Genomic DNA, 71,419 nt, shown 5'->3' with positions numbered 1-71,419 from the left:
GACTCCAAATTCCTCACTACTCAGTGGCTGCATCTGACAAACACATGACTAGGATATTGATACTGGTTTAAATACAGCCAACTCCCAGAAACTTTCATATATATCTGGAAATCCTGCCAACAAAAGTATCCTTCCAGCTCCATAAGCACTTCAAACCTTATTCATCACACACACACTGAGACGCACATGCACACACACACACACCACACACACACACACACTTTTACTAGTCTCCACAGAAGGGATTGACCTCTACTACACTGATAAATTAGATCGTTTGAGAAACTGTAAGTCATACCTCAGATGACTGCCTGGAAGTCTACAGTTATCCCTGCGTTCATACCCATCCATTACTACTGCTCTCCTGTAAATTGAAGTGTCCTCTCTACCCTGGGACATTCCAATTTCTCCAATTAAGTCCTTGTCTTTCTTGCTATCTTAGGAACTTTATGCTATTGCTTCTATATTAAATCTACTTTACCAGACATATGTCCTGTTCTCCTTGATCTCTCTACTCAATATTAAACTACTAAGAGTCTTCCACTTTGGAACAAAATCTTCATCTGAACCTATCTTCTCTCTAGTTTCTGCTCTGCTGTTCCTTCCCAATCAAACTGAAAGCTGAAAGTGTTGTTACCATTTCCTTACATTTCCTCATGCTTTGACTTACTAAAATCACCAACGATAACCCAATAAATTTATTGCTGGCACCATGCATGTTATTCCCATCTAACAGATGTGTCTCGAGCTTTCTGAAACCATGTTCATGTCATTTGTTAGATAGGTAAATGTCTTGGTCATCCCAGGCTGCTATAACAAAATACCACAGACTTGGTAGCTTAAACAACACACATTTATTTCTCATAGTTCTGGAGGCTGAAAAGTACAAGGTCAAGGTGTCAGCAGATTTGGTTCCTGGTGATGGACCTGTTCTTGGTTTGCAGAAGGCTGCCTTCTCACTGTGTCTTGACATGGTAAAAAGAAAGAGCTGTGGTCCATTACGGAAAATCCCAAACAAACTTTTTGGCCAACCCAATATTTGAAAGTATTGGTGAACTTGAAATTTTCACCAAAATTAAATGTGTTTCATGGAAAAATGATATATCACAAAAAAGTAGATTTAACACACCTCCTTGTACCTAAAGTTCAGAAAATAAGGAAAACAGAAATTGTATTAAACATTACTTTCTGCTTAAGAGATTTAAACATATTTGCTTAATTAATCCTCATAAAAACCCTGCTGATTTTGGTTTATTTACTATTATCGACTGAACATCTGTGTCCCCCCCCACCCTCCCCCAAGCAAATTCATATGTTGAAGCCCTAACCCCCCATATAATGGTATTTGGAGGTGGGGCCTATAGGAGGTAATTAGGTTTAGATGAGGTCATGAGAGTGGGTCTCCCACGAAGGGATTGGTGTCATTGTAAGAAAAAAGGAACAATGAAGTTTTCACTCACAGATGCACACTGACCCAAGATGTCTTAATTCATGCTGAAGAGAAACCTTTTAAATGTAATGAATGTGGGAAACACTTTAGCCAAAACTCTCATCTTCATTTCCACAAAATAACTCACACAGGAGAGAATCCATATGTCTGTAATCAGTGTGGAAGGGCCTTCAGTCATTCTTCATCTTTAAATAGATATAGGAGAATTCATACTGGAGAGAAGCCATATGAATATCATCTATGTGGGAAAGCCTTTGTTCAGAGCACTTGCCTTAGGCGACATGAGAGAACTCACTCTAGAGAGAAGCCATTTGGATGCCATCTCTGTGGGAAAGTCTTTATTCAAAGCTGTTGTCTTAGAGAATATGAGAGAACTCATACTGGAGAAAAATCATTTGGATGTCATTTGTATGAGAAAGCCTTTGTTACAGCTCTTGCTTTAGAAGACATGAGAGAACTCACTCTGTAAATGTTATGAACGTTGAAGAGTCTTCAGCCACAGCTCTAAACTGAAACAAATCAGAACGCTACATGGGAGAAATTCTAAGACTATATTCATTATGGAAATACCTTCATTTATAATTTATCCTTAAACAACATGAGTGAAATCCACTTGGAGGAGCCCTATATTTATAATCAAGGTGGAAGAGACTTAAGCTGATTTCTAGTTGTGGGGTGCACAAAACTCACTATGAATAATATTCTAATTTCCCTAAAATGGGAAATTAGACAGGAAACTCTTTACCTGGAGGAGTGCATGCTAGGGTAATAACAGAAAATTAGTGCTGGAGAGCATATTCAATGTAATATGCCTGGAAGAAACTTTTACTTGAAGAGATACTATTATAGATGTAAGATTCCACACTATGTACAAAACACTTTCAATGTAATGAATTAAAGGATGTCTTCAATGATTTTTAATTCCTTAGTTGACATTCAATTTCAAACACTGTATATACCAGTGCTAAAAATCAAATGAAAGATTGGAGTTTGCATCAGAAATCCCTGACTGGGAAAAACACCTATCAATATTTTTGCCATACAATTTAGACATTAATTTATAATATTGCCCAATGGCCTATTATTACAAAAATGTAGGATAAATATCCAGGATTGTGACATCATCTGGGAATTCCGAATGCAGAATTTTGTAACAATAAGCAATAATTTTTTTAATGAATCAAAGTTGTTGCTGAAAAAACTACCATATTGGTCAGTTTCAACTTTTCATGCAGCAATAATCATAATCATGATGAATAAATTCAACCAGAAAGTAACTTTGAATATTAACTGGAAAACGTAGAACACAGGATGATGTGTTATTACTATACTGTTAATATATACATACATCACAATGATGAATTAAAGGCCAATAAATAGATAATTTGTGAATGAAGTCTGCTGGTGCATAACATTTCTTTTAAAAATACCGTTATTGAGACAAAGAAAGGCATAACATTATGATAAAGGGGTCAATTCAAAAAGAGGATGGAATGGCTGTACATATTTATGCACCCAACACAGGAGCACCTCAGTAAAATAAAGCAAATATTAAGAGACCTAAAGAGTGAAATACACATCAGTATAATAACAGTAGCCGACTTTAATGCCCCACTTTCATCAATGGATAAAACATGTAGACAGAGTCAAAAAGAAAATCGTGGCCTTAAATGAAACATTAGGCCAGGTGGATTTGATAGATTTGTATAGAACATTTCATCCAAATGCAACAGAATACACATTCTTCTAAAGGGCATGTGGAACTTTCTCAAGAATAAACCATATTTTGGTACACAAGTTTCAATAAATTTAAGAAGACTGGAAAAGATGCTTGTTATAATTTCAATCACAATGGTATGAAACTAGAAATAAACTACCAGAAGAAAGCTGCAAAAGTCACAAATGTGTGGAAACTGAACAATATGATACTGAACAGCTACTGGGTCAATGAAGAAACCAAAGGAGAAATCAAAAATTACTGGAAGACAAAAATGAAAATATGACATATTAAAATCTATGCAATGCAGCAAAAGCTATAGTAAGAGGGAAGTTTATAGCAATACAAACTAGAAAGGAATTAGGAAAAGAACAAATGAAACCCAAGGTTAGTAGAAGAAAAGAGATAAACATCAGTGGGAAAATAAATGAAATAGAGACTAAAAAGACAATAGAAAAGATCAATGAAACCAAGAGCTGGTTCTTTGAATAATATAAATAGTATAATAATGTAAATAGTATTGACAAACCTGTAGCTAGATTCACCAAGAAAAAACGAGGTCTCAGTTGATACCACAGAAAAGACCATGAGATTGCTTTGAACAATTATACTCCATCAAATTGGACACCCTAGAAGAAATGGACAAATTTCTAGCAACATACAACCTACCATCACTGACTCGAAGAAACAAAATCTGAACAGATTGATTACTAGTAAGGAGATTGAATCAGTAATCAAAAACCTCCCAACAAACAAAAGTCCAGGACCAGAAGGTCCTAATGAAGTCTACAACACATTTAAAGGAGAATTAATACCAATCCTCAAACTCTACAAAAAAATAGAAGAGGAGGAAACACTTCTAAACTCATTTTACCCGCTAGCGCTACCCTGATAGCAAAAACCAGACAAGTACTGATTAATATAGATGCAAAAATCTTCAACAAAATATTAGCAAGTCAATTTCATCAATACATTAAAAAGACATACACCATGATCAAGTGGGATTTATTCCAGGGATGCAAGGATGTTTCAACATCCACAAAATCAATGTGATAGGCCACATTAACAAACTGAAGAACAAAACCCATATGATTAGTAGATGCAGAAAAGCATTTAAAAAGATTGAACACCAATTTATGATAAAAACTCAATATGGGTACAGAAAGAACACACCTCAACATAATAAAGGCCATATATAACAAGCCCACAGTTAATATCATACTCAATGGTGAAAAGCTGAAAGCTTTTAAGATCAGGAACAGACAAGAGTGCCCACTCTCACCACTTTTATTCAGTGTAGTATTGGAAGTCCTAGCCAGAGCAATTAAGCAAGAAAAAAGGCATCCAACATGGAAAAGAAGTCAAATGTGACTATTTGCAGATGACATATTATATATAGAAAACCCTGAGGACTCAAAAAAACTGTTAGAATAAATATATTCAGTAAAGTTGCAGGATACAAAAATCCATATGCAAATATCTGTTCCATTTCTACACATTAACAAACAATAAAAAATAATCCCATTTACAACTGAATCAAAAAGAATGTCTAGAAATAAATTTAACCAAGGTGGTAAAGGACCTAGACAGTGAAAAACTAAGACATTGATGAAAGAAATTGAAAACAAATAAATGGAAATTATTCTGTGCTCAGGGATTGAGAGAATATTTTTCAAAAATGTCCATACAACCCAAAGTAATATGCAAATTCAATTGATTCCTATCAAAACCCCAATGGCTTTCTTTATAAAAACAGAAACAGAACAAACAATCCTAAAATTTGTATGGAACCACAGAAGATCCTGAATAGCCGTAGTAATCTTAAGCTGGAGGCTTGGAACTTGGAACTATAAGTTTGTACCTTTTCTCCATTTTCCCACCCCATCCCCCGGCAACCACCATTCTATCTCTGCTTCTGTGAGTTTGTCGTTTTCCGTTTAGAACACTATATGAAGGTTAAATTGTGCAACTAGTAGCAGGCCACGAAGAGGAAAAGGCCACAAAATGCAGACTTAGTTGAGCCACAAGCACTTTCCAGTAGGAAGTCTGTGTCTGGAGGGGGCTGTGCATGCCTGTCTCACAGGCCTTCATAACAACGGACGGTCTGCAGGTGACTTGGAGGAGTGCTGACAACTGCCCAGGACAACAGGATTTCCACCCTTCCATCCCTCACGATGCCCTGCAGTGCCCAAGGACAACCTACCTTGCACAGGACTCACTCCTCAGGCACCTGGAACAGGGGTTGAGGAGCTGATTCTTCCCTCAGCCTCCTCCCATCTTCCTCTCCTGTTTCTCCCTGGTCTCCTGGTTCTGCCCAGCAGTATTTCAGGCCCAGAAAGGCTGCCCTGGTGTGGGTGTCCACGTGGACATGGGCCCAAGTGGACCCAATGACACCCAGTCCTTTTCAGCTCATGGTAAATTTAGAGCCATGTGTTTACACACTAACTCGTCAGCAACATATATTATTTTATGTTTCCAATTTATTTTAGGGGACACTATGGGTCAAAATACAAAGAGAGTTAAGTCCTACTTATTATGATTGTTTCATTAAGGGAAAAAGTCAAACATTTTTGGAGCCAATTCAAATAAGCAACACAGTAAAAATGTTCTGCGTTTCCTGACCAACTGTTTCCTTGCTTTAATTCAGCCATAAGAAAGAAGGAAGCCTCACCATTTGTGACCACATGGATGGTTCTTTAGTGCATTATTCTAAGTGAAATAAGTCAGACAGAGGAAGATCTCACTTACATGAGGAATCTTTTAAAAATTTAGCTCATAGGGACTTCCCTGGTGGTGCAGTGGTTGGGAATCTGCCTGCCAGTGCAGGGGACGTGGGTTCAAGCCCTGGTCCGGGAGGATCCCACATGCCACGGAGCAACTAAGCCCGTGCGCCACAACTAATGAGCCTGTGCTCTACAGCCCTCGAGCCACAACTACTGAGCCCGAGTGCCACAACTACTGAAGCCTGTGCACCTAGAGCCCGTACTCTGCAACGAGAAGCCACCGCAATGAGAAGCCTGTGCACTGCAAGGAAGAGTAGCCCCCGCTCGCCGCAACTAGAGAAAGCCTGCGTGCAGCAACGAAGGCCCAACGCAGCCAAAAATAAATAAATAAATTTAGCTCACAGATAGCCAAGAATAGCTGCAGTTGCCAGAGGTGGGGAGTGTGGGGTGCACAAAATGGGTGAAGGGGTTCAAAAGCTACAAACTGTCTGTTATAAAGTAAATAAGTCATGGGGATGCCATGCACAGCTTGGTGACTATAGTTATTAAAACTGTGCTGCATCTTTGAAAGTTGCTAAGAGAGTAAGTCTTACAAGTTCTCATCACAAGAAACAAATCTGTGTAACTGTGTGTGGTGATGGATGTTAACTAGATTTATAGTGATCAGTTCACAAAAAATACAAACACTGAACCATTATGTTGTACACCTGAAACTAATATCGTGTTCTATGTTAGTTATACCTCAACGAAAAACAAAAAGTAAAGTTGTGGCAGCATCCTCTGAAGTCTGCTCCTTAGTTTTAACTCTAGGGAGATGTGAGGCCTGCATATGCTAAGGGCTCCGCAGGGGGCCTGACACCCCCCCGGTCACCTAAGGTAGATAGCTAGTGGGAAGCAGCCGCATAGCACAGGGAGATCTGCTCGGTGCTTTGTGATCGCCTGGAGGGGTGGGATAGGGAGGGTGGGAGGGAGGGAGACGCAAGAGGGAAGAGATATGGGGACATATGTATATATATAACTGATTCATTTTGTTGTAAAGCAGAAACTAACACACCATTGTAAAGCAATTATACTCCAATAAAGATGTTAAAAAAAAAAGATCTAGTAAGGAAGAAAAAAAAAGTGCCATTATTGCTCTCAAAACTTAAAATCAAATTAAAGTTCACTGTATCTTAATATTAAAATGATGTGGTCAGTCCTGAAGGTTTTGGTTACCTGGAGAGTAAACAACCCCAGAATCGTGGGTCAGGCAAAGGGTCATATAAAAAATCTTTTCCCACTGGCCTTTGCCACAAAATGCAGAGCTCCCTCAGAGAATGAGATGGAAGATCACCGCAGATGTGAAGAGGGCCCAACTTTCAGAAAGCCTTGAATCATACGAGAGGGGTATGCGTATTCTAATTCTCGCTGTCACAAAGCACTACCCCTTTCTGATCCATTTTAAAAGATTTCTCCCGAAATTTCCACTCTTTGTATCAAATTACGTCATCTCATAAACACCTAGGAGAAAGACAGCTGACAGTAGTCTCATTTCAAAGTGTGATAAGTTATGGTTTTGGTATAAATAATGTATGGACTTAAAATAACGTGAGCGTTAGAAGACATACACTCTGCAACCGTCTGATATTGTTCAAGTACGTTACAGTTGTGGGGGAACTAACCACTGAAAATTAACAGAAGCCCGGGGGTGGACGCCCCACTTCCCTTTCTCTCACGGCCAGACCCGCACTGCCCGCACTCTCGTCCCCCCAGAAGGACCCGACAGTTCGCGTATTCCCGTCACGAGTGTCCACGTGTTTCCCTCTCTCCGAATCTGTGTAGGGGTTCCTCCCTCAAAACAAGCCTGAATCCATAGCAAACACCACAGCATTCTATGATTATCCATCCAAACTCTCAACGACGGTTGTTCTTGGGTTTTGTTTTTGAAGAGTCAGTCCTGCTTAAATACTACATGGGAAAGTAGAGAATAAACCACGCGGGACCGTCCAGGAAATCAAGGGGCTCTGCTGCAGTTTAAGGAAGTCGTCGGGGAGACGCGCCCACAGCCCCTTTAGCCCTTGGCGTGGAAAGGGAGCGTTCTCCTCAGGGCAACGCGGTCCCATGTCGTCCGGAAGTTGGCGGCGCGTTCTGGTGAGTCATCGGAGAAGGAAAAGCTTTCTTCACCGAGGACGCCGTGACGTCAGCAGGCGGAATGCGCACGCGCGCCAGGAGGGTCCCCGCAGGAGGATTCGCGCCGCCTGCAGTCTGAGGGGCCGTGGGGCAGTAGAAGACGCGCGCAGCTCGCCGTTCGGTGCTTCCTGGCGCCCTCTCCTAGTCCCTGTCTGAGTAACTGAAATCCAGTGTTGGATTATTCAAGGCCACGATTTTGAAAGCACCAAATGGAGCCTACCACACCGTGCTTTGATTGGAATGGACGGAGATAACAAGAAGCAAAGTATGTCAACTGCATTCCCATACACTAACACTTAATGATTGGAATTGGAAAGAAAAACAATGCAATTTTCAATGCATCCCACCAAATAATCCGCAAGTATAACTCCAACAAAATATGTACAAGTCTGTGTGTAGAAAAAAAACACAAAGAAAATGTAAATCAGGGGAGAGGTATCCCTTGATCATGATTGAAGACACAATATTGTTATGATGTTAATTATTCCCAACTTGATCTATAAATTCGGTGCAATCCCAGTACACATCAAGCTATTTTGAAGCTATCAGCTAACTCTATTAAAACTTGGAGTAGACTAGGTAATATTGAAGAACAAAGTTGATGAACCATACTTCCTAATCCAAACTTTATTATAAATCTTCAGTAAACAAGAGTGCCTGACATTGGAGAAATAATAGACAGATAGATAAAAAGAACAGAACAGAGAGTATACAAACAGACCCAGGAAAATACAAATGATCGTAGTAAAAGAAGAAAAGGCAACTCAATGGGAAATACAGTCTCTCAACAAAAGATGATGGCATAAATGGATGACCATATGCAATGAAATGAACAAAGACACAAAACTTATATGTATGTTCACTCAAAATAGTTCATATACTTAAACGTAAAATTTAAAACAAAAAGTGACATAAGAAAACAGAAAATATACATGAATTTTAATATACATTAATTAGCTTAATGTACAAAATCAAAACAATCTTATGAGAAAAAAATTGATAATATGGACCTTATTAAGTTAAAATTTTTCATTCTACAAAAGAAACAATTCAAGCAATTAAAACACAAGTCCCAGACTGGGAGAAAATATTTGCAAAACATAAATGTTTAGGACTTGTACCCAAAATATAGAAGGAACTTGTAAAACTCAACATAGAGAAAACAAACTACCCAATTAAAAAATTGTTGAGTATCTGAACAGAAAGGTCATCATGCAAGATATACAGATAGGAAACAAACATACAAAATCATGCTCAATATTACTTGTCGTTAGGAAACAGCCAATTAAAAGAGCAACAAGATACCCTGCACACTTACTACAATAGCTAACACTGAAAAAACTGATAATGTGAGTCACAAAGGAGGACAGGGAGCACCAGGAAATTTGATTCATTGCTGGTGGGAATGCATAATGTACAGCCACTTTGGAAGACATTTTGGTAGGTTCCTAGAAACGTAAGCATGGTCTCAGCATACGATGCATCATTTGTGTCCCTGTATATTTGCCCAACTGGTTTGAAAATTTGTGTCCACAGAATAAACAGCATGCAATATATTCAGCAGCTTCATGCACAATGACCAAAATCTATGAGGAGCCAAGATGCCCTTCAGTAGGCAAACTTATAACCAAACTACGGCACAGTGGGTAGAGATACTTGAGGACAGACATGGAAAGCAAGCAGAGGGGGTTGGAGACATGGGAAGCCTGGATAGATGGGCTATGGCAAGACATATTTCCCTCCACACCACACTGGTCACGCAGTTGGCTTAAGCTCCGCCTAGTGCCCAACTTCCCCTTACCACTTACCCCCTTTACCATGTGAAAGAAAATCTTTTTTTGGTTTGACTTTGAGATGCTTGCTGATCTCTGCAATCAGATAGTTCTCCCTGTTGTAATAGCTTTTCTTTCTTTCTTCCCTTTTTTGGGCCGTGCAGCACAGCTTGCGAGATCTTAGTTCCCCGACCAGGGATTGAACCTGAGGAGCCATAGCAGTGAAAGTGAGGGGTCCTAACCACTGGACCACCAGGGAATTCCTGCAATAACCTTTCTTTCTATTTAAAGTCTCTCCCTATAGAACTCTGGATTTGATTTTACTTGACAATAATCAGAATGGTATAAATATAAATAATTATAATACTGATAATAAATAATAGGTATATGATATCAGTCTATATATATTCGTGATTGTTTTAAGTTGCTGATCTCTTAATTCCAAATGCATTTTTAAAATCCTTATATATACTCTCCTCCCCTCACAATTACAGTTTTTGATATCATATCATACCTCCTAAAACAAAGGAAACAAAAGCAAAAGTAAACAAATGGGATCTAAGTAAACTTAAAAGCTTTTGCAAGCAAAGGAAACCATCGACAAAATGAAAGACAACCTACTGAGTGAGAAAAATCATTTGCAAATAATATGTCTGATAAGGGGTTAATATTCAACATATATGAACAGCTCATGGAACTCAACATCAAAAAAAATACCCAACTTGATTAAAAAGTGGGCAGAAGACCTGAATAGACATTTTTCCAAAGAAGACATACAGATAGCCATCAGGCACAAGAAAAGCTGCTCAACATCGCTAATATCAGGGAAATGCAAATCAAACCCACAATGAGATGTCACCTCACACCTATCAAAATGGTTTTCATCTAAAGGAACACAAATAACAAATGTTGGCGAGGATGTGGAGAAAAGGGAACCCTAGTACACTGTTGGTAGGAATGTAAATTTGTGCAGCCACTGTGGAAAACAGTATGGCAGTTTCTCAAAAAACTAAAAATACGACTACCATATGACCTGGCAATTCCACTCTAGTGTATATGTCCAAAAAACCCCAAACCACTAATTTGAAAAGATACATGCACACTAATGTTCATAGCAGCGCTATTTACAATAGCCAAGATATGGAAGCAACCTCAGTGTCCATCAACAGATGAATGGATAAATAAGATGTGGTACATATATGCAATGGAATAAAACTCAGCCATAAAAAAGAATGAAATAGTGAAGTTTGCAGCTACATGGATGGACCTAGAGATTATCATACTAAGTGAAGTAAGTCAGGTAGAAAAAGACAAATATTATATGATATCACTTATATGTGGAATCTAAAAAATAATACAGATCAATTTATTTACAAAACAGAAACACCCTCAGACATAGAAAACAAACTTATGGTTACCAAAGGGGAAAGGGGAGGGGGAGTGATAAATTAGGAGTATGGGATAAAATTAGGAGTAGAGGACCCACACCACTACAGTATATGTAAAATAGATAAACAACAAGGATTTACTGTATAGCACAGGGAACTATATTCAATATCTTGTAATGACCTATAATGGAAAAGAATGTGAAGCTGTACACCTGAAACTAACACAATATTGTAAATCAAGTATAGTTAAATTAAGAAAAAAGAAATTTTAAAGAAGAGAAAAGAGAAGACACTCCGTACACAGTCATCAGAGATTTATCCCCAAAGATTGGGTAGGGAGTTGTAAAGTTTGTGCGGATGCTGGGAGGATTGCTATGGGAAATCAAACCTAAAGTGCCTTTGTCTGGGTGTATTTGGAACAGGAGATCACAAATGGCTTATAGTCCTAGGAGGTCTGAGAAAGTCGTGCAATTATCCCCTGCAGCCGGATTCCTCTTGTTCACTGTCAGCACTGGTTGGGCAGCCTCAGTGGAGAGAATGCCCCACATATACGGCTCAGGGTGGACTAGAGGGTTCTGTGTGCCCAGTGGGTGTCCAGTCACCTAACCTCCCTCTGCTTCCACAGGGTCGGGGTCCAAGAGTGAGGAGCAAGAGAATCGAGGGGACCAGTTTGCACAAGATGGAGCACTGAGAGCTGTGGCAGGCATTTACCCAGGGTCTGGGTGGTTTGGGTGGGACTCACAAGTTCTTCTGAACTAGGAGAGAGGGTGAAAGGGGAGGGGTCGCCAGTACAAGCATCAAGAAGGCAAAGCTGAGGAAGGACAAAGAAGCCATGGGACCCCAGTTTTCCAATTTCCAGACCCACATCTCATAAACATCAGTCCTTCATGAGGGTGTGGCCCTAATCACTGGGAACATGCAGTATGCTCTAAGAGAAAGAAGGGGAGGGCTTTCCTTGCCTATGGTCACAAGGAAGACGACTATGACTATTATTGCTAATTAATAATATATGAACACCTCCATTTGAGAGATAAAAATGTGGAAAACACGGAGGTGTGTATGCTTATTAGCCCACAGTGATCAGAAGCTCAGTTCCCTCCATGATTCCAAATCATGATTGCAAATCCAAGTCAAACCTCTGCATACACTCATCCTGAATCATTCTAACGCCCTCCTCCACGTGGGGTCTTCAGCAATATCACTCCCTCAACTCTGACTTTTAGATGGAAAACTATTTTATTATCCGTTTACACAAACACAGCTAAATTACATGAACGCACCGTAATTACACAGCTAATAAACCTACTCAGGACTGTTCTTCCCTGGGACACTGTTCCCCTTGATTGGACTTACAAGACAAAAAGTTAAATGTCTCAAAATGATGGAGAAAAAAAAGATAAGACCATTTAGGAGGGTTATTTGAAAGTAAGATTCTTCATTTATTCACTCATATATAATTGGATTTCATTTTAGTTCAGTTGTATAAATTGTAGTTTTTCATAAAACCTTGGTCCAAATGCCAGTTTGGATTGGGGAGAAGAAAGTTATATCACTTAGGAAAAGTAACCATTTTCTTTTCCCTAATCTTCAACAGACACAATACAACATGTATAGCTGCTGCAACATGGCACACATCCCATGTACTGGAAAAATGCTAAGATATAATTACACTTCTGAACACTTGGTCAAGGCTCTACGTGCTATTATCTCCCTAAGTTTCTAAAACATTATAAATTGTTTGCCGTCATCTGCAACATGACAGGAATGTTTAGGAAATCTTTGTGCATGATTTTAATTCCTAATCCCTGGCTACTTAGACACGATGACAAAATATCAAAATCACTAAAAATGATGGGACACTTGAAATCAAACAAGGGATCCTGGCTCAATTAATGTCCTGGGATGAAGGCCGTGTGACATCCACGGGCCTGCGACAGTAGGGGCAGGTGAAGGACCTGGTCAACCACTCATTGATGCAGTTCAGGTGATAGAAGTGAGCACAGGGCAGAGATCTGATGGCGTCCCCACGCACAAACTCCAACCAACAAATCACACACTCCTCCTGGATCTTTTCTTCAAATCCATCTGTTCCGTACACTCCTTGAGGCAGGTGCTCTTTATGGCTGATTCTTTGAGCTAACCTCACTTGTTCCTCTTCCATCAGCTGTGCTGCTTGGTGAAGCGAGCTGGGTGTTGGAAGATGGATGGGATTTGGAACTTGTTCCGGATGTGGTTCCTGATCCCAGCGTCTCCTCCCGCCTGGGCCCACCCAGCGGGATGGAGACTCAGGAACAGAGCTATCATCCAAGATGCTGGATTTGAGGCAGTTCCCCATCTTTCAGGCCTGGGTGTGAGATCTGTGCACCCTTCTCATGGTCCTCTCTGCAGGAGTTTCAACACACCTCCTTGTTCCTAGGTCTAGAGAAAAAGAAAAAGAAAAGTTTTATTAAATGAGATCCCTGCTTGCAGAGTTCCATAGAGAGGCTTCACTGAGCCTCACGATAACCCTGCTGATTTTGAATCCTTTACTGAGGGAACCAGTGTTGTGAACAGGGGTTTACAGAGCTTTAGTAACGTGACAAAATTGCACAGCTTGGAAATGGGTCATCTGGCCTTACAATTTTGGTCTGTTTCCAAACTCAAATTTCTCAGCAGGATTGTTGTGAGGGGTACATGCCATACCTAGGTTTCACCAGGAATCATCACCTCTCAGGGAAGGACTCAGAGGCCCCACCCTGGAATCCCAGCCTCTCCCCTTACAGCTCATCTCACAGAATCACTCCCCACCTAGGTTCTCCTACCACCTGGGAACCTGCCGTCCACCTATCCACTTTGTATTCAGCCCCACCTTCCTCGCTATACCTGCCTGTTTAATCCACATTTACTCACTTCAGTAGAGAGACCAGGGATTCTCATGTCTGTCTGAACTTTTACTACCTCTGCTGATCAAGACACTGATCCAGGGATTATGGAATCCTGACCTACCAACTCTAATTGCATAGTCATGGGCTACTAAAATTAAATATGTCTTAGGACATTGCCTCCCCTACCAAAACGAAGATATAAATCAGACTCCTCTATTTGGCATTGTTAATTAATGGTTCTACCAGACATTTAGGGGTTTATCTTTTTTCTTTACATGGGCCTCTCACTGTTGTGGCCTCTCCCGTTGCGGAGCACAGGCTCCGGATGCGCAGGCTCAGCGGCCATGGCTCACGGTCCTAGCCGCTCCGCGGCATGTGGGATTTTCCCGGACCAGGGCACGAACCCGTGTCCCCTGCATCGGCAGGTGGACTCTCAACCACTGCACCACCAGGGAAGCCCAAGGGGTTGATCTTTTACATGCCCTCAGAGAACCACACAAATACAATTAGGTATTGCTCTCATCCCTACACGGAGACCCATTAGCATTCTTCATCCACACATACACCCTCACACCATACACAGTTTCTTTCGGTCTTGGTTTAAATGTTAACTCCCCAAAGATCCCTTTTCTAAATCTCAACCGCAGTTAGCCTTCCTCTTTCCCTCCCCTTTGTGTTAAATATAATTCTACTATTCATTTAGGCAACTTGTTTGTTTATTTACTGTGCTCTCCACTGGTATAACTGCAAAAAAATATTACCTGAATTCTAAGGTTAGGTACAATTCCCTGTGACCACGACGTAGAAATGATTAATCTAGAAAATTTCCATGTCCATAACAACCGAACCAACCCTCAAGGGGCCTACCCCAAATTCTTGTAGACAGATTATGTGATCATTTTTCAATTAAAATTCATTTTTAAAGTAAATGACATTTGTCACTTCTTGTGAAAATTATCTTCATTATTTACCAGAAATCAAATGGATGGAAAATCCAATGAAGCCAGGTCTTTCCTGAGGTTGCTGTCACCGCACTCCAGAGCTCAGAACTTCTCTACACAAAACACTGCTCTGATGTGAGTTCTCTTTTTATGCAGTTGATAACCTCATCAATCATATAACCTCATAAACTATAATCCCATCAACCATCTAACCTCTCTCACCATGTAACCCAAAGGACACACCCTAAATAACTTGTGTGTCTGTCAAGATAAATCCAATCAAGCATTCCCAGTAACAAAATATATCCCCCTGCTTAGGTAAATCATGTAGATACAACTTTTAAAAACTGACCAAGTCCTTTACTTCTGCACGTCTTCTAAAGGTCTCAGAAGCAAACTTCCTGCTCTTTCCCAGAGGTTTCACTGTTTTTGAGGTTTTTCATTGTTATTATTACTACAGCACAGAATCTGCAGCAAGAGGATCCATACTGTTCTCTATTTCCTTTTTTCCTTTTTTCAAACTATTTGTTCCAGCTTTATTGAGGTGTGATTGACAAACACTGTATATACTAAAAGTGTACAATGTGATGTTCTGATATACATACACATTGTGAAATGATTCCCTCAATCAAGCTAATTAACCTATCCATCACCTCACAGATTTACTGTTTTGTGTGTGTTGAGATCTACTCATTTAGCAAATTTCACGTATACAGTATTTTAAACTATAATCACTATGCTCTACATTAGACCTCCAAAAGTTATTCATCTTACAACTAAAAAAGCCCCACATTTCCTCCACCTCAAGCCCATGAAAACCATCATTTTACTCTGTGTCTTTGTAAGTTCCACTTTCTTAAATTCCACGTGTAAGTGATATTATGCAGTATTTGTCTTTCTGTGTCTGGCTTATTTCACTCAGCATAACATCAGCTATATTCATCCACATTGTTGAAATGGCAATATTTCCTTCTTTTGAAAGGCTGAATACTATTGTGAATGTATGTATACATGTACACAACATCTTAATGTATACATCTCTAAATGAATGTTAACTCATTAGAAGATGAAACCACACTGAAACTCAACAAATTCATTTTACTGGATCTATTAAATCCAGTGGTAACTGGTCAAATGAAATACCTAGCTGACCTTAAATTGTGTTAAAAAATCATCCCTTCCAAATAGAAATCTCCTTAAAATGTATTTATGTTTGACACAAATTACATTTTGGTAAATCAGTGAGGTTGGTGAGTGGGAAATTTGCTATATTTGGTAAATTGAGTTTTGACAAATTCATTTTCTGTGAACTTGTACACAATATAACATACAGTAATTCTGATGGAAGATGTCTGCACCAATACACTTTTTAAAATAGAACCAAGTTATTAAAGGACTGCTTTATTTATTCTTATCAAAATCATAATCTGTAACAATCAGAAACAAATAAACATAAAGATAGCAATGTATGTGATTTGATTTATTTGTTTATGCCCTTCCCAATTCTGCTTGTAGCTCCCTAACCCGTTTTAAAGCAAGGCACCTTGCTCATGGTCATACTGTATTCCATCTAAATGTTGATTGTATTGATATTCTTCCATGGATAATGTCCTACTGTTACTCTAAAATGACCACAGACTCGGTGACTTAAAGTAACACAAAATTAGTCTCTTACAACTCTGTACCCGGAAGTCCTAAATCACTTATGCTACATCAAAACCAAGGTGTAAGTAGGCCCATGCTACATCTGGAGGTTCTATGACAGAAAGAGATCACTGGGGAGCAGCAGAACCCACTTTCATTGAGCTAATAGTTTCTGTCAAACAGGAGAAATAATGTAAGGAAACTATCACATTTAATGTAGATATTCGTTAATTGAGGTTTAAATTAAATTAAATTAATGGTTTGCCAATGGTGTATTTTTTGTTTATTGTAAATATTGCTTATTTCAAGAATGATGTTTTAGACTAGCTAGTCATGTTGATTTCTTGTGTAATCCAACTAAGTCATAGTAACGATATTAATTTTTCTTATTTAAAAAATGAAATGCACTGTTATTTATATGTAGTCATTATTCTGAAATGCTGGTTTTGAAATAAGTAAAAGCAAGATAGGGCATAAATATTCATCTGGAAAACAATCTGTCATTTGAGACAACTCTTATTTTTGTTCATTTAAATGTCTGTAATGTATATTGTGACAGTTGGTTTTTCTTTTTTGTAATAAAAGTGCCTGAGTTAAGCTTTGATTGTTGAGGCATCCACTTCAAATAGGCAACCACTTCAAAGCTGGACCTATGGTGACTTAGAATATTTTCCAGGGGCTCAGACAGGCAAGATGCCCTCCCTGAGTTTCTCCTGAGGAAAAAAAAAAAAAAAAAAGGCCAGTCCAGGCATCTGGCAGTGTATTTGGAAAGTTTCTGGAAGTTCCCTGGGGGAAGTGACTGTGGAGCTAACCTGGGAGCCAGAGAGCAGCGGTGTGTGCTTTGGGAACCCTCTGTCATCTTCAGGAAATGAGACAGTTCTTCACGGATCAAGAAACTTTATTCAATGTTTTATAACAACAACAACAATAATGATAAGGAATTATTGTAATAATATTCAGGACATGGGCAATCTTGGGAACTCCCATGCCAACCCCAGGAAGAGATCCCTATAGGGCAGACATAGAGAGACCCTGTTTTAGAACCAACCAGCTACAGGAACCTCATGGAATTTCAGGGGTTGAGCCAATTTTCTGATGGCCTGGGTCCCTGCAAAGAAGGCAGGGCTCAGATCCACCTGCTGCTCAAAGGCCCCCTCTACTAGGCACTTTAAGTCATGATGGCCTGGTTGCCTTTCTTGTTCTTTACCTAGCTTCTTCAGGTCCAGAAATTTCAGTTCACATATCTCAGCCAGTGCTCCTCAACCAGCAGGGGCGACAGTAGCAGCCTGAGCTGTTACTGAGTTCATTGAGTAATTTAGAAAATTTGATGGTAGGTCGCATGACAGGTTGTCCCCTCCTTGCCATCCAGTCCAGCACCAGCCTTTCTTGGACACCGAAGGGGATGTAGAACATTCCCAGAGGTTCAGGGGGGCCTAGGATGCCTCCCTTGAGCCTCAATTGTTTTTAAAGCCAGATTTCCAGCCTCTGTGCTGACTTTTAGAATTCTGAGGAGGCTCATGTGGGCAAGGATGCCCTCTGCAGCTTTTCCAGGAAGGTAACAGCACCTCCTGTGCCTTTGAATTGTCTTAGAAAATTATGTGAAGGCTCTGGCTAGTCTAAGACAGCCTTCTGGGTCCTTAAGGCCAGCAAAACAGTTTGGGGGCCCTCAATAAGACTTGTAAAATTTTCCAGATGTCCAGGCGGGGTTTGCCTCTGGAAGGAGACTTCTAATATTTCAAAAGGCTCATCTGACAAACAGGCCTCAAGGGCTACTGCAGGGGGACTTCTCTGCCTGCACAGTGGTTGGGAGTCCGCCTGCCAATGCAGGGGACATGTGTTCAATCCCTGGTCCAGGAAGATCCCACATGCCGTGGAACAACTAAGCCCGTGCGCTGAGCCTGCGTTTTGGAGCCCGTGATCCACAACTACTGAGCCCGCGTGCCACAACTACTGAAGCCCATGCACCTGGAGCCCCTGCTCTGCAACAAGAGAAGCCACCGCAGTGAGAGGCCCGTGTACCGTGACGAAGAGTAGCCCCCACTCAGCGCAACTAGAGAGAGCCCATGCACAGCAATGAAGACCCAATGCAACCAAAAATAATTAATTTAAAAATACTATTAAAAAAAAACTGATGAAGGTGTTTCACTTAAAAAAAAAAAAGGCTACTGCAGGAACCTGGGAGAACTGTGACTGTGTAGGTATGTAGGTATGTTGAGGGACCTTCCCTTATCTTCAGTCAACCTGACACCTAGGTGAAAAGAGAAACTCTGCTCAGTGCTGTATAACTACCACCACAAAAATAATGCATAATAAAAAACATAATAGTAAAAATCATAATGAGTAACAACATTGATAATGATGATTATCCTAATTATAATAAAAGTAGTAACTATAAAAATGATAATAATTAGAAACCTAGGGAGATTGTAGAGTAGAATACAGACTCTCCTACCTAAGTGACCAGATACTGTTATTGGACATCACGGAATATTTTGGAGTTTGAACCCTAGGTCTGCACAATAAAATGTGTTTTGAAAGTCATGGATGAGAACAGGAGGGAAGTAAAAACCAAAGAAGGGGAATATGGGCCAATGAGGGATCTCCTGTACCAACCCTGGGAAGAGGGATCTCCCCAGCAGAGGTGGAGGACACAGGTCTGGAGCCTACCAGTCACAGGATTCCCACCAGAGGGACTTCCCTGGTGGTCCATGGGCTAAAACTCCACACTCCCAATGCAGGGGGCCCGGGTTCGATCCCTGGGCAGGGAACTAGATCCCACATGCCGCAACTAAGTGTCTGCATGCCGCAACTAAAGATCCTGCATGCTGCAACTAAAAGATCCCGCATGTCGCAACAAGGATCCTGCGTGCTGCAACTAAGACCCAGCACAGCCAAATATATAAATAAATAAATACTTTAAAGAAAAGTATTCCCACCAGATATCAGGATTCAGGTCAATGGGCTGACAAAACTTGACCCCAGATTTACATCCAGGATACAGTAACCCCACCAGTAACATACATTAAGCTCCCAGTGCTATCTCAGTTCTCAGTGCCTAGCTTTCTTTCTGCCATCTGATCAACCCAGGCCCCTTGAGGTCCAGACATCTGTGTTCATATATATCATTCTGGGGCTCTTGGAGGATGTTACTATTGGAGCTCCCAGCTGGCAAGGTGTGACACGAGCAGGCACTAGAGGTTCCTTGTAGCCACATAGAACTTATAAAGTTCTTCAATTGATTGTTCTGGTGTGTTTCACTCTCCCTGCCTTCCATTTCAGCCCCTGGCTTTTCTGGGCACCCAAGGGGACTTAGAATATTTACAGAGGCTCTGGCAGGTGTGGCTCATCCTCTGTGCTCTTCAGTTTTCAGCAATGGTACTTTGGACCTCCTGAAGTGACATAGAAAATTCTGACAATGCTCTGTCAGGTTGAGATACCTTCTACAACATTTTCAGAAAGATAAGAATGGTTTCTGCATCCCTGAGTTGACTTACAAATCTTTGTGGTTTCTCTAGCAGGTCAAGGAATACTTCCCTGGGTCTCTTCAGATGGAAAAAGAGATTCCTGGTCCCTGAAGAGCTGTTGTAAAGTGAGCAGGGCCTCACTAAGATCAATGGAATCCTCATCTGGAACTCACCTACTCACAGGTTTGTCCCTGCTTCTGGAGCTGGAATTGAAAAATAAGGGTTTTGCTTATTGAAAAGATACTAAGTGGTATGGCAAGGAGCATGGGAGACTGTGAATGTGTGTCTGTTTGAGAACCCTTGGCAATCATCTTCTGAAAATCAGACATCTTTCTTAAGTAGAGAATCACTAGTCAATGCTGTGTAGCTATAACCACACACGAAAATCCATAATAAGAAACTTAATAATAATAAATAACTATAGTGATTATTATCCTTATGACATTAATATGAGGAAGTATAATAATAATACACCTAAGGAGATAAAAGAATACAGACATCTCTAACTGAATAACAAGATAATGACATTGGGCCCATTGGGTAGTTTGAAGTCTTAGTTCTAGGTTTGTGCTAGGAAACTTGCTCTGCAAGGCAAAGATGAACATCAGGAGGGAAAAGAAAACAAACCTGAGGAGAGCATGGGAGAACTTGGGAACTTGTGAGACACTTAGGAGAAGAGAACTACCAGAGAGAGGAAAAGAGGCCTTGGTCCAGGGTTTGCCCATCCCTGGACACTGGAGTTACGCCAACCCCTACAAAGACAGGAACCAGATCCGTGCCCAGCAAGGAGAAGCCTCACCTACAACATACCTTATATGTCCAGCACAGTCTCAGCCCTTGCCATCTAGGTGCCCTTCTACCTTCTGTTCTGATCAGCTCCTTTGAAGTCTGACATCTTGGTTTTCATATCTCAGAGGGGCTGTTGGTAGATCCCATTTTCAATGTGCCCAGGCCAGCAGAGGGTAACACATGCCTACACGAACCTTGCAGGGCTTCCTGGAGGACTTAGAAAATTTTACGTTTGTTCCTGCTGGTGTGTTGCTGTCTTCCTGCTTTCCATTCTAGCACCACCTTTTCCGGGACATCCTTGGGGATTTAGCTTAGAGTCAGGGGCTCAGAGCAGCCTAAGACAACCTTTTTGCATCTTCATTTCCAGCAGTGGCGATAGCGGTACTCCTGCCTCATCACTGTGTCATGAATTTTGAAACAACAACAACAGAAACAGAGTGTCGTGGGTCTTAATTTCTGGCAATTGAAAGTCTAGAGAAGCACAGAAAAACTTCTCCTTTCTGGAATCCTCTGATGACCACAAGAGTCAAAGAATTTTAAGATCTAATATAGATAGCAACCTGATATTTGAATCACCTGAGGGTTAATAAATGTTCTTTGATCTGCAAATAAAGTGGTCGTGAAGGTTTTGTTAAAATAGTATTGATGCTAGGCTCATCCTCAGAACAACTGAAATAATTTCTGGAGTGATGGTATTTCTTACAATTACCTGAGGTTTCCCAATGGGAAAGCAGTGCTGAGAATTATTTAAGTAAATATTGCTTTTTAAGCTGTAATATACATGCAAATCTCTTGGAGATCAGGGGTTCAACATTAGGAAATTATGATTCAGGAAGTTTGGGAGGGACCGATGAAATTTTATTTTATTTTATAAATTTATTTATTTATTTTTGGCTGCGTTGGGTCTTCGTTGCTGCATGAGGGCTTTCTCTAGTTGTGGCGAGCGGGGGCTACTCTTCGTTGCGGTGCCGGCTTCTCATTGCAGTGGCTTCTCTTGTTGCGGAGCATGGGCTCTAGGTGCGCGGGCTTAAGTAGTTGTGGCACGCAGGCTCAGCAGTTGTGGCTGGTGGGCTCTAGAGCGCAGGCTCAGTAGTTCTGGCACATGGGCTTGGTTGCTCTGCGGCATGTGGGATCTTCCCGGACCTGGGCTCGAACCCGTGTCCCCTGCATTGGCAGGCGGATTCTTAACCACTGCGCCACCAGGGAAGCCCCCAAAATTTTATTTTTAACTTAAAAATGGAAATGCTGGGACACAACATCATTTCTAAGCACAAATAGATTTGGTTCCAGCAATATCACCCATTACCTCCCCCTCCCCCAAATTATATTTGTTGACCTTATCAAATTGAGAGAAGAATAGAGAAATCAGCAGTGTCTGAGCAAGACAGTGTTTGAGAAACAACATGCATCAATTCACTAAAACAAGCTTTACTGAACATCTCCTGTGTGCTCTCAGGTTTGTTAGGCTCCAATGTGTACAAGGCGCTGTGCTGGGGACCTCAATACATTATGTAATTTAATCCTCAACATCCTGGCAGTTAGTAATATTCATTGCATGCCAGGAAGGAAGAAGTGGAAATGGGGGGTGGAAGGCAAGCAAGGACATCTAGGGGAAATTTCAGAGTTGGTGGAAGAATGATACTGTGCTACAAATTCTGCTGTGTTCTGAGACCTTGTCACTGGTCCAGGGGTCTAGAGTCTAGAGTCAGTGAAAGAACCAGGTTGCTGCTGCAGGTACTGAACCTGTGAGGGGAGAGTGCTAATTGGAGATCCTCCCCACGTGTGCAGCCTGTTGAGCAGGAACTGCAGTCAGACAGGTGCTGTGGGCAGCCTGTCTCTGAGGTAGTGTCTGGTTCTGTGGAGGCAAGTTGGTACCCTGTGCACAGGAGTGGGCGCTGCAGGGACCTTGAGTAAAGGTGAGGTTACTAAAGACTCGGCTCTCAGGGCCTGTTGATCCCCACACCCCCAGCTGCCCTTAGTCCCCAGTACTCATTCTGACAGGAAGGCATCTTATGAGAAACAGTGGCCTAACATCCACAACAGGAAAGACTCAACCCAGTACATGCTTTTTGGAATTATGACACTTAAGATGACTCAAAAGCCATCTACCATTCTTTCCTTCATCTGGAAAACTCATTCTTCCTCTACGAATAGTAGAAGGAAAGGGCTCCTGATTGAGTATGAAGGAGCCAACTTCAAATATTGACTGTGAACTTCCCTCACAAAGAACTAGACATTCTGATCCTTTCTCAGAGACCCCTGGAGAGATGTGGTGGTGGAGAACCACAGCAATATGGGGTATGTGAGTATTTCTGTGTTGCCCTGTTCATGAAGGTCTGTCTTTGGAAATGACTTGGGATTCCCTATGATGGGAGCTCTGAAACCTCTAAAGTGTGTATCTGAGGCTGGATGTGAAGGTTATCAGCCAACACTCATTGTGTTTATGTTCTTCATTCCCCACTTTCCACTCCTGGATGGCTGTGTTTTCTTCACTTCCAACATGGCATTGTTAGAATATTAAAATAAACATACAATTCATCATGAAAAAAATGAGACAAGAGTTGCTGCGTAAGCATCCTGATGATCTCAGCAGAATCTCAGTAGGACAAAAGTCTTGCAAACATTTTCAACACTGGGAAACACCCTATTCACTAACTCCCCTAATGTGCTCATGTCCCCATGAAGGGGAACTGGAATCTCCCTTATTGTATCTGTCTAAACCAAACATATGAACTGCTTCATTTCACCAGGGTTCTGTACTTTAACTCACAGCAAACATCTCAAGCTGAGGGTCCCTAACATGTGAGTACCCTCAGGTCACTTGATGGTCACATGTACTAGGACCAGGGGTACCTTGAGGAGGAAAGTTCCCCCGCCACCCCAGGAATGTGGAAATAGGTTCCCTTATGTGCACTGAATTATGTTTTAGAGAGGCCATATCTTTTTCAGACCATCCGACTGACTCTCACCAAGATGCGTTAGGTATGGCTGAATCTCTCCCTACATAGGAGTAGTTCTTTAATGAGGGGGCTTTGCAAAGGAATACCTGGAAAAAAAATTTAATTCTAGTAACAGTAAAGAAAACCAATCAAATTATACTTCAAAGCACTGTCACTTCCTTTTACCCTTCAGCTTTCATTGGACTTAATTCCCACATAAGGAAATAGAGTCTCAGAGATGTGGTGGGGAGACACTGTCGTCACTCAGACACCCACTGCATGTAAACATGAACACAGGAGCTTTGACATGGCAGGCGGGTTGGGGGAATGGACAATTTGTAGAGGCAGAAGTATACTGCTTGACTCCTATGACAAGAGGCGTGTCTGAAGTGTCTAACCCCTGGGTCTGTGGGTCCCTGCAGTTGTCACAGGCACTGCACCCCCTTGTCCCGCCCTCAGGGAGAATGCCTCATCCTGAAACGCCCGGAGGCCAGGCAGCAGAGTTTGGGTCATTTCCTTTCCTGCTTAAAAGCACTCAAAGGTCCCTGCCAACCTTTCCGCATTTGGTCTCTACCGTCTCCTGCCTCGTGCTGTGCCAGGTCCCCACTCAGGACGTGGACTCTCACCCTTCACCTCCCATCACCCATCCTGGCCCTCAACGCAGCCCCAGGATGCCATGCCCTCCCTGGCCCTGGGATTCTGCAGACCTCAGTCCTTGGGAGAGGACTAACCTCATCCTCCTTGTCTTCATGGAGCTGGGCCCTGTACCTCCACAGGTCTCCCCTTCGCAGTCACTGCCTCCGGGTAGCCCCTGTCGACTGAAAAAAAATGCACAAGGTGAGAGTTGTGAGCTGTGTTATTTGGGGCAAAATTAGGACAATAGCCCAGGAGACAGCACTTCAGATAGCTCTGAGAAACCGCTCCAGAGAAGTAGGGGAAGGTCAGTGTTATAAAGGATTGCAGTGAAGGCGGTATGTGCAGTCAAGCACACCTTCTGGCAGCGGCTTGCTGCTCATCACGAGGAGCGGAACAGCTATCTGAAGACCTGTTCTGCCAGTTTTCCCCAGAACACAGAGTGCCTCCTTCCTCATCTCCATCCTGATCTCCTTTCAGGGGGTGTTGAAGGTCAGCAGCTGTAGAGGTCTGTGACTTAGTCCTTATAGAGGCAGATGACATGTGCCGATTTTTAGTTGGCACTCCTGAGCCCTGGCTAGGAAAGGTGACTGACCCTGTCCTGTGACACCCGTGTCCTCTGTCCCAGATCCCATCTCACTGGCGGTGCCTGCCAGGGTATGTTTACATTCCTGATGTGAACTCTTCCTGCACAGGTGGCATCTTTATTCCATCCTTGTGAATGTGGAGGTGAAGGGCAGGGGAGGGGGAAGGGGGAAGAGAGACAAAGGGAGAACCAGGGAGACAGTGAGTCAGGGAGGGAGAAAATGAGAGGGTAACATAGAAGATGGAGGAACAGGTTGGTCTGATGGACTTTCTAGATACGAGAAGAGTCAGACGGTGACCTGGGCAAGAAGCAGTGTGTTAAATGAAAACAGACAAAAAGGGTATCAGCAAAGAGATGGAGTAAGACAGAATAGGAAGAGAGTAAAAGAATGACAGATCTCAAATTCATTACAGTGTTTTAAAAATTATTTCTCTTAAATTTGTGTCACTTTCAGATTATGGCAATCATTTTCCACTCTTTATTGTATGCTGAAAATATTCTTTTGAGCTTACTAAATATTATTCTATTTCAATATGCACTTGGTAAGCATATCGACAAAACTTTTTTTGTATTAACAGTCAAAATCTTGTTTAACCAATTTGTCTAATAATTTTCATCAATTCCCTTATGTGATCTTTTAACTTAGTGGTCTGTAAACTAAAGTTTCCCACTAAAAGTCTGTAAGCGCCCTTTATCCTTTCTTTGTAAATGTTCAAAGACTGACTGAATTGTACCTGAATTTTGTTCCAACAACGCCCATCTGTTCAGGATGAATACACTGCATAGAGGTGTTTACATAGCTGGCTTTCCTTCTTGATTTCCAGTGATGGTAGTTTGTTCTTAATTGTATATTTTCTGATAGTTTAATGTAATGTTCTAGAAAAGAGATGTTAAATACTTGAGATAATTATGATTAAAACCATAGAAGAGAAGTTACTCTTGTTTGAGAGTATGAAATATGGTCTATAATCTTTAGATGTAGGAGTGATAAAGTAAACCTTGCCCTATTCCGTTCAGGCTACATTATTCCTCTGAGGCTAGTGGTTTCTATATTCTACTGGTTTCTCCCACTGACTTGCTTGCCTGTCCAACACATGCACAGAGTTCCTGGTCAGTTGGGTAGGGGAGGACCAAGACTTTTAAAACTAAGCATAGAACATAAATACCTCTCCCATTTGGAAGGGACACGTGGCTATGTGAACTGAGCTTGGAGAATGAAAAGAATGCTATAGGGGATGAAGGAGCTAGGAATGGGTGGGACACTGGGAAGCTTAGAATTAGGATAAATGAAAATCTTTGCCCATCCTTTCCTGGAAATCTTATGGTCATCAGGTACTAGAAGTGTCTTCGATGTCTCCAACTTCAAGGGTAGGTCAGTCCCTCCCACACACCCACTGCTGCCAAGAAATACGTGGGTCTCATCAGGATAGGAGGACTTTCTGAAGGACGGGAAAACCAAACTGCAGGCTCCACATAGTTTACTGACCCTGAATTCCCAGTGTTTTAGTGGACAGCAGACGACTGTCATATCCACAAGTGAATTCCTCCTTATCTGTATGGTTGTGTCACAGGAAGGGGGTATGCTGAAAGGCATATTTTCAAACACCCAGGAGTGACTTAGATCTTGCCTTAGAAAGCTCGTTTGAAATGAGGAGTCAGGAATGCTTCTTAGGAATCATCCTCTCTGTTGGTTGTTACCTTCTCTTCCTAAAACACTTTTTTTTTTTTTTTCTCCAGGACCTGCTAATCTCTCTCATGTATCTTACCAACACATTTGCTCACAGTCACTCATGGCCTTCCCTGAGCCCTCTTCCATCTCAGGATAGATTCCATCTTACCGTGACTTGTGAACTGCCTCCATTTGGGGAATAATCATAGGAAGGACTTCACACTCAGATGTGACCTGAATGGGGAATGAGCACTATAGTTTAAATGACATAGCACAGCAGGGGTCACATCTGGATGCACTGTCAATTCTCTATGGATAAGGTATTAAAGGAACTGCAAACTTTTTATTAATCTGCAGGAATAGCTGGAAAACAAGATTGATAATGGAAAACTTGACCTACCTAAATTTATAACACATCCCACCCTTAACAACGTGAATCAGTGTGAATTTGGCCACAAAATATTGTTTAGAATAAAATGGAGAATTCAGAAACTGGTAACAGTGAAAATTAAGACTGCATTTTAGCCACATGATGGGGTGGGTTTTATTCCCTGCTTTTTAAAAATTCAATCAACCTAAATGTCTAAAATAGCTCACACTACATCTATCCTAAGGAGAACTTCATGTTCCTTGATTTGTAAAGAATTTTTTTGTGGCTGTTTCTGAGCATAATGACTTATCTGCACATGTCAGAGTGTTCCCTGATTTGGTCAAGTTGGAGTTTGGTTGCTGGTTCAAGTTATGGTGCATTCATATTTTGACAGATTTTGGCAAGCTACCCTCTACCTAAAGCTGCAATATCCTCACCCACAACCAGAATGTGGGCTTTTCACTCAGCTTTAAATAGGACTTGATACTACATTATTTTTTTATGTATGTGGAAAAATGAGTATTGTTTGTCTCTTTCCACATCACTGATTACTGAATAAAATTTATCAATGCATTTTATTTCAGACATGTACATGTAAGTTAAATTTCTTACTTGGCCAATTTTTCATGTAATTTTACATACTGTTTTATATTCTGTAGTTTTATTGTGCACACACAGACTTATACATGTACACATGCCTGCACTTTGATCCATTTTAGTTATAATTTTTATATGATAAAATATAAATCTTTCCTTCATGTTGTCTTTTATTTTGGAAGACCTCCTCTATTCCATCGTTATAAAATATTTTGTGCACTTAGTCTTGGTATTATATTGTATAACATATTTACAAATGTTACATCCTCTTCGTGAACTCAGTTTTTGAATTAGTCCATTCTGTCTGATAAAAGTGTAGCTAGCTCTGCTTTTATGATTTCCATTTATGTGGAATATGTTTTCCCATCCCTTCACTTTGAGTCCATATGTATCCCCCAGCAAAACATGGGATAAATGAATTATAAGCATCTGTGTTCTCAGTTTTGCCACCTGTGAAACACGGATATTAGTCATGTTCAAATGAGTAACAAGAACCAGCCCTTCTGTTACCCTGGCAGCAAAGAAGCTCCAACTTTTTCTCTCTTAGCCTTCTGTATTTGTATATGGGAGGGGCTGGGACTCATGGGTATCATTCCCAGTTGGTGATTTGTGGATTCATGGCTGTTGTGACGGGAATATGGGCAAGATCAGATTATCTTGGCTTCTTTCTGCTCTCCCAGCTTTCTGTTTTATGAATCACTAGGAGGGGCAGTACTTTGTCATTACATCAATAAGTGTAAACATATTAGGCATTCCAGAAATGGGATATTCCAAATGTCTTCAATCTCCTTCATGTACTAATTTATTTCCACTTATTTCTTTTCTTAGTAGTTACCCGACACTGAATCTTCTCATGAATGCTAAGGGTGGTGCTAAGTTAAACGAGAGTGCACAGTGATTACAGGTCTAGAATTTCTCTCTTGTGCAGTTTACTTATTTATTTAAAGGATAATTTATAACTCAAGGCATTTCCACACTGATTACAGACATAGAATTTCTCTGACATGTGATTTATCCATTTAGTTTAACAGTTACAGCTGAGGATGAAGATTCTCCCACATTCATTCCATTTGCAGTTTCAGTTCTCCCACCTGAGTCCACTGCTAAATGTTTTGTTACATAGGTAACATACATACGGATTCTCTCCACTTTGTATTAACTTTGAGTGGAGTAATAAGGACGAATAAAGGCTCTTATACACTGAATATAAACATAGTACTTCTTCACTGTGGGAGTCCACAATAGTGTTTATACTTTGAAGCTATGGGTGGTGAATCTTCCACATTTACTACCTTTACAGCATGAGTTCTCTCGTGTTGTCTAAGGTTAAAATATTTACTGAAGGCTTTCCCACATAGATAACATTTATGCGGTTTCTCTCCAGTGTGAATTCTCTTATGCAATCTAAAGTTATAACTTCTATTGAAGGCTTTACCACATATATTGCATTCATATGGCTTCTCACCAGTGTGAGTTCTTTCATGTCGTCTAAGGACAGAAGAGTGATTGAAGGCTTTCCCACATAAGTGACATTCATATGGTTTTTCTCCAGTGTGAGTTCTCTCATGTCGCTTAAGGACAGAGGAATCAGTGAAGGCTTTCCAACACAGATGACATTCATATGGTTTCTCTCCAGTGTGAGTTCTCTCATGTCGTCTAAGGACAGAAGACTCAGTGAAGGCTTTTCCACATAGATGACATTCATATGGTTTCTCTCCAGTGTGAGTTCTCTCATGTTTTCTAAGGTGAGAACAATGAGTGAAGGCCTTCCCACATAGATGACATTCATATGGTTTCTCTCCATTGTGAGTTCTCTCATGTTGTCTAAGGTAAGAAGTTTTACTGAATGTCTTCCCACATAGATGGCATCCATATGGTTTCTCTCCAAAGTGAGTTCTCTCATGTTTTCTAAGGTCAGAACAATGAGTGAAGGCTTTCCCACACAGATGACATTCATTTGGTTTCTCTCTAGTGTGAATCATCTCATGTCGCCTAAGGTTATAACTTTTACTGAAGGCTTTCCCACACAGATGACATCCATATAATTTCTCTCCAGTGTGAATTCTTTCATGTTTTCTAAGGTCAGAACAATGAGTAAAGGATTTCCCACACAGATGACATCCATGTGGTTTCACTCCAGTATGAATCATCTCATGTCGTCTAAGGTTAGAACTTTTACTGAAGGCTTTCCTACATACATGACATGCAAATGTTTTCTCTCCAGTTTGAGTATTATCGTGCTGCCTAAGGGCAGAACTTTGAATAAAGGCATTCGTACGTTGATGACATTCATATGATTTACTTCTAGCATGAATTTGCTTATGTATATTAAAGAATGACAAGTAACTAATGGCTTTTCCAAAATCTTGGCTGATAAAGGGTTTCTTTCCCACTTGAGGTATCACATATTGAGTCAATGTTAAGATTTCAGTAAATTTTTCTCTGAAATCATTGCATTCCAAAAGATCCTCTTGACTGTGAGATCTCTGCTTTTTGAAAGGAAATGAGAGACTGTTACAGGTTTGCCCACATTTATTCATTCCTTCATTCATTCCTCTACATATAAATTCTAGAGTAATCATTCAGTGACAGACTCCAGTTAAAATTGTCCCTATGTTATTTACATAAACATGGGATATTACTCTCTTGCAAGCATAGATTTTATCTTTTGTAGTAACCCAACTGCAGAGACATCTGTTTATACAGATGTTAAAGACATTATTATGTTTCAGTGATTAGGAATATAAGCCATGATTATACAATTGTCTGTTTATATAAGACCTCAAGTTATGGTTTTGACTACAGGTTAATGTTTCTTCCCTAAAACCAAACTAACTAAAATTTTCTCCTGTGGGAGCCCATGATCCCAACTTTAATTAAATCAGGTAAGTGTGCCAAATTCCCAACTTATTCAATTCCTAGGTCTTCATTTGGAAGAACACGTTTACACCCGTGAAGCTTACCATTGCACTGATTACAGATGTGCCTTTCCTGTAGATATGTTGCATGGATATCATTTCCTGTTTTCTCAGATCATCTTCTCTACCTGAAATGACTGGAAAATTAAAATCTCTATAGTGGTATTAGGAATTAAAATGGTGAAGAGACCCAATGCCCATTTGTGTATGTTTCAAATACTGACACGCAGATGGCAAAGAATGTCAAATTAAGGAATAGTCTGAAAAGAAAAAAACGAAAGCACATCAAATTATGGAATATTCTAAAGACAAGAAACACATTATAGGACTATAACAATTGTAATTCTCAGGACTGAAATATGAGAAAAATAAAATGAAGATGGTGGGGACTTCCCTCGTGGTCCAGTGGTTAAGAATCTGCCTTCCAACGCAGGGGATGCAGGTTTGATCCCTGGTTGGGGAACTAAGATCTCACATGCCACAGGGCAACTAAGCCTGTGTGCTGCAACTACTCAGCCCACGCACTCTAGAGCCCACACCACAACTAGAGAGCCTGGGAGCCACAACTACTGAGCCCACGTGCCACAACTAGAGAAGCCCACACACCACAATGAAGAGCTCATGTGCCACAACAAAGACTCAGGGCAGCCAATAAATAAACAAACACTTAAGAGGAAGAAAAAAAAAGAAGATGGCAAGTTGAGGAGGAAAAGAGAAGATCCTATTCATAAAACAGGACCATGAAAAGGGACTTTCTGTGAATGTTTATTAGCTCCAGTGAGTATATAAATTTCACCTTGCCTAAAGCCAAAGACAAAGGCAGAAAAACACGTGAATAGAAAATTGATACCTGCAAGGTATGACATCATCTGAAAAGTTTTTCTATGATATTGTCTAAATTTTTAAAATATCACTAAACTTAGATATCTTCATGTGATATTTCTTAGGGCCTATTCACTCACTGACCAGGCTCCTCCTCCTATTGAAGCACAGCTTCTTGGATCTCACCTGGACTCTGGCCTTGCAGAAAACCTAACTCTTCTCTTGAAAGTTGCTCTCCTTGCTCCAAATGGGAAATCACATCTGATTTGTAGAGCTGATTGCCTGTTTGTAGGAGAAAGATATGTGGATTTTGAGTTCTGTGCTTATTAACAGTGCATCAGTACAGGGCAGACTAATGAGGAAGAATACAATAATCTCTGAGGGTCAGCACAGAGAAGAGTACGTTGAAAACAACATGTATACTCTTTGACCAGCAAAATGATAGCTCTTGAACTTGTTCCCAAGTACATTAAGAACCTATCACAGCTAATGCCCATGCCCAAGTTCAAAGACAGATTGTGGAATCTGCAATATTTTCATTCTACGGTGTTTTAATATTATATCCAAAAAGAATTCAAAAAATACAGCCTCCAACAACAATCCAATAAATACAACTTCCAATAAATGCACCACAAAAATCTAAGTTCTGTGTGGAAAACAATATATCTGTTATTTTTAACACTGTGATCTGATCAAACCAGTCCTTGCTGTGAAATACATTTTAAAAAATCAATACATTTACTCACCCATACAAAAATAATTCCCACCACTGTTTGAGCATCAGAGATTGAGTAGCAAGAAACACACAAAATTATGTTAGGAAGATTATACTGTAGTGGGACTGACAAACTAAGTGTAAGTAAGAAGTAAAGAAAACTGTGATAAGGTAGTTGTGAGAGTTATGAAAGGATCAAGACAGAGTTTAGAGTAAGAAATGGGAAAGCTTTTCTGCATACTTGTTGAATGAATGAATACATACATAATAAAGAGTAAGAGACTCACCAACTGAGACCAGATGACTGATGTTCTCTAGCATCACATCTCTGAATAGTTTCCTCTGGGATGTGTCCAGTAGGGCCCACTCTTCCTGGGTGAAGTCTACAGCTACATCCTTGAAGGTCACTGATTCCTAAAATATTATGGACATTGTTTCAGATAGGGCCATCTCTGCCAGGGGAGGATGGTACAGGTGTCAAGCACTAAGGAGGTGGGGGTCGAGTGTACAGAAATCTCAAACGGTATTTTGGGTCCAATCACATCATTCTCAGTGTTGACATGAACATCTGACTTTCGGATATACCTACAGATACATACACACTCTAGATACATAAATCTTCATTATAAAGAGATAACACATGATGTGTGGTGTAATATACCCTGGAGATTTCCCAATAAATTTGTGATTATGGCTTCCAGATCATGATTATAACATTTCCACTTGAAAACTTATATCGAAAACAGTCTTCTCAACCAATTTCAAGTAAATCTTTTAAAGGCTTCTCACAAGGGATGAAGTATCCACGATATGCCACTTTTAAAGCACAACTATGGTGGGATTTCCCTGGTGGTGCAGTGGTTAAGAATCTGCTTGCCAATGCAGGGGACACAGGTTTGATTCCTGGTCTGGGAAGATCCCACATGCTGCGGAGCAACCTAGCCCGTGCACCACAACTACTGAGCCTGTGCTCTAGATCCCGTGTGCCACAACTACTGAGCCTGCATGCCACAACTACTGAAGCCTGTGCACCTAGAACCCATGCTCTATAACAAGAGTAGCCACTGCAATGAGAAGCCCGCGCACCGCAATGAAGAGTGGCCCCTGCTCACTGCAACTAGAGAAAGCCCATGTGCAGCAACGAAGATCCAACACAGCCAAAAATATATTAAAAAAAAAAAAAAGCATGGCTATGGTTAGATTATTCCCCTTTATGGTCTCAGTTTCTTCATCAGTGAAATGGTTTAATAATCTTCATGAGTTCTGAAAGATCTAATGAGCTAATGTGTAAAGTACTAACTATCTAGCAAATATTTCTTAAATATAACTTTTAAGTTTATTATTTATGAAACAGCAGAGAATACTGAAGCAACATCCAGGATTCTGCACAACTGACTAGAATTCATACAGGTCTTGGGATCAGCAGGTGTAGGCTTTTATCTCTACAAAACTTAGGTGTTCATTATAAAGGATAACTGATTCAGCAGCTCAAGCCAGAGGCTCTGAGACTCCCCCCAGCACCTGTAACACTGGATTGACTGACCTCACCTGTGGAAACATCTGACTCTCTATTGGTTTGTAATGTTTTCCTCCTCACTCATCTTTATCACCAGTATTCACTTCAATCCTAAGTTCATTACAGTTAATAAAGTGGTTAATGACTAATTTTTGTTTTTTTTGCCAACTAGGCCATGGTCTTGATGAGAAAAAGAAAACCTCTCTCATCTCTTCTATGAATACACAGCATTAGTAGAGACTGGAATATCTTAGTGTGATGTTGGGAAGGAGTTACCACTTGATGAGTCCTTGATCCAACATGACCATTCCAGAATTCTGGGGAAACTTAACTGAAGCTCAGATCCTTGAAAAATCTCTCGAGTGTGCTTAGAACATGTGTGCCTGTAGGAGAAATATGTCCATATACTGAAAATAGAGATGCAATTTCAGTAGAAAGAGTAATTTCCTACTTACCTGTGATTCCATCGTAACTAGCTCAGCTGCCAGCTGACTTCTGGGTTTTCACTTACACACAGTCCAAGCAACAGGAGGCAAGGCTGAGGAAGAAGAAAAAAGTCATTAGACTCTAGCTGTTCACAACCTCCATATTCACTTATCATGAAGCCCCAATGCTTCACCTGGAAGTAGCCCCCTGGACAACCACAAGAAACATGCAATGTGCTCTAAGAGAAATAGGGCTAGAGCTCTCCTCTACCAGGATCAAACGCAAGAAGGCTATGACTATTGTTGCTAGTAAAGAAGATATAAATACCTTCAATTTAGAGAGCAGAATGTGAAAAACCATTGAGTTTTGTATGCTAATTAAACCCTGGTGTTCAGAACTGTCCAATCCCCTCCGAATTCCGAACCATAGGGATCCCTGATTCATGTCACATGTGTCCCTACCTCTAGTAACCACTGTGGAACTTCTTAGGTTGAATCATTCTTACTCTGTGCACTAGCAGTTTCTCCAGCTCCGTTCCAGCCCCCTGGTGCCTCAATCCATCCCTACTTTTCCCTTCTTGCCTTTACAATCAAACTGAAAGATGAAGGTGCAGTTGCCAAATCCTCACATCCCAGTCACCACTTGACTTATCGTACCGATAATATCTGCATAAATAAATCCAACGTATGTGCCTCAGGCTTTTACCTAGAGCTTAATAAAAAGTATAACATGACCTCTTTTTAGGAATATACTTTTTCCTAGGTTTCTCTAACATCTCAGTCTACAGTCTTCAAAGGAATCTTGTCATTCTAACTCCTTATCACTTGCCAAGAACTTCTCAAACAATATTGTTGAAAGACCTCAAGACTCCATCCTACTCCTTCATCCTTCTCTACTTACGTACACTGCCCAGGTATGCCCACATATTTATTCAATTGCTTCAATTTCTTCCATTACTTTTTCTAAATTGAAAGTGACAAAACTCATATCTGAATTCTATTTCTGAGTTTGCTTCTTTTTTTTTTTTTTTTGAAACTAACATACACTAGAAAGGAAATAGATCTCAGGACATTATCTCCCACTTTCCCCAAATATTACTCTTTATCTAGTCTCTAAACTTCAATGTCTCCACCAGACATCCAAGCGTTGACTTTTTTTTTTTTTGCGGTACGTGGGCCTCTTACTGTTGTGGCCTCTCCTGTTGTGGAGCACAGGCTCCGGACGCATAGGCTCAGCGGCCATGGCTCACAGGCCCAGCCGCTCCTCGGCATGTGGAATCTTCCCAGACTGGGGCACGAACCTGTGTCCCCTGCATCGGCAGGCAGACTCTCAACCACTGCGCCACCAGGGAAGCCCTGCGCCACTGGGGAAGCCTGGGTTGACATTTTATATGCTCTCTCAGAACATCACAAATACAATTTAGCATTGCTACTACTTCTACACTGTTCACTATTATCCTTCATTTCTACTCAGATCCACAAACACAATTTCCTACCCCATACTTACTTCCTTCAATCTGTTTGAATGTCAATTCCTCAGAGATCCTGTCACTGAATTCTTACCAAAATGAACACCTCTCTTCACAAAAAATCATTTACAAAATAAAGGAGGACTATCCCTCCTGGTGAAAATGATCGCCAGTACTCACCAGAACCCAAACAGATGGAAAATCCAGTGAAACCAAATATTTATCGAGGATGCTGACACAACATTCCAGAGTTCAGGGCTTCTTTCTCTTTCTAGAAAATGCATCATTTTGATGGTGAACTCTCTTTTAATGCAGTTGGCAACCTCATCAGTGTTGTAATCCAAAGGACAAATCTGATTAACTTGGGTCCCAATCAAGATAAATGTATCAAGAAATGCCTCTTTAGATAAACCCTGTAGATGAAATTAAGGACAATAAATTATATCCTTTAATTCTGCTTCTTCTAAAAGTCTCAAAAGCAAACTTCCTGCCTTTTCTCAGAGACTTCAGGGTTTTATGGATTTTGGTTGTTCTGGGCAGTACTGAGAATCTGCAGCCAAGAGACCCCTTCCTGCTCTTTATTTTTATTTGTAGGAGGATTTGTAATCTACCATCATTTTCTCAGGCTGTGGACAGAAGTGTGACTCTACAGAAGTGTAAGTGTTTGTGCTGAATAAATATCTACCGAAGGAAAATATCTTTCGTTTTTACTACCAAGTGAGAAAAAGCTCATCCAGTGATAGGTCTCTTCAAGTCAGATCTAGCTCATGTCCTAAAAACTGTAAAACCCTACAATCCTCATAATATTAAGGATTTCCAGAATAAATGATCAATTTCAGGACTGATTTTATTATAGACAGAATTTAATTATTTTTATTGTGGTAAAATACACATAACATTTACCATCTTAGTCATTTTTAAGTGTATAGTTCAGTGGTGTTAAATACATTCATAATATTGTGCAACCATCACTGCCATCCATCTCCAACACCCTCTTCATCTTGTAAAACAGAAACTCTGTACCCATTAAACAACTACTCCCTATTCCCCCCTCCTCCTAATGCCTGGAAACCACCATTCTACTTTCTGTCTCTAAATAGGATTTGTTTTGGGGGGTGGGGCTGTGCTGTGGGACTTGCAGGATCTCAGTTCCCCGACCAGGGATTGAACCCGGACCATGGCAGTGACAGCCTGAATTCTAACCACTAGACCACCAAGGAATTCTCATCTAAGTAGCATATTTTAAAAAACTGATATTAAAAAGGAAATTAAACACTTAAAAATCTTAAGACATTACTTTATAGAAGGATATTATTTCTGAAGGAAAATGAAGCAATATATTTTCATTTTAGATATAGGCATAAGAAATACTTGATCCCATAAGAAATTCTTTGTAATTTTCTTTTTTAAAATTATACTCTTCTGACAGTAAAAAAAAGGATTTAGTATGTATTACTTTTTATCAACTATTTGATTTTCATGTATTTCTGAGATGGTCTATGTCTTTTCAGCCCGTTTACTGCAACATATTTGAGGTAAGTGATGATCTCCCTTTGCCACAAATCAATGTTTCATGTCAACTCAGAGCCAAGACCATAGCAGGGAGTGAAATCATACTGATGAATAAAGCAGAGAGATCACTTGTCCTTATGGAGTTAAAATACTAGCTTAGAACAGATTAAAGAAATAAGGAAAAAAAAGAAATAATGACAAGGATACTCTGTGAACATATACTAAAGTGTTTCATTTGTGGAGGTGGGGAAGCTCTCTAGAAATACACACATTATTTATGACACCTTAAAAATTCAGTTGGGCAAAAAGTTTGAGGCAGTTTTGCAGAAATGGAAATAGGTTCAGAAGTTTGTTTTTTCTTTCTGATTTAGGAACAAGTATAAAATCATGGACACATCATAGAATGTGTTGTACCCCAGGAAATGAGAACACATTGGAAGGCAGGTGAGTGACAGGAAGACCTGGAAAGGGTGTCAGGCAAGTAGATTTCAGGGCCCAAAGGCCACTGTAATTGGATTGGTCCTTCTTCTAAAGCTAATGGGAATTCACTGGAGAACTGAAAGCAAGAAAGTGACAGGAAAACTTGTGTTTGTAAATGAGCCTTTTGTTGAAGAATGGAGTTAAGTAATTCAGAAAGGTTTAATGAGTTTTAAGAACTGGATGATGTTTGTCTGGCACAGGGTGTGGGTAGTGAAATTATGGTGGGGGAGGTGGAAGGATATGAAAGAAAAAGAAAAGGAAACATAAACAAAACAATTTTTTGTTGTTTCTCAGATATTGTTGGGCACCAATTACAAGTCAGACTTAGTGCTACGGGCTGGGCATACAGTAAAGCAAAACAATGACATGATTATTGCCTCCACTTAATGCATTTACAATTTAATAAACATAAATATTAAGTTACAATATGGTGTTTCTATATAAACCTAAAGACAGGTTACCAGAGAACTAAACTTATTATCAGAAGGAAATAGAAGTAGGAAGTATCCTAGAAATCAGTGCACTGGGTGCTTGAATCAGAGCCAAGAAAAGAGAGGAAAGGAGAGGAAATTCAAAAATAGCATCAAAGAGCTGAAACTGTGTTGATTCTCAGAAGATATGATTTTAAACAAAAAAAGGAATTGGGGAATCCATTTTAACTATCATACCTAATATTTTTTAAAGAGAACAAATCCAATCTTAATATACTGAAATCAATATTTCCTGTTTAGTAACAATAATTTAAAAACTAAGTAAACACACAAAAGCTAGTCTCTATGTACAACAGCAAAATATTATGACTCTCACTTGAAATAAATTTGCAAACCCATGTAAAGAAATTTTAAAACTTTTTGAGGACATAAATACGACATGAATAAAGCCTGCCAAACCAAATTCTTAGACTAGAGGACATGGTGACAAAAAAACTCTCAATAACTGCAGAAATTTGGTGCAACTCAGATTTAGAAGTCATAATCAGAATCTAAAAAAGAATGTATATATGTACATGTATAACTGAACCACTTTGCTGTACATCTGAAACACAACATTGTAAAACAAGTATACACCACCCCCAAAGTCATATGTGATATTTCACATAAAAAATGAGAATTATCCTAAAAGTCAATTTTGTCTCAATTTTGATTTGGGATGAGGATACAGCCAAAATAATTGTGAAAAGGGAAAAAAAAATAGAGACAGGTCAAATTACATCTGAACCTATATTATGTGAAACTTTAAAATAATTCAAATTAAATAGTTGAAACAAACAATATATTATGACTAAATGAACATAATATTTTATACTATGAAATAGGTGACACCTTGCAAAGGAAAGAAAAAAAAGCAAAGGACATGAAGGAAGGATTCTGGTTTCACTTCATCAATGTTATCAGACCAGAGTGTGCACATATGTGTGTGTGTATAATTAAACTATAAAATATAAGCAGAAAATAAGTAGAAAAATTCATTTTACATATACATGTCTATAAAAAGCAACAATCATTCAGTCTCTTAATTAGTAAAATGGAAATTAAAAAGAGTTGTCATTTTATCCAAATCTATAACCATATATATATATGTATATAAAAAAAAAATATATATATATATATAAAATGAGGAGCTTAACTGGTGGTGCAGTGGTTAAGAATCCGCCTGCCAATGCAGGGGACACGGGTTTGAGCCCTGGTCCGGGAAGATCCCACATGCCGCAGAGCAACTAAGCCTGTGCACTACAACTACTGAGCCTGCGTCTAGAGCCCATAAGCCACAACTACTGAGCCTCCGTGCCGCAACTACTGAAGCCCGTGCTCCTAGAGCCTGTGCTCCGCAATAAGAGAAGCCACCGCAATGAGAAGCCCGCTCAGTGCAACAAAGAGTAACCCCCGCTCGCCGCAACTAGAGAAAGCCCGCACACAGCAATGAAGACCCAACGCAGCCAAAAATAAATTAAAAAATAAATACATTTAAAATGAATCCTGGTTAACTCCTGGTTAACCTCAGGAGTTAATGATGGATGAGGATTTCTTGTTGTGTATTATGTGTGTACGGGGAATCGTGCCAGGATCTATTACAAAATGAAACGTACCATCTCTTGGCCCAGCAATGAAACCCCAAATACCCAAAGAGAAGGAACCCTCAAATATCTGTAGAAAAGTCAATTCTTTACAAATCCATGAACACCAAAGTCTCCCTGGAACGGATGTGATGTGAACAGTGTTAAAATCCTCTATTAAACATTTGGGTTGATTCTATTTTTAAACAATTACGGAATAAAATATACTACATTATGTGGATGAAATGCCACCTTAATTTGTCAAGGCTAAGTTTCTAATCTCTCCCTTCTATTGCAAATCATTAATATTTTAAGGCCAAATACACAGATTCACTTTGTTAAGCTTCAGATATATTACAAAATCAGGTAGAACAAATTTCCTCTTCTCCATGATTTTTTAGGTATTCCTAACATTAATTCAGTACTAATGTGTGCAGTTTCTTTAATCTTGGTCTATAGTACATCCAGATCTGGTCACTATGCAATCCCTACTGGCAAATCTTACTGACACTATGGTGCCCAGTCCTTGTCTCTAATCAATGTCTGGGCATGCAGCATTTCTCATAACGATCCCCCAAATGGAGCCACTTCACAAGTTCCATGTCACTGGTTGACAGTGAGATAGAATTGGTCTGGAGATAGGAGAGGCCATCAGTGAGTGAGGAAATGTGTTAGGCAGGATATCTGAGAGTCAAATTTTAGCACATCCTAAAAACAGCACTTCAGGAAGGAGAGGACAGAACAATCAACAGATAATATGACCTTTTCCAGATAAAGATTTATTCCTGACTCCTCTTTTTTTTTTTTTTTTGCGGTATGCGGGCCTCTCACTGTTGTGGCCTCTCCCGTTGCGGAGCACAAGCTCCGGACGCGCAGGCTCAGCGGCCATCGCTCACGGGCCCAGCCGCTCCGCGGCATGTGGGATCTTCCCGGACCAGGGCACGAACCCGTGTCCCCTGCATCGGCAGGCGGACTCTCAACCACTGCGCCACCAGGGAAGCCCTTGACTCCTCATCTTCTTCCTCCTCCGAGTGTCTCTCTCAGGCAAGATGTCACTCCTGAGTGTTGAGAATGTGCCATTCAGGTCTTCAAATAACTTATCCCCTTCCTGGCCACAACCACATATGTAGGGAGAAATTCAACATTTGGAAAAAATAGTCCTCTGCTGTCTGCTGAACTATCAGGGAGCAGGGACGATAAACTCCTACATGGAGACCAACAGCTAAGTTTCTCTGCCCTTTACTCTATACACCCTTCTACGCTGTAAAGCCCACACATCACATGGCAGATATGGGAATGTGAGTTGGTGTGACCCTACCTTTCAAGTCACCATCCTCACAGTGTCTTCTAGTACCTGCTGAGCACAGGATCCCCAAGTAAGGATGGGCAGAGGTCTCCTTTTCTCCTGTTCCTGAGCTTCCCAGGCTCTCTTCCATTCCTTAACATCCAAACTGCATTGCCCTTTCTCCTCCAGCCCCTTTCCCAGAGCCAAGTGTCATCTCCTCATTGGAGAAATAACTTTGCTCTGTGCTTAGTTTAAAAACTCTTGGTCTTTCCCTACCAGCTGCCTTTGTACTATGTGTGTGTGTTTGGGGGCAGGAAGAGATGTGAACAGGAGAGAGTAACCATTACTGGCCTCACAGGCATGGGGTGGTCTGGACTGGATAGTGGCAAGGCTTACCATTCTCACCCCTGCCCCTAAAGATTCCAGATCATATTTAATTCTCCCGAGCAAGAGCAAGTTCTCTGTCATGTTTTTAATAATACTGATTAAAATCATTTAATTTCTCTTTTCCATAATAAATATCAAAATATACATTTCCATGAATATATCAAAAAATATAACATTAAGAACACTTAATTATCGGCATTGGAAAACACAAAAGTTCAGCTGTGGAAATAGCTCTGAATAATGTATTCATCATGAACAAATGAGGTCTGTGAGAACAAAGTTCTAGAACCATCCAGCCTATCATTCAATATTTGCAAAACAAACAAAAAAACAAAGGGCATTTGAAAAGAGCATATACTTAGCTGGAAACTAGCTCACAGACCAATAAATTAAAAAGTGGTCTCCTTGTTCTGTCTCATCCTCCCCCGCCCTCTCGACATCCACAGGGGTGGAACAAAGATGCTCTGCCCAGAAGGGCACACTTTCCCGTGAGACATCGGGAATGTGGACACACGTTGGTCGGTATCGCCAGCGGATAGGATTTGGGACAGAAGGGCACGGGGTGTCACTTCACAGGACTGATCCCCTGCCCCCAGCCCGGCGCTCTAGGGCCTTTCTGAGGCGGTGATCGCGAAGGGCAGAGAGCGGCACGGCCAGGCCGCAGGAGGCCCAGGATGGGCAGGTGGTCTCAGGAGAACACTGGCGTCTGTGGAGTCCCAGGGCCGCGGGAGGGCGCGGCGTCCCGGGCTGCCCCGAGGGGCCGATGCGGGTCGCGAAGGGCGAGAGTCCACGTCGCGAGTGGGGACCTGTCACGGCGCGGGTCGGGCCGGGAGAAGGTGAAGAGACCGAAGGCAGAAAGGCCTGACGGGGACGGCCTCGGAGCGATTTTGACCGGAAACGGACGCGGACTCGGACCCGGCAGCCGAACGCCCGGCATCCCGAGTTTCAGGGCGACGCGGGCCGGAGGGGCGAGAACGGGGACCCCCAGAACCTGCGTGTGAAGGGTGCGGTCGGGAGGGGGCTGTGGAGCGCGGCTCTGATTCTCAGAGCCGAGGGGCTCACTCACCCGAGGGGACCTTCGCTCCCGAAATCCGCTTCCGCGTCGGCAGGAAATTACGCAAGTGGGGCGGGGCCTTAGTCAGGGAGAGGCGGGGCGGAGCAGCGTGGGCGTGGGCGAGGCCTGAGCTTTCCCGCCCAGCTCCCGGCCGTTTCCGGGTCAGCCCCTACCCCGGCCGGACACACCTCCAGCCTCAGCGTTTGTGTGCGTTTGATTCGGCTGGTGTCCGGCGAGGCGGGCTGCTTCCTCGGGGCTTCAAGTTAAGTGTTTCGGACAACTCTAGGTACGAGCTTAGAGCTGTGAGCCCTTTCGTGGTAAATGCTGGGATGTTTCCCTGTTAACATGTTGAAAACGGTTTAGGTCGACATCCCCTTTCGCGCCTGGAGACTCGTGTCCTGCGAGTGCCCGGGGCGCGACTCGGCCTCGGGCGGGGACCTCGCTGGGTCCAAGTGGGCCGTGGTGGGATCCCGAACAACGTCTGTGGTTCCTGCGCTTGGAATGGGTTATTCAGTTTAGTAAGAGCTGGAATTGTCTGTGCTGGCGATGGAAACCAGAGCGACCATGATTTCCATTTCTGCTCCCGGTTCACCAGAGACGCAGCCCTGGGCTCAGTATCGGGGACTTCATGGGGCCAAGCGTGGATGGCATCACATAATTTGTTGTTAATTTCTAAATATTTTCCCATTTTCCTTATCTGTATTCCCACAGCTATCCGAAAGAATGTTAGTGTTAAAGAAAAAACTTCAGTAATACTTGTTAAAGCTGATGAAATAAATTTATATTTTAAGGCGGGACAAGAAAAAAATTAAACATAAAATTTTCTGTGTTTGGACCTCCTCCCTCCATAACGTGCTGTGTGCATATGCATTACGTGTTAACCAGAGCTCCTCAAAGATGGGGGTGCCTGCTCAATCATAAAGATCAATTTTTTTTTCTTTCTTCTTAAGCTAGCAATGTAACTTCTTAAAACAATAATGTTCTTTCCCAGCCCTTTAGGGGGTAATGATGACTCGCAGCTCGCTTTGTATGGGCTTACCTGGATTATGTATCCTTGGTGAACTTTCTGTAAAATATCAGTATGTCATTTTGATGTATGATTGTTTGTCTCAAAAATGTACTTGACTATGTCCTAGAGTTCTAACAGTCAGAGCTTTCTGAGAATCTGCTTCCCGACTTATAATCCTCAGTTTGGTTCAAATAAAAATTCCCTTTTTTCTTCCTAATTCAATTAACTATCAAGTTTTCTTCTTAACTTGACAGTTAATTGAATGTTCCTCGACAAAGCATCATAAGGAAGATTTTATTCTGGGGGTGGGCTATCTCCCCAATTGGTATAGGAACCACTGCAGTGGGATTTTGTATTGGGTGAGAGAGATTGGGCTGAACTCCAAATACAGGATGAAGTGGGAATTTATAGCCAATGAGCAGGGTGGGGGGGGGGGGTCAGTGGATAGAAAATTACTAAGAGGAAGCATCATGGGTAAGGGAAATTCTGGCTAAACTGATGAGCAGGTTTCTTTCAGAAGACACTCCATGGTGATCAGACATCACCTGTGGAATAGTAGAGAATGAGGAACCTGAGCAGGTATCGAGGGTGGTGGATTCTCGTTGAACTGAGTTAGCAGCATTCTTGCTAAAACTGGATTTTACAAGGAAGTGCATAGATGGGCATAAGAGAAGCTTTAGGAGCCTAAAGTTTGGTCAAGCAAAGAATGTTTGTCTTCAACCCAATCAAAAAATGACAGAAGACCTAAATAGATATTTCTCCAAAGAAGACATACAGATGGCCAAGAGGCACATGAAAAGCTGCTCAACATCACTAATCATTAGAGAAATGCAAATCAAAGCTACAATGAGGTATCACCTCACACCAGTTAGAATGGGCATCATCAGAAAATCTACAAACAACAAATGCTGGAGAGGGTGTGGAGAAAAGGGAAGCCTCTTGCACTGTTGGTGGGAATGTAAATTGATACAGCCACTATGGAGAACAGCATGGATGTTCCTTAAAAAACTAAAAATAGAATTACCATACGACTCTGCAATGCCACTACTGGGCATATATCCAGAGAAAACAATAATTCAAAAAGACACATGCACCCCAATGTTCATTGCAGCACTATTTACAATAGCCAGGTCATGGAAGCAACCTAAATGCCCATCAACAGACAAATGGATAAAGAAGATGTGGTACATATATACAGTGGAATATTAGCCATAAAAAGGAACGAAATTGGGTCATTTGTAGAGACGTGGATGGACCTAGTGACTGTCATACAGAGTGAAGTAAGAAAGAGAAAAATATCGTATATTAACACATATATGTGGAATCGAGAAGAATGGTACAGAACTGGTTTGCAAAGCAGAAATTGAGACACAGATGTAGAGAACAAATGTATGGATACCAAGGGGCGAAAGCGACTGGGGTGGTGGGTGGGATGAATTGGGAGATTGGGATTGACATATATACACTAATACATATAAAATAAATAATAGAAAAAGAATGTTTTAAGTTAATATCTATTTATTTTGGAAAATTTGAAGTTCATGCTGGCTAGAATTTGGCAAGATCAGATCCCAACTATTCATGCTACAGAGATTTTTCCAAAAGAAGACACGCTTCTGATTTTGCCAGAACTGTGAAAGGAAAATCAAAATGGAGTCAGTATTGCTGAGAGAGTTCTCTAAAATGGAGCCAGGAGACCGTTAAGGAAGTGTGACCTAATGCATCTCTCAGCCTGGATGGAATCTGACCTTTTGACCTGATGAAGTCATCCAGAACATCTGCCAGAAACTCATGACAGCCTATCTACGTATTGCACCCTTACCCTAAAACAACTTGTGATTCCCAAGGACAAATAATTTCTGACTCTCATCAGCATTAATTACAATTCTCACCAGGCAAGTTTTAACAACTTTGTGGCTTTTTGTCTTTATAAGCCCCTGACTCTTGCTGTTCTCCTGAACACTCCTCTGGGGTTACCAAGTCTGTGTCTCCTGAATTGCAATTCTTAAGACCCCCCAAAATAAACTCTTTTGTTGTTTGCAGCCTCCTGCATTATTTTTTGGTTGATAGAACAAATACCGTCTTCTCCAAGTTTAACATTTATTTCATATTAACATGTGAACCAAAATCAATTTAAATTTTGGAAGATATCTTTTTCTTAGGCAGTAGAACTGGAACTACCCTGGGTTTCATATAGAGGAGGGGGAGCAGCTCTGCTCACTGCTCCTCCAGGTCTCTAGGGCTGAGTTCATGTCCCCCGAGCTCAGCTTACCCCTCTAATTGCATTGAAGAGCTCTTTCTGTAAATGCCTCTACCTAAAACTAGAGCTCAAGAATTCCCAGGTTTAAGCAGTCATGAGCAGTTTCTCTTTTTCTCAGCATTCCCTCTTCTGCTGCCCGGGTAGTCTTTTCCCATAATATGCACAGATGCATGTCCCCAAACCTAGGAGGTGGGAATCTCAGGCTATATAATATGGGAAAGGGGAGATACAGGGAGCTTGGAGGACTGGTAGTTAATCCCTGGACCCTAAGTGAGACACCTCTACGCATCCCCTGATCACTTTCTGAGTGTCACTTAGTTGGACAGAGGTCTTGGGACAGTTCTGTGGATCCCAGGTAGCCTCATGCCCTTAAGTCTCTTAGGGTATTTCCCATAGAGGTTGGTGCTTACTTCACTTTACAAGCCATACATTGAATTTAGAAAAAAAAAAAAAGTCTTTTCTTCAGAAGGAGACTGCCTAAGTAAGCAGATTCCTATAGAATGAGATAAAGTCCAGGAGGGCAAAGTTAGGAATGAAAAGGTTCCAGTAAAAAGGCCATGTGTGGACAAGACAGTAAAGCAGACCAGCATGTGTCCCATAAAGGAAATGCTGGTGCGTCTCTTCAAGGGAAGTATGAGTAACACTGAAATGACCCCGCTGGCCATACCTGATGAGATTTGAGCAATGTTAAGAACTGGTCCTTATCTTGTCAGCCATGCTTTCACAGTTTCACTCATAAGGATCCCTGGTGCACTTGTCAAACATGCAGAGTCCTGGTGTCCATCACTGACTAGAGAGGAAGGGCCACTGATTAATTCTCATTTCCACATTCTGCAGGGGATTAATAACCTTTGAGAACTGTGGCTGGTGTTTCTCAAGCCTCACAAATGCACGTGTGGTGTGCATGCAGTTTTTCCCACACCAATGACCGATACTCTGACACCAACTGGATGTCCTACCTTATTCTTTGGGCTGGAAAAAAATCTCTGGGTTTTGGCAAACGCATAGTGGTGTGTGTCAGTAAAGAATTGCATGGAATACTTCTACCCCAACCCCACCCCATGAACTGATTACCATCTGTGTAGTTTTGCCTTTTCCAGAATGTGTCAATTGGTCGCACTGTGTAGGCTCTTCAGAGTGGATTCTTTCACTTGGCAATGCATACATAAAATTCATCCATGTCTTTGCGTGGGTTGACGGTCCATTCCTTGCTATTGCTGCATAGTACTCAACTGCATGGATAAGGATGAAAAATAATTTTCCCTATACCTTTCTAGGTTCTTGGCTTAGGCCCTCCTGTAATAAGTGAGAAAAAACAGAAGTTTAATAGCATGTATACTTCTTGTATACTTGGGAGATGCCCAGGAAAACTGAGTCACTCTCTGAAACGGCCCAAGCCATCACCTTAAGTGCCATCTTCAGCTAAAAACAGAAGAAAGATGTTGGGGGAAGGGGGTACCCAGTTAAGGAAGGTTATTAGGCAAAGCACAAGGTGAGGCCCCAAAGTGGGGTCTGAACCCACCACCCACCCAGGGTGACTGCCCACACTCAACAGGTTCCACATGTCCCCTCTGAGGGGACCAGCTCACAGAGCCTCCTCTTAGGGGGATTCACTTTGCAAAACCTTCCCTTCAGCAGATTCACATTACAAAACCTTTTAACAGGATTCGTCTCACAATCCTTTTTTTTTGGCAGGGCAGTCACGTGGGAGGCTTGTCACCCTGAAGTGGGTTCAGTCTCACGTCACCAGGCCAGCTTTCCTGGGTCACACTCACCACCTGCTTGTCCACTCCCAGCTTAGGCCCAGAAATGCCCCCTCTGTCCCCACCCCACGGCTCCACCTGGGCACCCACTCCTATCCTGCCTGGTCCTTCCCTTCCGTGTCCCCTGCAGGGTCATCAGGAGCTTCCACCTGCCCCAGGCAGGCTGTCTGTTCTGTCCTGGGGAGGCCTCTGTGGTGTCAGGTGGAAGAAACAAGAGGTACCTGTGGGGCTTCCCTCATGCAGCACAGTGGCCAGCACCCGTCTACTGACCTCATCACTCTGGATGGGCCCAGGCAGGGGCTCAGGGGGTCCGCAGTAGCTCTTTGTTCTCATCTCACCCCAGCACCACCCACGCGGGAGTTGCTAAGCAGCTGTGCTGCCTGCAAAGAGAGGACGCTCATTCACATGCCCCTCCCAGCCCATGGGGCTTTCGTGGGCAGGCCCTTCCCAGAATATGGAGCTCACCTGGGCAGGCACGCTGGCAGGGCTCAGCGCACAGGAACCGTGCCCATAGCCCTTGTTGTAGAGCACCCCCAGCCTGAGCACCTCAGAGCAGGATCTGAACTAACAAACAGCAGCTCCTGGACAGGTCTGTGATCCTGGGCTTCACTCTGCGGCCTCCCTCTACCGGGTCTTCCAGAGGCTTCCACTGCAGCCGGGGCACCAGGCCTCTGTCTCCACCCACCACCCCTCCTCTCCCTGACTTCCAGATTCCTCTTGTGTGGAGAGGGTCTTCTTGAAGTTGTTTCCTACTCATGGGCCAGTTAAAATGATTAGAAAACAAGCCAGAGCTGCAGCCCCTTGTGTATCCTGACTCTCAGGACCCTACACCTGTTACTCGGACCTGGCTGGTACAGCAAGGCCAATTTTCTGTAACTATGAGCCCCTGATGGGCGAGGATTGGCTGGCCTGGGAAGCCTGACCCCGCCAGCCAGCCAGCCCTTCCCAGGTGTGCCTGGGTTGAGGTCAATATAACCACCCCGCCCACTCCTCCAGGCAGCAAGATTTCCTCTACCTGTGCCTGACACCATACTTCCTGCTCCATCAGCAGCCGCGGGACTGGGCTGGTGGGAGGGAGTGAGCGGCCACGGCCTTGTGGGTGTCCCGGCCTAAGTGGGGCTCTGCTGGACTGTCTATAGGAGTTGCCAGGCTGCCACCTGCTAAGGAAGAAGGTGTGTCACCCATACATACTGTTGAAAGTTCTCCCCAGGCAGAGGTGAGGAAGCAAGAAAAAAAGAAGTAGGAGCCAGGACAGGAGGGATAACTCAGGTAGGTAAATGGAAAGCTTTCCGAAGAGCATCTGGGCCAGGACCATCCCACATGGCCTGCAGGAGCCAATTCAGCAAGCGTGCTGTCCCTGGTGTGGCTCCAAGCCCTTTCCTCCAGCCTGTAAGGTCCTTGCACGTATTTAGGTTTGCTTCCCTGGGAAGGGTGGATATAGCTCAGGAGCAGCTGGCCTGGGGTTCAGCTAATGTTTACTCAGAGACGCCTCCGCAGGGCCCATGAGCTTTCCAATGAGGACCCTCCTTGTGGGGACTGCTGGCTGCATGTGAGAAAATTCCCCACCTCCGACCATCTTCAGAATTATTCATCGGTGTAGTAAGTGTCCTGATTGGGTTTTATCTGTGTAACTGGCGGGTTCTTAATTAGCAACGTGAATGGTGACATTAAATAGCCTCAATCAGGGTTGAGATACCTTCTCCCACATTTACAGGTGTAAGGACATGGGCAGGCCGTGGGCAGCCGGCACTCTTAGGGATGGACTTCCGACTGACCCCTCAACATTCTGGTGTCCAGCCACTGCTTTAGAATTTCTGGGGGCCCAATGCTGACTCTAAGGGTTCTGCAATCCAGCCTCTGTCTGCCTTTAGTGAGACCCACACTTCCAGGATCCTACCGAGCAGGGTCTGTGTGACTGTTCTGTGGCTTCTGTAACAAATGACCACAAGCTGGGTGGTTTAAATCAACGGGAATTCATCCTCCCCCAGTCCTGGAGACGAGACATCTGAGATCAAGGTGTTGTAGGGATGAAGTCCCTCCAGAGGCTCCAGGATAGGGTTCTTCCTGCCTTTTCCAGTCTGTGGGTTCCAGGCGTCCCCAGGCTTGCAGCTGCATCCCTCCCATCACTGCCTCCATCTTCACGTGGCTTCTCCTCTGTGTCTGTCTCTCCTCTTTTGTCTCTTATAAGGACTTTGTCAATTGGATTGAGGGCTACCCTAACCCAAGATGACCTCACCTCGAGATCCTTAACTACATCTACAAAGACCGTTTTTCCCAGAAATGGTCCTGTTCATGTGTTCTTGGGGGCCACCATCTTTTGGGGCCACCATTCAACCCGTTATCTGTGTATAAAATAACCCACATTTTAGGAGATTACTAAGGTCCCGTATAGACTGGCACAGACAGCAGCCATGTGGGTGGGGGTCTGGGGAGAATGAGAACCCTGGCATCACCTGGAAAGGATCAAGGCCTGGTTTCATCAGAAGGTGAGCTCTTCCACCACAGGGCCCGTGAAAGCAGCCACTCCATCCTGTCCGTGGAAAGGGACCTAGTGCCAAGTGCAGAAGTGGTTACCTTGCAAAGCTGGCTCTTCTGGGATTTCATGATCAATAGGTTACAATCATGTAACCAATAACTATGGGCTTGGAGGAATTGCTTTCTGGCACGTGATGATGGCACTGTCACTTTAGGCTCATCAAGCCTAGAATAGGAATGTTTGAAGGAGAAGCGTTCCGGAGATTGTGAAACTTTGTTGTCAAGGAAACCAAGCAGTTTTGTCAAGGTTGTCAAGGAACCTTCCTCTTTAAGCCAAAGGCAGAGCTCGGGGAGCTGAGCTCCAGGGATGTTTTAAAGGGGCTGCTCTGAAGCACCATTACAAGAGTGGTGGCCTCAGCCTGGGCTATGGTTTGAGAAAAGTGTGATCAAATTAAGCCTTACTTTCTGTGACAGTGGGGGAGGGTTTCGTAAAGCACTTCGGCTTTTAGGACAAATGTTTGTTGCTGGAACAAAGTGTCCCCTCCAAAATGGGCTGAAGCTCAAGGTGTCTCTGTCCCCTTCATGTGAAAGTCCAGGGTAGGCGGGTGCCAGGGCCCAGCATGTGTCCACCTTGTTTCTCCTCCTTGCTTCCAGGTGAGGGGTCCAACCAGCAGGGTGGGGTGACCATATGGGCACCATGCCCTCCGTCCTAGGATGCAGGCTGGCCAAGGCCCTCACCACCTCCACCCCTTCCCCTTGGTAACATGAGACACAGTGCCACAGACATTTTGGTGGTCCCAGTTGCAAAGGGTGGGATCGCTGGGAGGTGCAGGGTAGCCGGGAGCAAGAAAAATGAAAACAGGCTCACCTGTGGCAGAGTTGCCAGGACGCTAACCCACAGTCCCTGTGGGCTAATGAAATGTGATTACACATCAGCATAAGCTCTTCGATGCTTTGTGGTTCTGGAAATCCTATAGGAGGTGGTTCACAGCAGGTGAAGCTAATGCCCTCAGTGGAGGTGGTGAAGCCAAAGGTCTGCAGTTCAGACTGAAGGTGCCAATGTGGGTGTATATACAGGACAAAACCGTCTTGTGTGAGTGTAGTTCAGGCACGTTTAATGTGAATGTAGTCGTGTTATGCCTAAGGTCTTGTATCTTGTGTCTATCTTCAGGGACCCCCCTCCTCAGTTCCTGAGGCTCCTGTAACTCACATACAGGGGGAATGGAGAGTGGGCTCTGTCCAGTCTGAGCCCTGAGTTATCCTGTGTGTGAGTCTGCTCGGGGCTGCCATAACAAACACCACGGACAGGGCAGCTAAAACAACAGACATCTCCCAGTCTTGGATGCTGTCTGAGATCAAGGTGTTTCTCCTGAGGACTCTCTCCTTGGCGTGTAGACAGCCATCTTCTCCCCAGGTCCGCACATGGTCTCCCCCTGTGCCAATCTGTGTCCTAATCTCTTCTTGTAGGACATCAGTCCTATTGGACTAGGATCCACCATAGTGACTGCATTTTACTTTGATCACTTCTTTAAAAACTCCATCTCGAAATACAGCCACATCCTGGGGTCCTGGGGGTTAGGGATTCAGCATGTGAATTTGGGGGGACGCGACTGAGCCCACACCATCCTGCTTAGGAACTAACGTGTGCCTCGGTCCCTCCTTTCCTCAAGTCCCACGGGGGTGATGTGATGGCCGAGGGAGAGACCACTCCTACAGTGATTGTGTCCCAGCTGGGGAAGCCTTCTCTGCTCCCTTTGATCAGGCAGCGGCAGTGCCAGCTCCCTCTTGAGGTGAGCAGTTCTGGGTCTGTCCCGGAAAGGCCCCATAGGGTCCTGCTCGGTTACACCAGGTGTCTGGGGCTCAGCAACCAGGGGAGGTGGGGAGCAGCAGGATCACAGTCCGCTGAGGTACCTGTTAGCCTCCAAGGTCTCCTGGCCTGCTGAGGTGCTCAGCGTCAGGGAACCTAGGAACCGACAGCCTAGCGGGGATGCCGGGGACTCTCAGGGCCATGGGGGATGCCTCCCCCACCAGACACTCCAGCAAATGAGGGAAAACCTTCGGGGGATCACAGAAGGGAGAGAGTCAAGGTCTTGTTTGTGCTTCAGAAAGACCACATTGGGGTGGGATGTGAGATGCACCGTGGGGTGGGGAGCTTTGTCAGGGCCTGATGGAGAAATCAGGCACAAGATCGGGCTTGGGCCAGGGCTGTGGGTATAGAGGGGAATTAGTGTGGGGACTGGCCACAGACTCTGGAGGAGTTGCTGACAGTCACTGGGGCACAAGGAAGGGGGAGACTGGGAAACCCCAGTGTTATTGAACCAAACTTGGGTCTGCTTGCCCCAGTGAAGTAAAGCCAACCTACTGATACCAGTTGTGGTGAAGGAAAGTGCAGCTTTAATTGTAAAAGCACCAATACAAGGAGGACAGGTGGCTTGTGCTCTAAAACCCCGAATTCCCTGAGGGATTTCAGTAAAGCATTTTAAAGGCCAGTTTAAGGAGGTGGGTCACAAGGTATGTGATCAGGTGGTGCACAATTCTCTGGCTGATGGTGAGGTAACAGGGCATTTAACGCTGTAAATTCTTAGGCACCAGAAGCTCTGGGGATACCTGTTCATGATCATCAGGTAGTTAATTTCTTCCACTTGGTGGTGGTTTTAGCATCTGTAAAACAACTCAGGAAGCGTGCATCAGGTACTGTTATCCAGGTACTTCAGAGAGGAGCTACAGCAGAGGATATGGGGGAGGGGTCTGTCCTGGGAAGGCCCCATAGGGTCCTGCTCGGTTACACCAGGTGCCTGGGCTCGGCAACCTGGGAAGCTGGGGCTGCTCCTGGGTGTGGGGAGCTGCAGGATCACAGTCCTCTGAGGGACCTGTTAGCCCCCAAGGTGAGATGGGGATGTGGTGGCTGGACAGAGGCGTCTGGCCTGGAAGAGGGGTCCGGGCTGGAAATGTCACTGGAGTCATCGCAGGGAGGGAGAGGAAAGGCCAATGGGGGCATGTAGGTCACAGCAGACCACGTGCAGGTGACTGCGGTCCTGTTGGAAGCAACTCAGAGCCAAAAAGGAGTGGCCATCAGGGTCTCAGCTTCATTCTCTTGTTCCTTTGCTTATCTGTAACTTCCCACTCCCACGGTGAGGAGCCTGGCTCCCACCATCTGCCATTTATCAATTCATTTCTCCTCTTCAGGTTACATGTGCAGAGGTTTCATAATTGTTAGCTACTACACTCTGGAAAGAACTTCATAAAATAAAGCCCACTGTTTATGTACGGTCCATTTTGCCTTTAGTCTACAGATTCTGTTCATTTCCAAAGGTAACTTAGGTCAGCACCTTATACCCCATCCCCTACAGTGAGTTTTTTTCCATGCATTTCTAATGCAGTTAGATGCTGTCGCATTGTGGGTTTCACCCTGTGGCACTCTTACACCCTAAATAACTAAATTTGAATAGATTATGATTAACCCTTTGGGCTATACAAGTCTGTGGGCTTAGACAAATGCATAGTGCCATGTATCCATCCTAAAGTATCACTTCGAACCAGTGAAGTGATCTGCTTATCATCTATGTAGCTTTGCTTTCCCCAGAATGTCTTCAAGGGGGTCATGCTGTGTGCAGCCTCCTCAGACTGGACACTTTCACTTAGCAGCGTATACTGAAGATTTATCCATGTCTTTCCATAGGTTGATGGTGCATTCCCTTCTGCGGTTGAGTAGTATTCCATTGCACATGTATGGGAGAAAAAACAATTTTCACTCTGCCCTTCTGGGTTCTTGGTTGAGACTCCCCCCACCCTTAATAAAAGACAGATTACTAGAAGAAAAACAGAAGTTTGATAACATGTATACCTTCTGAATACAGGGGAGATACCAAGGAAAACTGAGTCACTCCCTGAAATGACCAAAGCCATCACCTTAAATACCATCTTCAGCTAAAAGCAGAAGAAAGATTTTGGGGAAGGGGGGAAGCCAGTTATGGCAGGTTATCATGCAAAGCACAGTAAACAAGGATATGATTGTTTGCAGATTTAAGTCAGGACTTCTCCACTGGTGATGAGAATTACTTGAGATTTAATTATCCTTCTATTTCTGGTGCAAAGAGGGACATACCCTTACAAATGGAGATTTCTCTGTTGTAAATGTCCTTCACAAAAGGGCAATCTCAGTTTTCTGAGATTCTTTGTGTTTTTTTGTTTTTGTTTGTTTGTTTTTAAAGCAGAACAAAATCATTCTTATGCCAGAGAGGTGTATTTTAGGGTGGCATATTCTACTCGCCTTGACATGGGTGTACCCCAATTTGCTTATGCATTCATCTATTGAAGGACATTCTGATTTCTTCAAGTTTTTAGCCATTATGAGTAGAGCTGCTGTGCATAATTGCATCCTTGTTTGCATTTTGACATAGATTTTCAAAGCAGTTGCCTAAATACTGGAAGTACAATTGTTGGATCCCAAGGTAAGACTTGTTTAGCTCTGGAAAAAGCTGCCAAACTGTCTTACAAAGTGGCTGTACATGCATTCCCCTAGTAAGCAGAGAGAGTTCCTGTTGTTCCTCACCTTCTAGCAATTGGTATTGTCATATTTTTGGAGTTTAGCAGTCCTAATAGGCGTGGTTTGATATATCATCATTTTAATTTGTAATTCCCTTACGGTATATTATGTTGAGCATGTTTTTGTATGACTTTTACTATCTGTATATCTTTTTTTTTGGCTGGGTGTCTATTCAGATCCTTACCCATATTTTATGGGGTTGTTTTAGAGGTCTTTCTATATTTTGAGTCCAAATCCTTTATCAGATACAAGTTTTGCGAATATTTTTCTCCCAGTTTGTGGTTTGTCTTTTGATTTTCTGAATAAGGTCTTTCAGCCTAGAAATATTTAATTTTATAAAGTCCACAATATTACTTTTTTCTTTTGTGAATTGGCTTTTTGGGTTGTGTGTTAAAACTCAAAGCTCATAATCTACAGACCAAACCCAGGGCCATGTAGGCTTTCTATGTTTATCTCTATAATTTTGATAGTTTTGCATTTTAAGTGCCTGTTAATAAATCTGAGTGAATTTGGTCTCTACATTCATTTCATTCCCTACCGTTTCAAGTTAATTGTTCATTAACTATTTTGGATATTCGGTTCGAATTTCCAGTTTAATGGATTCAGCAGAACTGCTCTCAGGGGGCGGGGTCTCCACTGAATGGTGAGGGAGGCTTGGTCTGCACGTTCCCATTGGCTGATAGGGAACGTGAGCCCGCCTCCCTGACCCTCTGCGGGAACGCGTCCTGCCGGCTGACTTGGCTCCGTGCATGCAACGCTTGGGGCTGAGTCCATGCTGACGGCCTGGGCTTCAGGACAACTTGGGGTTGAGTCCACACCTACGGGAGCCCGGTCTCCTCAGGACCCGCTGGGGCTTCAGCTTCAGGACAACGTGGGCCGAGTCCACGCTGACAGGAGCCTGGTCTCCTCAGGACCTGCCGGGAGGTGATGCCGCTGAGGGGAAAGGTGAGGAAAAGTGGGGAGAAGGTTCCTGGGCGTTGCTGACCGCTGAGGGGGTCTGTCTTCAGAGGACCCAGGAGGCGAAGGGCTTGATGTGGCTGTGGGTTTTTAGTTTTTGTGTGTGGTATAAGATGGTGTCCAGGGTTGTTCTTTGGTGTGTGGCCTCCAGTTTCCCCAGCACCATTTATTGAGAGGACTGTCTTTTCCCCGGTGTATGTTCTTGGCTCCTTTCTTGTGAATTAACTGATCACATACCTGTAGGTTTATTTCTGGGCTCTCTGTTCTGTTCCTCTGGTCTGTGTGTCTGTTTCTGGGCCAATTCCACACTTTTTTGGGACTGGAGCTTTGTAATGAAGTGTGAAGTCAGGGAGCGAGATGCCTCTAGCTTGTTCTCCTTTCTCAGCGTCAGTTTGGCTCTTCTGGGTCCTTTGTGGCTCCACACAAATGTTAAGATGGTTTGTTTTGTTTCTGTGAAATGTCATTGAAATTTTGGTAGTGATTGTGTGAATGTGTACATTGCTTTAGGTAGAATGGACATTTTAATAACATTTTCACCCATGAGCATGGGATACGTTTCCATTTTTTTGTGTCTGTTCAGTTTCTTTCATCAATGTGTTAGAGTTTTCAGGGTGCAAGTCTTAGGTTAAATTTATTCCTAGTTTTTTGGGGGGATGCAATTGTAAATGGAATTGTTTTCTTAATTTCTCTTTCTGATTGTTTATTATTAGTGTATAGAATCACAAATGATCCTGCAGTTTTACTGAATTCATTTTTTTAGTTCTGACAGTCTTTTCGTGGTTTTATGTGGAAAACTAGAATTCAGAAATCCCACTGTTTCAACCACCTCCAGGTCATCCACAGTACCCAAGACATAGTGGCTACTAATATACTCTTCCCACAGTGTCTCTTAATACCATGTGGACTCCTACAAGCGCGATTCACATCACCACTGTGGTTGAATTTGGTCTGGGTAGCAATGTTTGATGTCATCTCTGATTTTCTGGCATGGTATTTACATGGTTGTATTGAAAAGTAATTTATTTTTTAGTAAATTTCAAATGTTTAAACTTTAAATAGCAGTACAAAGTTTTCTACCTTCACACCAAATACTGCAATATGTTTTACCCTAAACAGGGCCACTCTCCCAGGGAACCAGCACATAACCCCAAAATGAGGGATACTTATGGTTTACCCATTATAATTCTATCCACAGGACCACTTCAGCTTTCACCAGCTGCCCCAACTTTGTGGAAATGTCTTTTTCCATTCTCATCCAGTTTTGTTTTTCTGGAACCATCACTGGGGCTTTCCCTCATTTAAAAATCCTTCATGGATTTAAAGTGTACAAGATGAGTATGATCTGGGTGCCTTTTTCTGTATGACTTCTTTCACTTGGGATGTTTTCAGTGTTTATCCATGTTGTAACATTTATCCTTTTTTTTCATTGTGATTAAAAACACATAATGGGGCTTCCCTGGTGGTGCAGTGGTTGGGTGTCCGCCTGCCGATGCAGGGGGCGCGGGTTCGTGCCCTGGTCCGGGAGGATCCTACGTGCCGTGGAGCGGCTGGGCCCGTGAGCCATGGCCGCTGAGCCTGCGCGTCCGGAGCCTGTGCTCCGCAACGAGAGAGGCCGCAGCAGTGAGAGGCCCGCGTACCGCAAAAAAAAAAACACACACACACACACACACACAAAAAAAACACCACATAATGTTTGTAATCTAAATCATTTAAAGTATATAGTTAACTACATTTGCATTGTTGTAAAAACATCCTCACCATCCATCTCCAGTACATTTTCATTTTCCCGAAGTGAAACTGTCACCGTTAAACACTAACTCCCCTCAACCTCTGGCAACCTTATTCTACTTTGTCTTTGAATTTGACTTATCTGGATACCTCATACAAGTGAAATCATAGAACGTTTGTCCTTTTGTGTCTGGCTTGTTTCACTTAGCATAATGACTTCAAGGTTCATCCACCTTGTAGCCTGTGTGAGAGTTACCTTAGTTTTAAAGGTGGAATTGTATTCCATTGTGTATATACTACATTATGTTTAGCCATTCATCTGCTGAAGGACACTTACTTGTGTTGCTTCCACTTTTTGGCTATTGTGAATAATGTTGCTATGAATATGGGGTACAGATATCTGCTCCAGTCCTTGCTTTCTAATATTTTGGGTGTATACCCTGGAGCGGAGTTGAGGGATCCTAACATTAAATCTACATTTAAGTTTTTGAGGAGCTCCCCTACTGTCTTCCACAGCTGCTTCACCATTTTACTTTATCCCTTTATATGGCAGAATAATGCATCTTATGGATCTACCCTATTTTGCTTATCCATTCACCCGTTGGTGGACATTTTAATTGTTCTTACCTTGGGCTATTGTGAACAGTGCTGCTTCGAATATTGGTGTAAAGTTTTTATTTGAACGCCTGTTTTCAAGTGTTTGGGTATATATCTAGGAGTGGAGTTGTTGAGACATTTGATAATTACATTTTTATATTTTTGAGAAAATGCCAAAGTTTTGTACACGTAGATTGTACCATTTTACATTTCCACAAGTAAAGTTTAAGAGTTCCAGTTTCTCTATATTGTTTCCATCATTTGTTATTTTTATTTATTTTTAACATACCCTTTCACATACCCTAGAACGGTTATCACTTTGTGGTTTTAATTTGCATTTCCATCATGACTGCTGATGTGTGACATCTTTTCATGAGCTTGAGACCATTTGTATGCCTTCCCTGGAGAACAGTCCATGCAAGTCCTTTATCATTGGGTTGGTCTTTTGTTGACTGGTAAAAGTTCTTGATATATTCTGGATAAAGACTCTTATCAGATATATAATGTGCCAATATTTTCTTCCATTCTGTGGGCTGTCTTTTTACTTTATGAATAGCCTCTTTTGGCGTACAAAGGTTTATAATTTTGAGGAACTCCAGTTTACTGATTTTTTTCCCTTTCATTGCTTGAGCTTTAGTGTCAGATCCAAGAAACTATTGCTAAATACAAGGTCATGAATCCCTTGGTTCATTCAAGAGGACATATGTCATCCCTCGGTATCCACTGGGCTAGGGTTTAGGTCTGGGGTTTGAGTCAGTGTCAGGGTTTAGGGGTCAGGGGTAAGGGTTGGAGAGTCAGGGTAGAGGGTCTGGAGTTGGGGTGTTAGGGTTAGAAGTTAGGATTCTTTAGGGTTAGGGTTAGGTTTAAGCATAACTGGCCCCCATTGCCCCTCCCTTCTCCTCTCTGAGGTCTCCAGGATGGATAGGATTTGCCCAGGGTCACACATGAGTCAGGGAGTTGAGCTGGACCACTGTTTTTCTACCCCCCATTCCTGGGCTCTGAGAGAAGAATGAAATGTCTGTACTGTCTCCGAGGGTTTCACATTGAACTCGATGTCAGTCACGGGTTGTGGAGGGTGTCAGGAGTCATGCCTGGTTCCTTCCTGCCCTCCCATCTGGGAAAGGTGCTGCTGGCCCTGCTCTGCCTGGGCAGCCCCAGTGCCAGCAGAGTGCTCAGACAGGAGGGCACTCAGTGGACATGTGTGGATTAATGCAGGACTGGGTGTAGCAACCTGCCAGCCCCCTGCCTACTTGAGGGCTGGTGGGGCCCTCCTGGGACTGCAGGCATCCTTTGTCCCATCTGAGTGGGTATCAATAGACAATCAAGTCTCAGGCAGGACAGTCCTTGACCTCTGACCATTCAGGCAGGCATCTGTGGTCCTCTAGCTCAGTTCAGCCTGGGCCCTGTCAAGACCACATGGACAATTAGTGAGCTGACCATGCTGCTGATCAATGGAACAGCTACCTGGGCACTGTAGACATTCTTTTGAGATGTTTCAACTACCAACATCCATGTGGCTGAGAAAAGGACCTCCTCTTCACAGCCTTCACAGCCTCATAGACTGCCAAGAGAGGTAATAACCCTCTAAATATTTGAGTGTGTCCCTGACACAACAACCATACAGCACACCATGGCCCTGCAATCCTTTGTCCTTTCAGTTGTTAGAAATTTTGACATTCATATTCATTAAGAATCAAAGTTATGGGAGTAACTGGGCCTCCCAATGGGAGGTTCACACTGAGACTGCATTGTCTTGGAGAGCCATATGCATCCACGTGGCCTCTGGAAAACCTGCCAATTATGGGTTCCATGGCATGGAATAATTCTTGAGCCTCCCATTACCTCATTGCACAAGAGTTTCCTTACCACCCTAGCATTTGGTTTCTTCCCTTAGTATAGGAGACAGAAGAAACTGGAAAAGGACCAGTATTGTTTTTCAGGGATGGGTAATTAATATGGCCAGGGAGATGGCATAACTCAAGGGCTCCCACCTCTCAGGGGCAGGAATGAGGTCTATGTGTCTTCTGAGGGCACGTGGGTTGTTCTGGGCCAGCCTCTGAGATGTGAGGACCTGATGTCCAAGGCAGGAGACTTGAGTTTACCAACAATGATCCTGCCTTTTCAGCAAGTGAAAAAACTTCTTGCAGTCTTGAGAGGACAGTAAGAGCACTGGATGAGTAGCTGCAGCCCCTGACCCTAAGTGAACCCCTTTCTTCCTTTTGTGTCAGATTCTGTGCTGTGCAGTGAGCTGTCATTGACATAGAATCTGCTGCTTTCCCCCAACCAGCATCTGTTCTCATGCCCAAGTCTAGTGCCTCCATTTTCCTTTGGGAATTACATCTCACCTGCTTCCAGTCCAAATAGTTCCAGAAGGATGACCCCATGTTCCACCCAGCTCGAAGATGGGTTTACAGCCCACATCTAGCCAGTCCCATTTTCCATCTTCTGGTTCCTGTGCTGGGTCAAGGATGAGAATGAAACCCAAGCCAGGCCAAAGGTATTCAAAACCATGACTTTTCTTAGAACCCAAGAAAAAGAGAAACTTTTTCTTGGAAAAAGGATGGTGAGTGGTTGTCAGCCTAGAATTGCTGTTGGCCCAAGGGCAGTGAGGGAGACCGTGCCTGTGAATGGGGTCCCCCAAAGGCACTGAACAGGACAAAGCTTTGGAGAGAAGTAAGGTCACACTGAGAGAGTGTGAGACACTGAACCTGCCAGGTCGAAATCCATTCTTAAACTTGCCACTTGCAAGTATTAATTTATTTCTACCCTTACAATAAATACTAATTTATTTTACTTCAGTAAGTGTGTCCAGTTGCTGGGAATAGAAGAAGTCCTAGTTGACACATCTGGATCAATAATCTCCGATCCTTCCTCAGATGTCCTCCCTGGGTAGGCGTGGCTGGGGGAGATGAAAACACTGGGTGGGGTCATACACGAGGGGAGCTGCCAAACAGCTCTGTCCCTGTTCCTTCCCTGTCCTCGGAGAAGGAAACCCTGGAACAGTGATAACCAGTATGGGGAAGAGGTTCCTCAGTGGTTAATTGGTCTTTTTCTATTTTCCTTAATTTAGGGTCCATTTTGGTAATGTGTTTTCACAAAGAAATCACCCGTTTCCTCTAGATTTCCAGTTTGTTTCCAATAGGTTTCTCTTATTTGACTTTTAATGTTTCCAGTCTAATTTCCTACAGAATCATCACAAATAATGAAAAAACATTGATACTTTATTATTAACTGAAGTCCCTATACATGTTCCCTTTGTTATACCTTTCCTTGTTACAGGGTCTCAAAGGACATGGGGTCATCATGCCTGTTTAGTCTCTTCTGGGCCTTGACAGTTTCTCAGACTCTCCTTGTTTCCATGACCTTGACAGTGTGGAGGAGGACTGGTCAGGTTTTGTGTAAACTGCCCTGCACTGGGATTTGCTTGGTGTTTTTGTTGTAATTAGACTTGGCTTTGAAAAAGCAGATCACAGAGGTAAAGTGCTTCCTCTTCACTATATATTGAGAGAACAGGCTCTTAAAGGAACTTCTCACTTATATTCTTAACTTTGGTCACCAGGCTGAGGTGGTGTTTGTGAAGTTTTCCCGCAGTGAGGTTAATTTTTTCCCATGTCCATCCTGTGTGTCTTATTTAGGAGGAAGTCATAATGCAGAAGCCACACTTGAGGAGAGAGGGGTTGGCTTCACATCCTTGATGGACAGCTGAGTGTCTATATAAATTGTTTAGAAGCTTTCTGCATAGGAGATTTCTATTTAACATCATTCATCAAAAACTATGTAACTTATTTTTACCAGTTTGGACACATGAGTAATTATTGTAAACTTTTGGTCATAAGCCGGCACTACATTATTAGACTGTTTAGTTCATTCTTGCTTTGGCTATTGAGAGCTTTTTCCGTTTGCTCCTGTTTTCATTTTACATAATTTTTCTTTTGCGGGTTTTTAAAATTTTTGGTACTTCTTTACTTTCTGATATTTTAAGATTATCCTGCTTCATATATTTACTGTCTCAGTCCTAGCATCAGCCCTTTCTTCAGAGAGCCCTTGTTCCCTTTATTAGAGACTGGTATTAAAAGCTTACATGTGGGAGCTAAATATGCTCAGCTGACAGTGCATGGAAATATATCCATGTATCCCAGCCTATGCATATACACATAATTATGAAGATTTCCATGTGGAGCTATGTGTATCTCTATTAGGCTAAAGATACTTTATACTGATGTCTCCAACCTGATCTGTTATGACATGGATATTGTAACCTTCTCCCTTTGTTTGTCTGTGACTTCCCACTCCAGTGGGAAGAAATCTGGCTTCCACCATTTGTCATTAACTTCAGTGTTTGTTGCATTCGATTACTGATATAGTAGTTTCAGTACTGTTAGCTACTGCTCCCCATGGGAAAGAACTTACAGGGTCCACTGTGTATGTACAGTGTATTTTGTCTTTGGCCTACAGAGTATGCTCATTTCCAAAGTTAACTTAGGTCAGCCCATTGTGTCCCACCACCAACAGTGAGTTTTTTTCATACCTTTCTAAATCAGTTAGATTGTTTGTTACATTCTGTATGCCAGTCTTTGACACTCCCATATCCTAAGTAACTAAATTTGAATAGATTATAATTTACTTGTTGGGTTGTAAAAAATCTGTGGGTGTAGACAAATGCATAGTGACAGTTATTCACCACTAAAGTATCACACGGACCTTTTCAACCACATATTCCATAAACTGTTTACCATGTCTGTTTTGCCTTTTCTGGAATGTCATATAAATGAGGTCATACAGTGTATAGCACTTCAGACTGGATTCTTTCACTTAGCGATATAAGTGTTAAATTCATCTATTTTTTTTGCACGGTTGATTATTCATTCCTTTATATCTCTGAATACTATTGCATTGCATGTATATGAGAGGAAAAATAATTTTCCCTCTGCCCTTCTATGTTCTTCATTGAGATACCCCTTGTAATGAAAGGGAGATGAACTGGAGAAAAACAATCAGAAGTTTAATATATACCATGCATACCTCCTGTATACTTGAAAGATACCCAGGAAAACTTAGTCTGGCCCAAGCCATTACCTTAAAGGCTACCTTCAGCTAAGAACCGAAGAAAGATGTTAGGGAATGGAGGAAGCCATTTAAGGGAGGTTATTAGGCAAAGCACAGTAAACAAGGGTATGGTTGTTACGTGGATTTACATCCAGACCTATTTCATTGACAAGCTTTTTTTTTTTTTAATATATTTTATTTGGCTCTGCCAGGTATTAGTTGTGGCATGTGGGATCTAGTTCCCTGACCAGGGATCGAACCCAGGCCCCCTGCATTGGGAGTGTGGAGTCTTAACCACTGGACCACCAGGGAAGTCCCGACAAGTTTTTCTTGATATTTAGTCATCATTCAATTCCTGGTCCAGAGAGGGACATACCCTTACAAATGGAGATATCCTTAATAAATGTAAATTTACCTCATAAAAGGGCATTTTCTACTTGGTTTTCAAAGATTCTCCTGGGTCTGCTGTTCTTTTAAATTAATCTGTCTAAAATAATCCTTCTGTCAAATGGGCACATTTTGGGGTGCTGTATTCTGCTCCCCTTGACATGTATGGGCCCTGATTTGCTTATGAATTCATCTGCAGAAGGACATCCTGATACCTTTAACTTTTTAGCCATATTATGAATGAGCTGCTGTGCATTACTTGATGATAGTTTTTGTTTGAACACAGGTTTCCAAAGCGGTTGTCTACATACAAGAGGTACGCTTCTTGGATCCTAAGGTGAGACTATTTAGATTTGGAAAAAACTGCCAAACCGTCTTCCAAAGTTGGTTGTACATGCATTCCACCAGCATCTTGAGTATATTCTTGTATGCTTATTTAGTATCTGTTTATCCTCCTTGGCCAGGTGTGTGTTTCAATCTTTACCAAATTTTAATGGCATTGTTTGGTGTAATTTGAGTACAAACCCTTTAAGAGATGTGTGTTTTGGAAATAGTTTCTTCCAGTTTGTGGCTTGTCTTTTGGTTTTCTGAATAAGTTCTTTCATAGAGTCGAAATTTTTAATTTTATAAAGTCCACATTATCAATTATTTTTCTTTTGTTGATAGACTTTTGGTGTTGTGTGTTTAAAACGCATCACCAGACCCAAGGTCATGTAGATTTTCTTTTTTTTTTTTTTTAAATAAATTTATTTATTTTATTTATTTTTGGCTGTGTTGCATCTTGGTTGCTATGCACGGGCTTTCTCTAGTTGCTGCTAGTGGGAGCTTCTCTTTGTTGCAGTACACGGGCTTCTTATTGCAGTGGCTTCTCTTGTTGTGGAGCACGGGCTCTAGGCGTGTGGGCTCAGTAGTTGTGGTGCATGTGCTCTAGAGCGCAGGCTCAGTAGCTGTGGCCCACAGGCTTAGTTGCTCCGTGGCATGTGGGATCTTCCCGGACCAGAGGTTGAACCCGTGTTCCCTGCATTGGCCGATGGATTCTTAACCACTGAGCCACCAGGGAAGTCCCTCCCACTGTGCCCCTTAATACCATGTGTACTCCTACAAAGGAAATAATAGTCACAACTTTGGTTGAACTTTGTTTGGGTAAGTCTTGGCCTCTATAACAAAGTTTGATGGCTGTCTTATCTGATTTTCTGGCATGGTACTGACATGGTTGCTTTGAAAAGTAATTTACTTTTCAGTAATTTAAAATGTACAGAAAAGTTTCAGTAATGGCAAAAGTACTCACATTTGCCACTTCACACAAAATGTTCAATGTGTTTTACCCAAAACAGGGACACTCTCCTGAGGAATCAGCACATAACCCCTAAATGAGGAAATCCTGATGTCCACATTATAATTTAATACTCAGCCCCACTTCAACTTTCACCTGTTGTCCCAACTGTATGAAAATGTCTTTTTCCGTCAGATCCAGTTTTCTTTTTCTGGAAGCATTACTGAATTTTTCCCTCATTTGGACAACCTTGATGGATTTGAAGCAGACAAGATGAGTATGGGATCTGGGTGGCCTTTTCTGTATTACTTTTTTCACTAAGGATGTTTTTAATGTTCATTTATGCTGTAAGAAATATCGGCACTACACTTTTTTTCATTGTCATTAAAAATACAAAACATGACATTTACCATTTAATTCATTTTATGTATACAGTTTTGTGATATTAACTACTTTCATATAGTTGCACGAAGAAGTTAACTAACATGTGTACCTCCTGTGTGCATGGGAGATACCCAAGAAATTGAGTAACACCCTGAAATGGCCCAAGACATCACCTTAAATACCATCTTCATCTAAAAGGAAAAAAAAGGAAGGGTATGGTTGTTTCTGTCTACATTCACTTGATTGCATGTGGTTTCCAGTTGATTGTCGTATAACTAGTTTTGGAGAAGTCATGAGATAGTTGGCTTCATTTCAGTTTGAATTTCCAAATTTAGTGGATTCTGCAGGCTTGATACAAGGTTCACAAACTTGATACTGGATCAGGACATCCCATGGTGTAATTGGTATTAATGGTGTGTTCAATAATTAAAGTTCTGTGTGATATGAGTTCAGACTGGAGTAATCCTGGTGAGTTTCTATCTGTTATACATTTGTCCCAGGATGAAAGGACAAGAAAAATAAGGCCTACTTTATAAAAGTGACTTTAAACTAATTGATGGTATAATCTCAACCTAATTTTTTTTTTTTGGGGGGGTACACGGGCCTCTCACTGTTGTGGCCTCTCCCGTTGCGGAGCACAGGCTCCAGATGCGCAGGCTCAGCGGCCATGGCTCACAGGCCCAGCCGCTCCGTGGCATGTGGGATCTTCCCGGACCGGGGCACGAACCCGTGTCCCCTGCATCGGCGGGCGGACTCTCAACCACTGCGCCACCAGGGAAGCCCTCAACCTAATTTTTAAAAAATGTATTTCATTGAAGTATAGTTGACTTACAATGTTGTGTTAATTTCTGCTGTACAATAGTGATTCAGATATATATATATATATATATATATATACACACACACACACATACTGTTTATTATATATATATATGGTTTATTACAGGGTATTGAATATAGTTTTCTGTGCTGTACAGTAAGACCTTGTTGTTTATCCATCCTATATATAATAGTTTGCATCTGCTAATCCCAGACTCTCAATCCATCCCTCCCCCATCTTCTCCTTGGCAACCACAAGTCTGTTTTCTATATCTGTGAGTCTGTTTCTGTTTTATAGATTCATTTGTGTCTCATTTTAGATTTCACATATAAGTGATATCATATGGTATTTGTCGTTCTCTGTCTGACTTCACTTAGTATGATAATCTCTAAGTCCATCCATGTAGATGCAAATGGCATTATTTCAGTCTGTTTTATGGCTGAGTAATATCTCATTGTATATGTTTATCACATCGTCTTTATCCATTCATCTGTTGATGGACATTCAGGTTGCTTTCATGTCTTGGCTATTGTGTGAATAGTGGTGCTATGAACATAGTGGTGCATGTATCTTTTCGAATTATAGTTTTGTGTGGATATGTGCCCAGGAGTGGGATTGCTGGTTCATAAGGCAATTCTATTTTTATTTTATTTATTTTTAAATAAATTTATTTTATTTTTTATTTTTGGCTGCGTTGGGCCTTTGTTGCTGTGCGTGAGCTTTCTCTGGTTACGGCGAGTGGGGGCTACTCTTCGTTGCGGTGCGCGGGCTTCTCATTGCGGTGGCTTCTCTTGTTGCAGAGCACAGGTTCTAGGCACGTAGGCTTCAGTAGTTGTGGTGCGTGGGCTCGATAGCTGTGGCGCACGGGCTTAGTTGCCCCGTGGCATGTGGGATCTTCCCGGGCCAGGGCTCGAACCCGTGTCCCTTGCATTGGCAGGCAGATTCTTAACTGCGCCACCAGGGAAGCCCCTGGTCTTTTTATTTTTTTTCTTTGGCCCATTGATTATTTAGGATCATGTTGTTTAATTTTCACATATTTGTAAATTTTCCAGATTCTGTCCTGTTAATTTCTGGTTTCTTAGCATTATGGTTGCAAAAATACTTAGTATGATGTCAGTCTTCTTAAATTTGCGAAGACTTGTTTAGTGACCCATCACATGATCTGTCCTGGAGAATGTTCAGTGTTCACTTGAGAAGAATATGTATTCTGCTGCTGTTGGGTGGACTGTTCTGTTTTTGTCTGTTCAGTCAATTTGGTCTAATATACAGCTCAGGTTCAGTACTTCCTTATTTTCTTTTTGGATGACCTATTCATTGTTGAAAGTTGGGTATTAAAGATCCCTACACTTTTTTTTTTAATATTGTCTATTTGTCTCTTCAAATCTGTTAGTGTTTGCTTAATATATTAAGATCCTACACTGTTGGGTGCGTATTTATTTTTGCTTTTTGTCTTCATAAATTGAAAACATTATCTTTATATAATGACCTTATTTGTTTTCCTTGTTGTGGCTTAACGCTTAAAGTCTATCTTGTCTGGTATAACTCTAGCTACCACTGCTTTCTTTTGATTTCTACTTGTATGGAATATCTTGTACCAGAGCTTCAATTTGAGCTTATTTGTGTTTTTAACTCTGAAGTGAGTCTCTCATAGCCAGCATATAGTTCGATCTTGTATTTTTATCTGTCTAGCCACTCTATGACTTTTGACTAAAGAATTTAATACATGTATGTTTACAGTAATTATTGACAGTTAAGGACTTACCGATGCCATCTTATTTTCTGGATTTTTTGTTGTTTCTTGTTCTTTCCTCTGTTGCTGCCTTTCTTTGTGAATTAGTGATATTCTGTAGTGATATGTTATGATTCCCTTCTCTTTATGTTTTCTAAATCTATAAGATTTCTGCTCTGTGATTCCATGAGGTGTACAGAAAACGTCTTACAGGTATAACAGTCTATTTTATATTGATAATAATATAACTCCATGACACAAACACAAAACTATGCTTTTACTCCCCTCCATGAATTTTTGTATATGGTGCTACAACTTACTTCTTTGTATATTGTTTATACATTAAAATTATTATAGCTGCAGTTATTTTAATAATCACATACTTTCACCTTTATACTAAAGTTAACCGGTTTACACACCACCGTATCATATTATTAAAAGTATTCTTACCTTAACTATATATTTATGTTTACAAGTCTTGTGTATTTTCATATGTTTTCATGGTACTATTTAGTTTACTTTTATTGTAGCTTGAGGAACTCTTTTAGAATTTTTTTAAGACAGATATAGTGATTATGAACTCTCAGCTTTTTTGGGAGAGTTGTTAATCTCTTCATTTAAGAAGGACGATTATGATGGAGAGGATATTCTTTGTTGGCAGTTTTTTTTTCATTGAGTAATTTGAATGTATTATCCCACTCTCTCCTAGCCTGTGAGGTTTCTGCTGAGAAATCAACTGATAACCTTATGAGGTTTCTCCTGTAAGTTATAAGCTTCTCTCCTCTTGCTGCTTTTCAGATTCTTTTTTTTTTTTTTTTTTTTTTGTGGTATGCGGGCCTCTCACTGTTGTGGCCTCTCCCGTTGCGGAGCACAGGCTCTGGACACGCAGGCTCAGCGGCCATGGCTCACGGGCCCAGCCGCTCTGCGGCATGTGGGATCTTCCCGGACCGGGGCACGAACCCGTGTCCCCTGCATCGGCAGGTGGACTCTCAACCACTGCGCCACCAGGGAAGCCCAGATTCTTTGTTTTTGATCGTTGACAGTTTTACTATAATGTGTTTTGAGGAATGTTTTTGTTTTCTTTCTTTCTTTCTTTTTCAGTTTGGTGCCCTATGAGCTTCATGAACTTGGATATCCAAATCTCTCCCCTGATTACGAAAGTTCTCAGCAACTATTTCTTTACATAAGCATTCTCTCTCTATCTTTTCCTTTTAAGACTCCATAATTCACAGAAGGTTTCTTTTGATTGTATCCTATACATCACAAAATCCTTCTTCACTCTTTTTTTCTGTGTTCTCCTCTCAGTGGATATTTTCAACTTACTGTCTTCTAACTTGCAGAAAATTTATTCTGCTTGATCTGTTTGTATATTGATTATGCTTATTGCATTTCTTTTTTCTTATATTTAACATAAAATATTACTTGAATATAATGGTGCTTTGATACAGTTAAGTGTTATCCTTTGCCATTGTAGAAGTAGCTATCACCTCTATCATGTCACATAATTATTTCTTTATTGCAGTTAGAAAAATTAAGGTCTAGTCTCTTAGCAAGTTTGATGATTATAAACAATACCATGGTCTACATTGACTATTGTGTGCATCAGATCTTTAGGAATTATTTACTATTAGTTAGAAGTTTGTATCCTTTACAACATCTCTCCTATTCCCCACACCCCAGCCCCTGGTGACCAACATTCTACTTTTTATAAGTGTGGCTTCTTTTTATTTCCATATATAAAGGATATCACATAGTATTTGTCTTTCTCCTTTTGACTTATATCAGCATAATTTACCCAAGGTGCACCAGTGTTAAAAATGGTAGAATTTCCTTCTTTCTAATGGCTAAATAATATCCATTGTGTGTATGTAAATTTAGATAAGTATATAGATATAGATATCTTTCTTATCCGTTCATCTTTTGATAGGAACTTAGGTTGATTCCATATATTGGCTGTAGTGGATAATGCTGCAAGAAATATGGGAGTGCATATTTCTTTTCAAGTTAGTGCTTTTATTTTTTTGGATAAATACCCAGAAATGGAATTGTTGGATCATGTAACAGATCTATTTTAAACTTTTCTGAGCAACCTTCATATTGTTTTCCGTAGTTGCTGTGAAATTATATACCCACTAACAGTTCATAAGTGTTCCCTTTTGTCAATATCATCACCAACGCTTACTTTCTTGTCTTTTTGATGATAGCCATTCTAACAGGTGTGAGATAATATCTCACTGTGGTTTTTATGTGCATTGTACTGATGACTAGTCATGTTGCGTACATTTTTGTATACTTATAGGCCATCTGTATGTCTTTTTTGGAAGAAAAATCTGTTTCCTTTGCCCATTCATACTTTGGATTTTTTGATTTCTTGTGGCGTTTTATGAGTTTTTTTAAAAAATGTATTTTGATTACAGGCCCCTTATCCAATCTATGGTTTGCATTTTTTTCCTATTTGGTAGGTTTACTTTTCATTTTGTTGATTGTCTATATTGTTGTACAGTAGCTTTTTTAGCTTTTTTTTAAGCTTTATTTATTATTCATGTATTTTATTTATTTTTTTTGGCCTCGTTGGGTCTTAGTTGCAGCATGGGGGCTCTTTGTTGCGGTGTGCGGGCTTCTCTCTAGCTGTGGCATGCGGTTTTTTTTTCTCTCTCTCTAATTGTGGTGCGTAGGCTCCAGGGTGCGTGGGCTCTATAGTTTGTGGCACGCAACCTCTCTGAGGCGGGTGAGTTGAGTAGTTGTGACGCACAGGATTAGTTTCCCTGTGGCATGTGGGTTCTTAGTTCACTGACCAGGGGTCAAACCCGCCTCACCTGCATTGTAAGGCAGATTCTTTACCACTGGACCACCAGGGAAGTCCCTAGAAGCTTTTAAGTTTGATTTCTTCTTGGTTGTGGATTTCTGCTTTTGTTGTTTGTGTCATATTAAAAAAATAATCATCAAAACCAATGTGGAAGAGTTTTTTATGCTTTCTTTTAAGACTTTTACGGTATCATTTCTTCAGTTCAAGTCTTTGATCCATCTTGAGTTAATTCTTGTGACTGACGTAAGATAGGGGTTCAAATTTCTGTTTTGCTTGTGCTTATGCCAGTTTTCTAACACCATTTATTGAAGACACTATTTCCCTATGGTTGTTCTTGGCTACCTTGTCAAAAATTAGTTAACCTTATATGTAGGGGTTTAATTCTGGGCTCTCTGTTCTGTCGCATTGGTCTGGGTGTCTATTTTGATGCCAGTACTGTAGTGTTTTAATTAATATAGATTGTAGGATAGTTTGAAATTAGGAACTGTGATGCCTCAGGTTTTGTTCTTCTTTCTCAGGACTGTATTGGCTATTCACATTTTCCCTGGTTCCATAGAAAGTTTAGAATTGATCTTTTATTTCCGTGGAAATGTCATTGGATTTTTGAGAGAGATTGTTAGAATCTACAGATGGTGTTAAGGACTTTTAATCTTAGAAATTCCTCCAATCTATGAACATAGGATATCTTTCCATTTTTTTAGTGACTTCAGTTTATTTTATTTTTTATTTATTTATTTTTTGCGTTATGCGGGCCCCTCACTGTTGTGGCCTCTCCCATTGCAGAGCACAGGCTCCGGACGCGCAGGCTCAGCGGCCATGGCTCACGGGCCCAGCCGCTCCGCGGCATGTGGGATCTTCCCGGACTGGGGCACGAACCCGTGTCCCCTGCATCGGCAGGCGGACTCTCAACCACTGTGCCACCAGGGAAGCCCTCAGTTCATTTTATCAATGTCTTACAGTGTTCAATGTAGAGACTTTTCAACAACTTTGTCAAATTTATTTCTAAATATTTTATTATTTTTTATGCTATTGTAAATTAGATTATTTTCTTTATTTTTTCAGATGCTTTACTATCTGTGTAGAAATACAACTGATGATGTATATTGATTTTATATACTGCAATTTTACATACTTCGTTGATTAGTTACAACTTTTTGGTGAATTCCATGGGATATTTTATATGCAAAATCATACCATCTTCAAATAATGATAATTTTAGTTCTCCCTTTCTGATTTGGACACCTTTCTTTGCCTTGCCTAATTGCTCTAGCTAACACTGCCAGTACTA

At 41.9% G+C, this 71,419-nt stretch overlaps 1 protein-coding gene and 1 pseudogene across 6 annotated transcripts; both read right to left on the bottom strand.

Moving 5' to 3' along the window:
- Positions 1-12,467: 12,467 nt before the first annotated feature.
- Positions 12,468-42,390, bottom strand: ZNF596 (zinc finger protein 596). Of its 6 annotated transcripts, XR_003794227.1 has the most exons (11): positions 42,364-42,390; positions 35,761-35,993; positions 34,142-34,224; positions 32,458-32,584; positions 31,642-31,737; positions 30,679-30,761; positions 29,181-30,204; positions 25,814-25,955; positions 24,592-24,678; positions 20,163-20,335; positions 12,468-13,637 (listed from the first exon to the last, which is right to left on the bottom strand). XR_003794227.1 is itself a non-coding variant. In XM_029226573.1 (10 exons), the coding sequence occupies exons 3-10, from the start codon at positions 34,151-34,153 to the stop codon at positions 13,613-13,615; spliced, it is 1,596 nt and encodes a 531-aa protein (XP_029082406.1). In that variant the 5' UTR covers positions 34,154-34,224; positions 35,761-35,993; positions 42,364-42,390; the 3' UTR covers positions 12,468-13,612. The 6 variants fall into 6 exon arrangements, 3 of the variants coding, with proteins under 3 accessions (XP_029082406.1, XP_029082404.1, XP_029082405.1); XM_029226573.1 differs by lacking the exon at positions 20,163-20,335; XR_003794229.1 differs by lacking the exons at positions 12,468-13,637; positions 20,163-20,335 and adding an exon at positions 26,918-26,982 and having other exon boundaries at positions 24,599-24,678.
- LOC114897480 lies at positions 13,105-13,554 on the bottom strand (annotated as a pseudogene).
- Positions 42,391-71,419: the final 29,029 nt, after the last annotated feature.

This window comes from Monodon monoceros, unplaced genomic scaffold (assembly GCF_005190385.1).
Source record: "Monodon monoceros isolate NGI ecotype Baffin Bay Population unplaced genomic scaffold, NGI_Narwhal_1 Super_Scaffold_17, whole genome shotgun sequence".
NCBI classification, from domain to species: Eukaryota; Metazoa; Chordata; class Mammalia; order Artiodactyla; family Monodontidae; genus Monodon; species Monodon monoceros.
Note: the sequence above shows the minus strand (reverse complement) of the source record. Positions and strands in the feature narration are given on the sequence as shown.

Coding starts and splice junctions, on each gene's coding strand:
- ZNF596 (XM_029226571.1), bottom strand. Junction 30,762..31,641: donor TCTGCAAGGCCAGAGTCCAG/GTGAGATCCAAG, acceptor CAGTCATTTCAG/GTAGAGAAGATGATCTGAGA. Junction 25,956..29,180: donor ACATGAAAGAACTCACACTG/GTGAGAAGCCAT, acceptor TCTCTTTTCTAG/AACATTACATTAAACTATCA.